This window comes from Amblyomma maculatum, chromosome 2 (genome assembly GCF_055883805.1).
Source record: "Amblyomma maculatum isolate TAMU_Amacu chromosome 2, ASM5588380v1, whole genome shotgun sequence".
Lineage (NCBI taxonomy): Eukaryota > Metazoa > Arthropoda > Arachnida > Ixodida > Ixodidae > Amblyomma > Amblyomma maculatum.
Genome location: NC_139345.1, coordinates 177493427 through 177565279, shown reverse-complemented (window position 1 = coordinate 177565279; position 71853 = coordinate 177493427). Strand labels below are relative to the sequence as shown.

The 71853-nt window shown below is 48.7% G+C and overlaps 1 protein-coding gene and 1 pseudogene across 1 annotated transcript; both read right to left on the bottom strand.

The window, feature by feature from the left end:
- Positions 1 to 20223: 20223 nt before the first annotated feature.
- On the bottom strand, positions 20224 to 21838 carry LOC146200510 (uncharacterized). The gene is made up of 6 exons (XM_084592383.1): positions 21670 to 21838; positions 21397 to 21610; positions 21229 to 21345; positions 20988 to 21125; positions 20458 to 20919; positions 20224 to 20398 (listed from the first exon to the last, which is right to left on the bottom strand). The coding sequence occupies exons 1-6, from the start codon at positions 21836 to 21838 to the stop codon at positions 20296 to 20298; spliced, it is 1203 nt and encodes a 400-aa protein (XP_084448509.1). The 3' UTR covers positions 20224 to 20295.
- Positions 21839 to 24856: 3018 nt separating this feature from the next.
- LOC146200509 (uncharacterized) lies at positions 24857 to 28998 on the bottom strand (annotated as a pseudogene).
- Between the last annotated feature and the right edge of the window lie 42855 nt (positions 28999 to 71853).

Here is a 71853-nt window from a genome sequence, read left to right as displayed (position 1 = left end):
AACACAGGAGAAGAAGACGGCATAACCGCGCTAGTTGTGTCGTCCTCTTTTCCTGTGTTCCCGTCACGTTGTTTAACCTATTTAGTTACCAGGGAGCTGGCCAGTGAACTAGGATTTTTAACTATGTGTTGTGAAGCAGATAAACACGATGAGGTAACACCAGAAGCTTTTCTCGCAGGTTATGTTGCGAGGACATATCAGAAAAAACTACGAAGGTTTTTTTATATATATATATATATATATATATATATATAAGCATGCGATTTGTTCTATATTTTGCCGCGCTAGTCTGAGTGGCCTTGCAAGTAAAGGAGCCTGCGCATACAACATTTGTTTATACAGTTGAGACTGTTTGAGCCAATTCGGTAAAATGAAAAGCCGCATTCCACAGGATATCCGGCGCCCGCTCTGTCGGCGGACAGTCGGAAAAAAACCTCTTTGGTAAGAGGCACTTTAGTTGGTGATATGGCCAGACACCTTTGGCGCAGTGAGAACACATGACATGTTCAATGTGGCAGGAGCTGCCAAACCAGAGAGTCAATAAAATGTAAGGGTGAAATGGGAATTATTGAAAGCGGGACCCTTAGATCCCAAGTCAGGCACACTATACTCCTACAGGGCACGTTCGTACGGCTGCGGTAAAGAGGGGCTTTATAGTATAGCTATGTGTAGGGGGCTATTTCATATAATGCGGTGGCTTAAGGCTGCATTCTAATGATATGAGACAGAGGCAGCAATTACGGGATACGGTGAATAAGCAGGTGGCAAAGTGCGGGCACTCTAACGAGACTCCTCAAGGGGACTAAGAACCCCAAGTTTTGTTTATCACTACCAGGTTGTTGCTTAATTTATGCGATATTTGGTAATGGTTTTGAGGCGACATGTCAGTCGCGCAAGAGCCTGTTGCAGGAATTATGAGTCAACTGGACCAGTTACAGGTTAATTGAAAACCAAGGACAATGGAGGCTTGATATACCCCGCAAAGGAAGTAATCAAGCTTTGTCAGCTTACGAGCACCTTCATTAACAGGATGATGAAGTCTGAAGAGGTCCGGTGAATTAGCAAGCTGTGTAAACTTTTGGTTTCATCATTGTTTTCTCACTGTACACAGTACCTGCAGCTAATCTATAAAAACAATGATCGTGCCCATGCTAAGGCGCTATGCAAGATATCTTTAAGTTGCTGCCCCCACTGATAGCGAGCTGGGCTGGAAAAATCAACTCAACAGTGGAGCGATGCGTATGGCTATGGCATAAACCTCTCTCAAGAAAGGTTTTCCGTCAGCGATTGGTGATTTTCTTCCTTTTTTTGTGTGGCCATTAAATAAGCGTACTTGGCTGCTCGCTGAATCTCGGCTGCAGTTGCGCTCTGACGCGTGAACATTCTTGTGATCACAGCTAATAGTTTCACAACAGCAACACTCGATGCGCGTTCTTCTATTGAAAATTACGAACCAGCAAAATTGTATGCGTTTGCGAGCAGCCAATAAAAATATTATTAAAACCTTTTGGCACATATACGTAGCATCTTGAGGCAGACCGGCTCTATCAAGCGCGCTTACTTCGTCCGGTCATGCAAACTGCGGGAAGCCATGACGGATAACGTTCTGGCGTACAAAGTTTAAGGTCTCCAACTGAGTCGAAGATCCCAGGTTATCATCTAGATTTAACCTAATAAACATCTTCATATTTCCACCGTAAAATTTGTCACAATGAGATGGAATGGTTGGTTACATGTCGCGTTTTCACAGAGGTTGCTTATAGTAGGACGTTTTTTTAGTGGATAGCGCTGGCAGCTTAGAACAGGTTGACATCAATTTGTGTATAAAAGCTGTATGCAGGAATGCGTAAATGGTATGAAAATGACACACGGAATTCGCGACACAGTTAAGTGGTTATACATTAGGCTACCATGGCAGCTGAAAAGCTTCGAATTGTTCACAGCCGGGTGACATTTTAATGTGACGAACAACTGGATCCGATGCAACATCACGGTAATGCGAGCTCTCCATTCGAGTGGCCTTGAGCCACCTTGACTATAAGTTTTTCGGGGTACACTCCAGTGTACATCCTTGCCGAGCAAGCGCTAAGTGCTGACATGGTCACACTAGACATGACAGTATATACTAATCCTTGCTGCCAAATTGTGTGAAGCGGAGCTTTTATATCCTTAAAATAAAGCGCTTCTACTACGCCGACGCCTCCCTCAAAGCGCAGCCAGGCGCAGCTCTCCGCGCGCGGCTGTCCCCGAACGGTGGCGCCGCGGCGGTGGCGACTGGAAGTATGCGCCTCCCGCCGGTTTCGGGCGATGTAGCAGGCCGCACCTAGTGCGCTTCCATCGAGCGGCCGTGACCGTACATATCTCCATTTCTCGAAAACGACAGCTGTGCAAATGTGTTGATATTTAACTGCATTCGCGTGATTTGTTTTATTCTTGTATTTTAAGATCAGCTCTTTGTACTATTACTGAATTAGTGCAGCCTTGTGCCGTCATATTAAGCGCAGGAAGTGCAATGTTCTTGTATTTTGATCTCTAGGTAACAAAAGCTACATTGTCAGACAGAATAATGAAACATACTAAATGTTGACTGCTTGCACGAATTGATACTTGTGTAATTCCCTTGCCTAAAAACTGATGTACTCTAGCATTGCTTAGACCACAAAAACCAATGAAATCTGCATCATAGCTCTAACATTCATACATAGAGTTGACAGGGAGGTATTTTTATTTCAGATAAAAATTAAAGCAAATTTATATTAAATACACACAGTACACATTGCAGTGAAATTTGTTTCAAATTTATCTGAAACTCATACATCACGAACTGGCAGTGATAAGCTTGCCTCGATATTTTCTGACGCACCATACCCCCCTATCAGTTGTAGTACCAGTGAACACGCCTATTCACCGTGCCAGCCGGCAACGAGGCTTACCTTTGAGTGTTTCCCATCGAAAATGTCAACTTTGCGACCCGTCGTCCTCGCAATGCCTGACGCGACACCCACGTCCGTGATACTACAGAACCCCAGAGATCCCCAAGACGTTTCACAGGGACAGCTTTGAAGCCGTGGACGATTGCTTGCAGCATTACGAGCGGGTTGCCGCTTTCAACCTCTCGGAAACCGCCACCATGTTCCGCATCAGTCTTGATGATGGCGCTCGGACCTGGTTCGAGAAACGTGAAGGGCAGCTATCCTCCGGGAGTGAGTTTAAGCGCCGCCGAGCGAAAACGTACAGCAGCTCTAATCGACGTGAATGGGCCGAACGCGCTCTGCAATCAAGAGTACAGATGCCTAGCGAAAATTTCGCGGCGTATGTTAAAACCTCGACGCGCCTCTTGATGTGTCCGAACCCCACAATATTAGAGGACAAAAAGCTCGCCACCTCAAGTGCGGCGTCAAGGAGCAGTTTTAGCTGGCCTCGTCCGCAGCCATCACATTAATTTGCTTTGATTATAAACAGCGCGAAGACGAAGACGAAGGATTTGTATTATAGCCTCCCCCATGACTGCTTCCTTAAGCGTGTTCAAATGTGCATTACTGAAGACAATAATGAATGTTGCTTCATTGACGCCTCAGGTGTAAGTGTTGGAAGTTTCCTTGAACTTTTGAGGTTCTACTTGGAGTCCACCTTCATAGGCTGGAAGGACAAGCTGTATACGCAGAAGGCTGGAGTATGCATTGCGCCGAGTGTTGCACCGGTCTTGAGTGACACCTTTTTAATGTACGTGGACAGACACCTGAAGGATAATTTGGAGGGCTTGCATCATTCCACCTTCAGGCATGTGGACGACTTTTTAGTGTTCACAGGCCGTGAAGGATTCAATCAACGAATGAAGGACATTATGGATGTTTTTACTGAATGTGGATCCGGGCTGGAGTTTACTGTTGAAGAACCAGTGGACGATCGGTTACAGTATTTAGATCTTTGATTCAATTCGGTGATGATCACGTTTGTTGGGAATACAATCCGAGATCGATGAAGCCGTTGCTAAGCTCCAATTCGGGGCATTCCAAATTAGTGAATAATGGGATGATCAACACATGCTTATTAAATGCGTTGAAGAAATCTTGTTACCACGGCATGGGCAAGAGTTTTGAAAGACAAGTGACAAGAATTGCAAAGGCCGCTTATCGGGAGTCAGTTATTACTGAGGCCAGTTGGCGGGTACTGAAGTGCCTTAAAAGAACGCACAGACTGAAATCCCTGCCCAGTATGGCTAAGAGGAAGAGGAAGGTTGCAGTGGTACCGTATGTGCACAGAATTTCACATAGCCTCAAAAATGTAGGCAAGAGGTATGGTGTTCACGTCGCATTGACCGCCCCGCTCAAGATGAAGAGGATCTACCCGGCTATTCAAAGGGAAAGAGAAGCGAAGAAGCAAGAATGTGGGGTGAAACATAGAGACCCATATGTTGGATGCAAGACAGGTGTTGGGTACAGGCTTCCATTCTCTTGTGGAGCCAGTTATATAGGACAAACAGGACGATGTATTAATAAGAGACTACAGGAACACCGGAACAACTTGGAAAGTGGAAAGGAAAAAAACGTTTCTGGTATCACATTGCCATTCATGTGAAATAATGAAGAAGGAGAAGAAGAAGTGCACTTCTAAGTTTGACAAGTTTAGGATTTTGTATCGCCACAAAGAGAAGATGACGAGAGAGATAGTGGAATCATATTTTATTTCAACGGACAATAAGTGTGTCAGCAAGACTTCTCTTGCTCTTTCAAGCAAAGAGGTGTCTTTTTTAAGTGATTTTTTGTGCAGCAGGTGAACCCAGTGGTTGTTTCACGTGACTTTTTCGTTTTCTTCATGTTTGTTTTTTCTGGGCCTTGGAGTAAAAAGATTAGGCATAGTTGTGAGTCAGCGCTTGCACTATGGCTTTCTTGTATCTTGTCCTTTGTCTTCGTGTTCGCGCTGTTTATAATCGTAATGAATAAGTACCAACTCGCCCAACAAAGCATCTTGGTAAGACATTAATTTGCCTTGTCTTTTAATCTCTAGGTAATCAAAGTTACGTTATCAGACAGAACAATGAAAAAAAAAACAACGTTAACTGCTTACACGAATTGAAAGTTCTCTAATTTCCTTGCCTAAAAACCTGGTGTACACTAGCGTTGCTTAGACAGCAAAAGAATAATTCCTCACGGAGTCGTCAGCAACTGAGAGAGTGTTACAGAAAAGAGCTTCGGCGTAGATCGTACCGTGCACGCCGCCTACGCGTCTGCCGAATTAACATCGCACGACATCGACGCTGCTGCGCTACGGGAGCTCGTCCGTCCGATTGTACGCGACGAACTCCGACAGCTGTATGGCGTCCCACCACCGGCTTCCACCACCATTACGAGGGTTTTCTGCGACAAGGTTCAGCAAGTGCTTCGGCCGCCATTTCCAACCGATGAGGCTCGCTTTGCTGCACCTCGAACACAGCCTGAGTTTCGCCGCCCCACGTTCTTCGAGGTTCTGTAGCGTCCTCCGTCAAGTTCGGCGGTTTCACTCCTGTTCACAAATACCTCCCATGACCACCCGCCCGCATGCTCGACTACGTTTCAGACTTCTGACCGGAAGGCTGATTAGTGGCGTACCCCAACCAACCAACGACTGACGCTTTCACTGCGGCGAACCGGGTCACATCTATCGGCGGTGTCCTTAACGTTACCTGGGACTCGAAGGCTTTTTCGCCAATTCTCTGCGTCCTGGCTACGGTGAGTGACCTAGAGCCGTCAAGATTTCTTAGTGGACAACAGCGGCTACCATCTCGACCCTCGCCATCCCGATTACCATCACCCATGGATCGCCCGTCAAAATCGAGCGCTCTTTCTGCACGGGCGGCGCAGGGCCGATCGCCCAGCGCCTACTGGGAAAACTGAAACCAGCGATCCTCGGGGAAGGGCTCACTGGACATCGCTGCGCGGGAGAGCCCCAACACCGCGGACACGGATTGAATATGAATCCATGGTGGCCACGCCCACGGTTCCCAATTAACGCTATATCGATGCCGCACCAACACACCAGTAATGACGGCGAATTGCCGGCGGAAAGAGCGACACCGCAACTCACCCGTAATGACGACGAATTACCGGTGCAATGGACGTCACCCCAACGCAGACTCAACGACGACACAATGCCGGCGGAACAGCCCGCTACACCTGAAGCAGGTTACTCGATGACTCAGGATCCTGACATGAGTAAACATCTATCGCTGGGCATACCTGTGATACTTGATAGTCACCACGTTCATGCTTTACTGGGTACTGAGCCGGATAATTCTATTTTGAGCAGCAAGTTCGCCACAGATCTTAGGAAGGCTCGCACTCCATGGCCCGGCGCAAACATTCTCACCGCGGGAAGACACCTAATTACTCATCTAGGCATGTGCATGGCAAAAAATAAATTCAGGATTCCATGTTCGCAGTCAGCTGCTTTGTTATGAAAACCTGCTCGCGTGACCTCATCCTGGGCGTTGGTGGTGTTGGTGAAAACGTTTAATAAAATATAGAGCTACATGAAGGTTGCTCTGGGGTCAGGCTTAGTGCCCTTCCCCTCACAAACACTAGGTGGAGTCCCTAGTACGGGACCCCAGTGGTTTCCGCTGCCACCATTGCCCGTTTGACCAAGGCCTTTTGGGCTTTCAGGTCGGAGCAGGCGAGTAGGGTCGCCTCCCAGTCCTCCTGGGTGGTGTTTTGGTTAGGTGCAAAGGCAGGGCTGGAGGGGCACGCCCACACCATGTGGAAAGGTCCGAGGACATTTTCCCGCAGTGCAGGCACTCCCCGGAGAAGGCACTCTCAAAGTGTAAGGGACGCCGGGCACATCATGGTATTCGTAAGGAGACGAAGAAACACGCGTTCATACCCTCTTGTTAATCCTTTACACGGGTGGGGGTAAATATTGTGTCTGTGTTGGTACAGCTGCGTAATTTCTCTGAAAGTGTAGGCTGGTGTGAATTCTTCTGAGGAGGAAGGAGACGAGGTTGCCCGGTTAGAAAGCGCGCAGGCGGCGGCATCTGCTGCCTCGTTTCCTCCTAGCCCAGAATGGGCCGTAGCCCAGAGTATTAAGCGGCGTGATGGACTTTCCATGTACGAGCTGTTTTGCAGTAGTCGGTAGGCCAGGTCCGAGCTGTTTTTTAGTAGCCGGTAGGCCAGGTACGGGACCCAGCCCTGTTGAAAGTTCCTACATGCCCCTCGCGAGTCCGTTATCATTGTTTTGGAATCATAGTGTGTTGCTGCTAACGCGATGGCGACCTCCTCTGCATGTGCTATTCTTCGGGCTTTAAATGTGAGCCCGTTTACCGTTTTGGACTCGTGGATCACTGCCGCCGTGTACCACCCGCCTTGGTGCGGGCCGGACGCGTCCACATTGTACACTCCGCGTTTCCTTTCGTAGTGATGAGCTAAGGCATCTGCCCTGGCCTTGCGCCTTCCCTCGTGGTCGTCCTTGGACATATTAGTGGGGAGTGGTTTTACGTGCAGGACGTATCTCCACTCGTAGGGAAGCCTTACTCTTTCCTCAGTTACAGTCGTGTGTTGTATGTGTAGACGGGTTAATAGGCGACGCCCCGACGGTGTCTGCGATAGTCGCGTGTACTGGCTCGAGAGGTGGGCTTCTCTCAGCTCCTCGAACAAGTCTCAGGTTCGGCGTGGTTATAGGGAGGTCGAGGGCCTTCTTCGCTATTTTGCGCTTGATCACTTCGATGGTGCTCTCATTGTGTTTCTTGAGGTGTAGATAGGGGGTCGAGTACATGATTCTGCTTGTTACAAAGGCATTGGCCAGTCGTAGAGCATCTTTGCTTTTCAGTCCCCCTTTCTTGTTTGAGACTCTGCGGACCATTCGGCCCACCTGGTCTCCCACCTTTTTTAGCTTGTCGAGCGTGGTCGTCGCTAGCTTACGCTGGTGAATGAAAAGGCCCAGTACTCTAATTTCCTCTCTCTCGGGTATTGGTTCTGATCCAAGTCGCAATTCTATCTTGTCTGTGCATTTTTTGGAGGGACGGATATGGACAAATTTTAATTTTTTTGGTGAGCACTGAAGGCCGCATTTTTTCGCGTACTCATTCAGAGCGGTGGCTGCCTCCTGCAAGCTGGCCTTCATTTCTCCGAGAGAGCCCCGCGTGGCCCACATGGAGATGTCGTCCGCGTACAGCGCGTACTGCACACCCGAGACTTTCTCCAGGTGGACCGGGAGATTTTTCATTGCCATATTGAAAAGCAGCGGGGATAGCTCCGCTCCCTGTGGTGTACCTCTCGTGCCTAATGAAAAGGACCGTGGTCTGCGTTCTGGATCCTCACGTAGGGCTGTCTGTCTGAGAGGAAGCGTCTTATATACTCGAACGCGTTCTTTCCACACCCAGTCTCCGAAAGGTGTGTCAAGATGGCCTCGTGCGTCACATTAACGAAGGCTCCCTTCAGATCTAGGGCCAGCACTATCTTATCCCCGTTCGGATGTTCTATCGAATTTAATATTTCTCTGCTAAGCTGTAGCAGGAAGTCCTGAGCCGATTTATTTGGCCTGAAGCCATAAATCGAGTCGGCGAAGACTCGCTTATTTTCAAGATACTCGGAAAGTCTGTCTCTGTCCATTGTTTCCATCAAATTGCCCACGCACGACATGAGAGAAATGGACCTGAGGTTGTCCGTATCTATGGCTTTGCCTGCCTTTGGGATGAAAGTTATGAGTGCCGTCTTCCATTCGGTGGGAAGAGGAACTTCGCCCGTCCAGATCGAATTGAAGTGTTCTAGAAGGGATTAGTACGCGTGCTCTGGTAGGTTTGCTAGGAGTTTTACCGTGATCCCATCCCTTCCTGGCGCGGCCCCGCGTTTCATTCTCGCTAGGGCTGCCTTGAGCTCGTATAGTTTGAACGGTTCATCAAGCTCAACATTTTCGTCTCCACTGTACCTGTAAGCTGGGGGGGTAAATCCGATCTGGTGACCTACTCGTGGTCCCCCTTGCACGTTGAGTGGGCCAAGGTGGTTTCGGCTGCCTCGCTTTGCTCAATGACTGACAGCCAGCGGTCGGTATGGGTTCAGCCGGCGCCCATACTGAGGGGTGGCAAATCCCCGGGGAGTTTCCAGCGTACTCCCTTGGCATTGCAAGCGTGCCATGCACACGTTAGCCCATTGCCGGAGCGGCGGCAGGTCCAGAGTGGGTCTGGGCGGGGCACGTGTAATTCGGAAAAGAGTCCAGTTTTGGAGTCGGTTGGCAGGCCAAGGAACGCCCTGCCCGCTGCCAAGGGAACGGCGGTGTAGCTGCGGAAGCGCGGCTAGCTGAGTTCATGCTGGGCTCTCTTTCAGCATCCAAGTTGGTCGGCAGGCAAAGGGAAAGCCCTGCCCGCTGCCAAGGAAACGGCGGCGTAGCTGCGGAGTACGGTCAGGAAACGCAGTTAGCAAACTTTGGATGCCGAACCAAGACCAACATGCGAAGCGGTCGGCAGGCCGAGGGAAAGCCCTGCCCGCTGCCCATGGAACGGTGGCGTAGCTCTGGAGTACGGTTAGGAAACACAGCTAGCTGACTCTGCATGTTGGACCAAAAATTTCCCTCGTGCCTAAAGGTATTCTTAGCCGCAAACGCGTTGGTCTCCGTTGCCGAAGGGAACGGGGCCTCGACGGAAGCCTGGCGGCTGGGGCGAACCTAGCTCGGGTTCTGGGGAACTCACCTTTGGCTTGAAAGAGTGGAAAGGAGATGGAAAGTAGCTATAAGCAAGTAATGCTGAAACTTGGGAAAAGACTGGTGGAACACAGGCGGAAGCATCTAGTACGGAAAAGCCTAAGGGCTGAGTACACACCCTGAAGGGTGCAGGAACGGTGTGAAAGCCGACCTCGGAAACGGTTAGTAGCCGGTGAACAAATCGCCAAGTGCTCACGCGGGAAGTATCCTCTGTAGAATACAAGGACCTCCAGCCCTAGAGCGGACATAAGCATTGGATGGGAGTAAAGCGTTTCCTCTGTCCAAGGACGCCGATGAAATGTACCTTCCAACATGCCTGGCCGAGCGAAAACCGCGAAAGAGTATCCATCAGTGTGCGCCAGATTAAAGTCTGGCCACTTGCGGAGTACCTTGAAGTAGGCATGAACGTTGCAAAATCTATCTCTCAGTACTTCAACTAGAGTCGGGGTGGGGGAACTGAGCTGGGGAGACGGGGAACCTCAAAAGCAGCTTCAAGTAGGGAACCTGTCTCAGAAGCCGGATACCCGGCAAACGCATTGCGGTGGAGGAATGATCCAAGGGCTGAGGTCCGCGTATTCGGCTAAGAGCGAGTGCTCGCCTTCTACGGAGGCCCATACGGGAGCTCGATTCGAATTGTCTGACAGTCAAATCCTACGCTGCCCACATTCCCCTCCACCTTCCCATAACCCTATCCCAATTCCTATTTCCCATTACCCTACAACCCATCCCTTCCGCTACTTCCCAGGGGAGATACGTGGGGTCTCCCCGGGCCCGCTTCCTCGGCTGTGGGTCGCTTTAGTAGCACATCCCCCTTTTGTTTAATAACTTCAAATCAAAAACTTTTGTCTCATTGACCTATTTATTTTTCGAATTGCGGAACTTTCTCTCCCCGCAATACATTAGTGGTGCGGGCGGAGTCTGACTTTGGACTCCATCTTACCTTATGTACCTGTAAGCTTCTCCCCTTGGGTCTGGGGTCGTGCTCAAGTATTGGTCTCGGAACTTCAGCACAGCTGGGCCATATTTCGCTGAAATGCGTGTACTGCTCTCTGCAGGTGTTTCTGCAACTCGGTGCGCGTCTGGCGTGGATCTATGAGAGCTCGGAAGAGACGCCATGTGTTTTTGCCAGACATCTGCCTAGCTGCCGCGTTGCACCTCTCCACCCAGTTAGCGTCTGCGAGTTGCGCCGCGTATTCTGCCGCCTCTTTTGTTATCGCCGCGATCCGGGTTTTTAGCTTGCGGTTCTTTCTGCCTGCGCCATCGTTTAACCATGCTGCGTCTGGCATCCCGGCGGTGGAGGAGGTGGGTTTCCACATGCGTCACCGCCTCAGAGAGCTTTACCCGCGTTTCCGTCGAACGGAGACCGGTCAGCAGCTGTTTGGTCCAGGCTTGGTATCCCTGCTCCTGGATAGAACTAACATTATATTATTTCCTGAATTTCGTCCAGTCCGGCATCCTAGTCTACCCCGTCGGTCTGGTAAGGGGTTTAGTGCGGATCGTTATGCTGATCAGACAGTGGTCGCTACCGAATGTTTCCTCCGTGTTCGTCCACTCCATTCGCCTCAGCCCCGCCGGGGTGGTGCAGTGGTAAGACGCCCGACTACTGTGCCGGAGTTCCCGGGTTCGAACCCGACCACGGCGGCTGCGTTTCGATGGAGGCGAAACGAAGTGGCGTCCGTGTGCTGTGCGATGTCAGCGCACGTTAAAGATCCCCAGGTGGTCGAAATTACTCCGTAGCCCTCCACTATGGCTCCTCTTTCTCTCTATCCACTTTCACTCCCACCTTCATCCCTTTCCTTACGGCGCGGTTCAGGTGTCCACAGAGCAAGTGTGACAGATACTGCGCCTTTCCCTTCCTATGAACCAACCAACCAACCAATCATTCGCCTCACGTTTTTTGAAAAAGTTAAGTCCGGACAAGTGTCCCTCTGCGCCGAGTTCTCAATTCGCATGGGGTACACCGGGTCGGTGTGTAGGGTTAGGTCTAATGTGGACGCTGCCTCCGCTAGCTTCCGTTTTCATGTCCTCTCGGTTGTAGCCCCATGAGAGGCTCTGCACATTGAAATCTCCTAACACTAGTAATGGATCTCGTCCCGCTTCCCTGATAGCCCTACTCAGGAGTGTGGAGAAGGTTACATTTTTTGCTTTAGGTGGGCAGTACACGTTCAGGATGTGGAGTGGCGGGTATTCCTTTTTTATGGGCAGGAGAGTCACCATCACGTATGAAAAGCTGGCTTGTAATTCCAGATCTATCACATTTGCTGTGAAATGTTTGGGCACGAAGATGCATGTTAGAGGGTTGAGTTGGAACGTTTTGTAGTTTGTGAGGCTCGCGTTCCCGTCTGGCTCCAGTACGGCCACCACTGCCGGAGTATGCTCGTAGGTGGAAAGGGGCATCCTAACGTCCGCTCTCTTAGTCTTTGATTTAAAGCCCCGACTATTCCACTGTGTTAAAATTATAGGACTCTCCTTAGTTCGTCCCGCCATGTTGTGCCTTGAGATTGTTATTCTAGAGGGGGAACTGCTGCAGCTTCTCACCCTCACTGATCACCCTACGTATCTTGTGAGTTATATGATTCGTGGGTCTCCTTGTGTTAGCTACTTGCGAATCGTCATCGCTTTCGCTATCTGTCGTGATACTATGGAGGGAATGGATTCCTGTATCTTCCTCATCATAACTTCTAACTTGTTTTCCATGCTAGGCTCTGCGTCGCTTTCCATCGCCTCCTCTTGCTGAGGCAGCTGAAATTTAGCTAGTGCAGATTCTGGTTTGCTGGTTAGCAGCTCTATTTGAGCTTTTAGGGCTGCTATCTGTTTTCTTAATTGAATCTCTACCATATTTGGTGTAGGTGGAGAGGTAGTATTGGGAGGAGGAGGGGCGACCCCACTCATCTGCTGCTTCCCGTTCTTGACCATGCTGGCCCAGTTCCTCTCTTGACTGTTCTGTTTAGAATCCATGTTAATCGAAGGGGGCGGGAGATTCTCACTCCCTCTTTCCTTTTTGTTGTTTTTCTTGTTCTTGTTACTGGATTGTTGCTGCTCGTTCCTTAGGAATTTCGCAATGCAGTCTTTAGAGTTCCTGGCGTGTTCGCCGCCACATACCGCACATTTTGGATTGAACTCGTGAGGGGCCCGTACCCCCTCCACAAACGGAGCTTGCGTTCCGCAGAGTCCGCAGTTTTCTTGCTTCGGTGTCGGGTCGGCGTCTGCCCTATGTCCCACCGTACCACACTGGTTACACGCTGGTATGGTAAGCGGCTAGCGGTATAACTTGCGCGTTGTACAGCACAGCTCTGGGCTTGTACTTCACTTCGAAGGTGACCCTTGCTTTGTTCGAAATGCCGAACTTTCGGATCTCCAGGATTTTGCTCTCTCCGCGAAAGTTTCTCACCTTCCCTCGCCGGGATTCGGTGGTCTCCGGATTGGCCACATTGATGACTTCGTGTACCACGTTATCCTCAATTTGCTTTACGTGTCCACGCAGATAGAGAGATAGAGGTCTTGCCCTTGTGTTCGGATTGCAAAGTCGCCGACCAGTCTGTCTGCCGCAAGGATGCTCGACGTGCCCACGATGATCAGGTTTTGGTCCGGGGACACTGTGAAGTAAAAATGGTCTGCTTCGGTTTCCCTGACTCGTTGTCGTAGGGCTAGGTCCAACTCGCCGTGTTGCAAGTTCTTCATGTTTGTGGCCGTTAGTGGTTTGATTATTAGCACCACGTCGTCTGGTCTGAATCTGCACAGAAACTTGGGCTTCCATTCAACTCTGACTTGCGTTGGGCCTCCGGTTGCGCGCTCACCTGGTTCTGAGTCGGGTTGCGCGCGGCGTCCCCCCTGTGCTCACGTGGCCTGCCTTTGCGCGCTGGCTTGGAGTTTCTGGGCTCGCTTTTCAAAAGCCCGGATCACATTTTCACGGAAGGCTTGCTCTCGGCTGGTCTGCGGCAAGGTTGTTCATGTCATGCCTTCCGGGTCGTAGCCGCGTTGCTGGTTGGCGTTTGCCATGTTCACCGGGAGCGGCCTTCCCGCCGTGGGACGCCGGCGTTCAGCCGATAGGCTGAGCCACGGCTCCACAACGGATGGTAGCAAAAGTGCTCCAAAAAGTCGAAACCTTGGTCCACCAGGTTGAAAGTGGTCTCCCTGCGTTCCGGATGACTTGATGGCCCTTCAAGGTCCAATATATTTGGGAATCGACACGTTGTTCCACCGCTACGGTCGTAAATCGCCGGAGCCGATGTTCCATGCCTGCGCTCGCTACCGCTGCAGGGCTTGTTCCATCCTGGGAGTGGATTTTCTCCGCAAATTAGTGACCTCCAAGATGCAAGGCATGAAGCGACCACGCCGGATGTTTCGAGTTTCCGCGGAGAATGGGACGCTGCCACCCCAAACCAGTGTCTTCGTTAATGTCCATTCAGATGCAATTCAAGATGATGACGCAGTTGCGAAAACTAACGTCTCATTGTTGCTGACACAAGAAGTGTGTGTGACCCGCAGCCTGATCTACCTTCACTAAGGCCGCTCACACGTGCTTCTTACACATTTCACGCGCGAGCATCGACGTCTTTTCCGCGGCACTTGTTTAGCTTTCGCCGAGCGAATCTCTTATGTCTCCGAGTGCTTCCCCTCAAAAACCTGGTCGCCAAACGCATCCCTCGAAACTTTTGATGACAGATCTAAGCTGTCAGCCAGCCAGCGTGACCAGCTGTATTCTTTCCTACGCGAATTCAGAGAATGCTTTGCTTCTTCGTCGAAAGTGCGTAAAACTGCCATTACTAAGCACAACATTGTGAAGTTCGATGACGTGCACCCGATCCGCCAGCAACCCTACCGCATCCGTCCAACCGAGCGAGAAGTAATTAATCCGTAATTAAGGATGTTATCATCGATGATGTTATCTAGCCTTCAAATAGCCCTGGTCGTCTCCGGTCGTAATCGTTAAAACTTTAGACGGCACGTTACCTTTTTGATTCGATTATCGCACGGTAAACGCAGTAACCGAGGAGGAAGTTTATCCATTGCTGCGGATACACAACTCTGTCGACCGTCTTGACGTGCAAAGTATCTTTCCTCCATCGACCTAAGACGTGGCCAGTGGCAGATTGAAATGGATGAAAAACCTCGACAAAACAGCCTTTGTCCCTCACGATGGCATTACGGAATTTAAATTTCTGCCATTTTGGACTTTGTTCTGCTCCGGCCAGTTTTCAACGGAAGATGACACTATTCACCGGCCTCAAGTGGCGGTGTTGCTTAGTTTACCTCGACGACGTGGTGGTGTCGCAGAATCGCTTCCTCAACATCTCGAACGCTTGCGGTCTGTACTGGAAGCCCTTCACTAAACTAACGTGACACTGAAGATACAAAAATGCCACTTTGGCGGCCGAAAGCTCAAATTTCTCGACCATGTTGTCAGCGCCGTTGGCGTGAAGCCTAAACCTGATAAGCTTGCAGCTGTTGCGTAATTTTCAACTCCACGTGACGTGAAATTCGTTCGCCACTTTTTCGATTTGCAGAGTTCCTATCGGCGTTTGACCGACAATTTTGCAGACCTAGCTGAACCGCTGACTCGGCTCACCCGAGGAGACGCACCTTTTGTTCTGGCCCATGAGGAAGCAGCGGCTATCGCAGAACTGCGGCTCTGTCTCGAAACGTCGCCTATTCTTGCCCGTTTTGATAACCAGGGTGACACAGAAATGCACACTGATGCCGGCACACGACGCTAGGCCTAGCCTTGCCTAGGCGCGGCGATTTCCATCTAGGCCTACTGCGATGCACAGTGAAGCATCTGCCGCTCCGTGTCTAGCACGAAATTCGGGCTCGAAAGTCCCCAAAAATGGATGTTAATGGTGCACGACAGCTTCGCGAACAGTTTGCAGCAAATTCAGTCCATGAAAAGTAAAAAAAAACACACAAAACAGTAGATCAGCGGTGTTTGAAATTGATTTACAAGATAGAAAAGGCGCAGTATCTGGCACAATTTTGCATGCACACATGCATCATGCCATAAAGAAAAGAATTAATGTGAAACAGTAGCCACCCTTTTTACTCGAATCATAATTCACCGGCAGATTCGCAATAAATGCTTAAAAGAATGCGGCACTCAGGCTCTCGCCTTTCGGCACTTTTGTTGCCAAAGTGTCTCGTAATTTTTGAACTCAGCAACAGGCCTCAAAGAGGCTATGGAGTACTTGATACGGCAGCTGAAACATAATCGGAAATCAACGCCTTTCGAACGCGCTTATAAAAAGTAAAGAAAAAAAACCTTACTTCATATATGTCATACTTCTTACAAACGTTTGGAGATGTCCTTCAGTCTGCCTAATGAGCGTGAAGCAACGAGTGTTAATAAATTCACTAAGGGGACAAAAATTTCACGCTGTTGGGAGCACCGACCCTCTTTGTGGTTGTAAAACACATTTATTTATGCGTCCATAGAGACTACACGCATACCAGAGCAAAGCTTATGCGCGCTCAACGTGCACTCCGCATAAAACTCATTTATCTCATTTTTAGGCTTACACTTCTATGAAAACTAACTGAACGAACGTTCATTTTCCTCTTTCGACTCAATACAAAACAGTATCACGTAATAACGGGTGCTTATTAGATTTGGGAAGCGCTAAAATCTAGTAATGACGCTAATCACTGTATGTTCCTGCGTATTTGTTCCTGCAGCCTTTGCATCATGAACGACGGTTAAGAACTTGGAACTGAAGCTCAAACTGAACGAAAAACAAATGTACTAACAAATTGCTGTTTCGCGCGATCCACGTGGATGCTTTTCCCGTATAATTCCCTGCGCGTGATTGCAAAAACAGAAAGCAATGAAAATTTGGTGTCGACTAAGTCGACGTGCGCTAATAACACAGAGCACATGGGCTTTTTTGCGCTTCGACTTTGCTGAGTGTGACAGCTGCGGCCATGGCCGAACACGCAGCCTTGCATTTTGTATCCTAATGCTAAATCCAGGTTACGAGGTACAGACAAGGAAGAAAGTAGTGTGTTTCAAATTTTATATCAAGTGCGACGTTTCTTACTGTGACAGCTGCGGCCGTTGTTGCTGTTGTGGCTGTAGGAAGAAAGAAAAGGAAATGTACGGGCCTGCTACTGGCTCTGTAGCTGAGCTACCTTCGCTGCCTCGTGCGCACAGAAGGGTAAATAGACAAGGCAGAAAAAAGAAGAGGGAGAGAAAGACGCGCGCCGCAACAACAGCCGTCGTCCACCACCACCGAAGCGGTGGCGGGTAAAATGACGGCCTACAACAGATGTGACCGAACACGCAGCTTTGAATTGTGTATCCTAATGCTAAATCCAGGGTATAAGGTACGGACTAGGAAGAATGTAGTGTTTAAAAATTTATATCGCGTGTGTTGCCTTGGCATGCACGTAAGGGTTTCTTTATCTGCATTAAAATGTTAAATGAAATCATACCTTTATTCATTTACAATTAGCGCATATTTTCAGGCAAACATATACAATAAATAAATAAATAAATATTCCATATTGTATAATTATTTACAGTGTTCTTAGCGCATCATAGACAATGTCGTGCTAGATATGAAGGAGCAGAAACAGCGTACACAGTTGCACATGAAATAAGGAAGCATCATAGCATAAAAATGTTAACAAGCTTTCAAGAATAGAAATCAGGCATTTTATCTTTTGGACCAGTGAACGTAAATCGAACAAACTTGCCATAAGAGAGCAAGGAAGACGTCTAATCAAACAGAGCAATTTCATAAGGCTTAGCCTCGCTAGAAAGCCACAGCTAACAGGAAAAAAAGACTAGCTCATGCCTTCTTACAGTACGCACACACAGACGCAGCCAACCGGCCAGCGTGTGTTCACGGCATGGCCGTACTTGAGTGTTAAGTGGGTGGGGGTTCTTTATCGCTCATGGGTAGTGTGCGCAAAAGATAGTAAAGATGAGAGCACGGTACTGTCCAATGCGGTGGCCATGAAGTGGGCGAGGGGGATGGAAATAAGGGTTCTCCCTTATTTCCCTTATTCTCCCTTAGTTTTCACTGTTTTCCTGACCTGCTGCGCATTCATATAACGCTGACGTATAGCAGGATGAGCCTTGACCCAGTCCCTTCCTGTTTCGCGAAAGGCGCGAAAGCGTTTCGTCAGCGGAGCGTTACTCGTTGGAGTATCTTGATGTAATATCTCTCGCACTGGAGCCGCCGCCTACGCACTGCAAGCGACGGCCTCAGCCGTATCGGCTCCCTTTCGTCGCGCGGTTATGGCGGTTATGGAGCCACCTTCCTGGTCTGGATTTTCCTGCGCTTGCGGTTATAGTTTAACTCTATCCTAGTGTGTTTCGCATGCCTCATGGCGGTTCTAATGGAAGCTTTCTTACGCTCATCGCTGGGGCGCTGAAACCCAGTGGCACTGGTTTTTGCAATAGGGAACATACCTTCGTTGTTTTGTCTTTTATCGCTTCTTGTAAAGCGTTCTTCTAGCTTGTTTTGAAAGCGCCACTCCACACCGCAAACATCACAGCTATATTGAAAAGTCGTCTCTTGCAAAAAGCTGACAAGAACAAAGGAAACCATAATGCCCGTGCATAGCACCCATCTCTAGTGTCGGGCTATTGTTTCATTCCCAACGCGGGTGGCCGCTGCACTTCGCAATGGCGTCTCTAAAAAAAATGCTGTGGTTTAGCTCTGGTTAAACCTGGAGGAAAGCGGAAGCTTCAATTGCACAGCGACGCCTATGAATGCGCCGCGATGGTTCTTGAAATAGTGAGACTTTTCTTCAATCTTGTTTAGCTGCATTGCCGAGTTGATGGTCTTTAGTTGGAGAACCAAATCTGAACTGGTTTCACGCTTTGAGTCATTCATTCTCTTGACTTTTTGAGGAAAGGAAGGCGCACTAAACGTCGGCTGGATGCCAAAGAATCGTGGACAACCGCATTTTATTAGGTCGAGGTCACTTGGTCAAATTTAGTCTCACGCGAAGACCGGCTGTACATAGTGTAGTGAATATTCAACTAGGTTTGTAAGTTTGGTTAGATATTTATATAAATATATAGCCATGTACAAGGAAAATTGACGAATCTGCTATAAATATGTAACGCAAATCATTTTTCTTCTTAGCGTTCGTCGGCGTCACAATGAGTCACAGCTCACAGCTGCCTAGCAGCCGAATGTGATGCTATGAAAGTAGGCGCAATTAGATAAGCCGATGCTAATAGGGAGGCCTCTTGAGCAGCAATGTACCTGTCTGTTATTGAGTTAGACTTGCACTTTGTACAAAGATGATTCTGTAAGTCGATTTTCCGTCTTGTCTTCGCTTGGTTTTTGTCAATAGCGACGTCTTCTTGTTTCATTTCCCTTCACGAGTTAAACTGTGACAAGTTGACAAAGGAACTGAGTGGAATTACTGGTAGGAGTATTAGTTGAGAAGCTCTATTTGGCGCGCTATCGTTTCGGCCCGTACAACTACGGTGTCGAAAAAAAGGCTTTTCATCGCGTTATTAACCATCACTGATGCGAAACCCTATGGCAGGCTAGAAAGCTGACACTGAAAGCTAGAAGTGCTCTATTGAGAGAAAGCGTAACTAATGAGTAACCTAATCTACGGGTTACGCTGTGACAAGGGAGGTCGGGACTGACACCTTGAAAACCAGTGAGAGGGACGAGGTTAAGAGGAACGAAGGAACGTGCGACTAGACCCTCAGAAAAAAGAGAAAGAGAATGATAGTATTTGCGCAATCGATAAACTGCAGCATGAGAAACTGAAAGGAAGAAAAGTCGGTGAGGCGATGGGAGCCGGATGCTAGCTTGTAGAAGCAATACCACAAGAAAAAACCCAAAACAAGAGAAATGACAGAGTCTTCATTCCATTGCCGCGGGTGTACACGAGACCGCTTAAAACACAAAGGGTGCCTGAAACTGTCCCTCATATTGTTAAAAAGTTTTTTCCGAACTCATTTAACCAGTTCAGGCAGGGTCGAACCGATTCGAACTGTAACAGTAGCCGAAATCGAACGCGAAAGGCGTGAACTCTAGTGCAACCGAACCCGTTAAAATTCTGGCTCGACATGCTGCTAAATACACATGTTAGAAACCCAACCGTTACTGTGCATTGATAAGTATGTAATGAAAGTCAATGTTGATGGCAGGCAATTTAGGCACGATGAAACCACCTGAGCTGAGTAGTTTATAACTCCAAAGCGAACATGATATAAGCATTCCAACATTTTCTAGTAGTATCAGGTACATTATCATTCCTGACAAAAGCAATGAATGATCATTTTTTAAGTACGGACTGCACTATGTAGCCAGCATAAGCTGTGGACGAGAGGTGTGCGTACTACGTGATCATAATGCAAACATAACTGTCATGTCATGCTCCAACACACAAGCCAAAAGCATATCCGCGATGTATATTGCGCGATGTATGTTTTCAACCAGCGTACAGTGAGAGCAATTAACATGATATGAGATTTGTTACAGAGACTAAGATTTCGAATTACCATCATTATACCACGCAAATATCCCTACAATGGTGACAGCTATGGAGATCACATTGTATGGACTTCCATACAAGTTCAGCCACAGCTTGTAGGGAATAGAGGCTGGTCCGGGAACGAAAGACAGCAGGGGTTTTCAGATGACTCGTAATAGAGTGCCCTTAGTGGAACGTGATGCTCCGCTGTTCGGAAGCCTGGTCCGACTCGAGCAGGACGCAGCATCCGCAGGAGCCGAAGAGGTCGTGAAGAGCGGCAATGCGCTGCCTGCGCATTCGGTAGCTTGGAGCAAGTGGAAGTTTGCTAGAGATCCTATAATTACTTACACCGCAGCAGGCAGCGGGGGTAAGCCGGCGAAGTACACGAGGGGGCCGTCTCCCGGACCAACACTGAATAGGCCATTCGCCAGGGCGAGTAGAGCCCCTTGCTCAAGTGTGCCTCCGATGGGCATCATTCGCGGCGCCAGCGCCAACATGTTGCACAAGGCACTGCCACTGCGCACTAACACCAGAGCGGGCAGAGCCGGTCTATCGGCACCCAAGTCGCGCAGGGCAGACAGAACAGCCGGCAGCGCGGGCCAGCTGGAACCCGCCACGACCGCGACACAAAGTGGCCACGCCAGCGCAACCAGTAAACGGAAAAGCTCTCGCCGGTGCGATGCCCACACAAGGCCCGCCACAAGGGCCGCGTGCAGCACCAGGCCGAGTGCGGCCACTGCGGCTCCCCATGTCGCCACTTGCGCCACGTCGGCCGACAATGCCAAAGAAAGGGCGCCGAGAGGACATGCCCTGGATTACAGAGAGACGGCAGGTGTGTGCGCAACTTAACTGTGGAGCGAGAGACGTTGTGAGCGTACCATGCCAGTAGCCCGTTGAGCAGGCGCGCAAGCGCGTCCCCGGCATCAGCCAGCAGCGTCCGCAAAGGTGAGTTCCGTTGTCGTGCGAGGGCGCATCCCAGAAGAGCGGAGGCCGCCGCTACTCCCAACAGATTACCGCTGGGTCCGGACACTGAGCAGAAGGAAGGTCATTTCATATGTGCTTTTCCCAAGCGTCTAGTACAAACCTCGTGTTCCTCCCAATCGCCGGGAGAGTTCTGACTGGTTTGCAGGGCTTCGGGTCTGAAAAGAGGGAGGGCCACTAAAACCGGCTTTGTACCAATTATTCAGGCTCACCGAAAACACGAAGGCCTGAAGCAAGTTGTCCGGTACCAGGTTTCTGCATGGAAATTCGTCTCGGCACAGTGGGCTTCATGTCCAGTGTTCTTACCTGAACCAGTCGAGAGGCTCGGCCGCAGCATTGCGCTCGGAGGAGTCCAGGCCGGCCAGGCTTGCGAGCAGGAGACCCATCAGGCCAGCGGACAGCTGCAGGAAGAGCACGAGGGCGAACAGCCTACCCGGTCGCCGGCCGCCGCCGGCCAACACCATTCGGCACGAGAGCAGCGGAAGGGTACCTGCGCCTGAGATGCGCAAAAGCAGCTCACCTGCGTGGAGACAGAGCGTCGATGAGAACGTAGAGTTAAGCCTGTGCCACCGCTCTTACCCGGAACTGCGAGTGGTCTACGCACGGTGCTAGGTGCCAGCAGCCTGATGAGCACGCCGGCGGCAGTTGTCAGCGCAGGTGGCATCAGCAGTCGGAGAAGCCGCTGGCGGGTGCTACGCCGGGGAGACCTGTGTGCCGCAGCAGACGTTACCAGACCGGAGGATGCCATCTTCTGGGGCTCGGATGATGCCGCTGTCCATGGGCACCATGCTCGGCCTAAGTTAATTTTCTTTGGGAGAGCATTTGTTTGTTTATGAGAAATAATGTCACCATCTCAGCTCGTTGGACTCGCCTTGTCTTTGGACAAAAAAGCAGCTTATTTGAGATAAAACTAAAAGGTGCTGTCCAGGAGGGTAATCTTTTAACTGTATGTGGAAGATAAGAACGAAGGTTAATCAAAAGAAAATCGAATGGTTTTTCATTGTCGAGTCGGCATTAAAATGAACATGTCATTACGCCTTCCTAGCGTATTTTTCAAAATTCATGGCCCTCGTTTTACAGGTACCACACCTAAACTAGCGGCACGGTAATCCCAAGGTCAGGGGCAGCAGGTAAACCCATCGTGAGCGCTGTTTGCTTTTTTTTCTTGACCAGGCGTTGTGAAAATTCAGCCTGCAGTTGTGAGCCTGCAAACATGGTTCTATTAGCACAAATTTCCCTCCAGCGACCTGTCGTTTTTGGTTGCGCCGAGCCAGAGAGCTTATGCGATGCGCTCCTGTCTTACTCAAGTAACAGCAAGTTATTGGATTACAGCTATAGTGGAGTACAGCGCACTCCTTTCAGCGATAGGCTTAAGAGGTTGTATGAAAACAAAGTGGCTCTGCCTGCTTTTCTATAACTGCTGGCAGTGTACACTTTCTAGGGCACGAATTAATAGTTGTAAGTGTTTCTCTTTCTATACTTGAATGCTGCTAAATCTGCAATATGCGACCTCATGCTTAATGAAGCATTAGCCATCTCATAAAAATGCTTAAAAAGCTAGACTCTCTGAAATGAGTGTTGGTTTAAATTCTAAAACATCCTATCTTAAATTTATATTACACACATGGTGGTCGAAATAACTATTACGGACAGGCACATGCAATATTTGACAGACGTGGTTCTTAATAGATATAGGATTGACGCAGAGAAGAAAACAAGGTGGAATGTCATTTGTAATAACCAGCTGGAGCAACAAGGCTCGCTTATGTTGGTCTGGATTGTACCCTGCTGATATGTACAAACTATGAGGTTTATGCTGATCAGAAATGGCGCATATGAGCTAGTCCTGATATACGCTCCTTGCGGTAGCGTAAGAGTATCCGAATCGTTTGCCACTGGAAAATGTAGAGACATGCAATGCTTAGACTTATATTATTAAGACAAATTTTGTTTATAAATATGAGAAATGTTTTATAAAGTACGAAGAAACAATCCCTTAGAAATAAACGCAGATTCTCTGTGAATCTCCGGCCTTAACCTCAGCTCTCTTTAATTCCGTTATGTCTCCTATGCTCAATGTCATCGCAAAATCTACTTTTATTATTTCTTTTCCAGATGAAGTGCCGGAATTTATATTACTATATATTGTTGCCTAGCACATGCACCAAATGTTACGAAGCGGCAAGCCGATGAAAACAGAACAGAGGACAGAGAGAAGATGTTCGATGACCGTGAGATGACGTTTAGTGAAATGTTAGCGAGGCTAGCACAAGCGCTCCCTACCGCGCCACTGCCTGTTTCTTCTTCCTTGCTCGTCTGTAACAATATGTTATCGACCCCCAATGCACCTCAGATGGCCAACGGCTACTGATCCAAGTTCGATTCCGCGTTTGGATGAGGCCGAAAGAGAAATATTGCCCCTGTGTGAATAAAAACAGCACAAACAGGAGACAGGGCAAGATATTACGAAGCTACAGGACAAGTGCTGACTCAGAATTCAGCCTCAACCTTTATTCCCAAACCCAGAAAAACAACTGTGACGAAAATGAAGTCCTTTCGCGTAAAACCTCCCTGGGTGCATCTCCTAATCTCCTTTGAAATAAAATATGCTTCTACCGCGTCTTTCGTCAACTTTTTTGAGCGCCGATACAAAATTCTAATATGGTCAGATAGGGGGAGAAAGAGAGAAACAGCTGTTATTGCCAAAAGAGTAATCATTAAGGCATGTCGGCCTGGCGTTCTCCTTCTTCATTGTCTCACAAGAATCGCAATCGGAGACCTCTTTCAAGGAAAAAGTTTTCTTTTCTGAGTGACATTTTGACTAGCATGTGAACCCAGGGTTGTTTCACGCGAAAGGGGCTTCGTTTTCGTCACATTTGTTTTTATGGGCCTTGGAATAAAAGGCTGACGCTCAGTTGTTATTCAGCGCTTGTCCTGTAGCTTCCTTTTACCTTGTTCTATGTCTTCTTGTTTGCGCTGTTTTGTTAGCAATGGATGTTTGCTAAATCGCCCAGCAAAGTATCTTCGTTACCCCTGTGTGTTGGTCTCAACCACTGTACGTTAAATGCTCCCATATGGTGTAATTCAATCTGTAGCCTTTCAATGAGGCGTCCCTCATACATTTCGGAACACTTTAGGCCGTTAAACAAAGTCATTTATGTATTATTTATTTTCTTTTTGAAAAGTCCTAGCTGTATTTGGCTCTTTGGCTTTCTCCCTCCGCCACCGGTAATTATGCCTCTGCTGAAAAATGCGCACTAATTGCGAAACGATGTCACATTGATGTCAATACTGCGAAATACCTGCTTTTGTTTTGATTCTTGTTAAAATACCCTGTAGCCTACGATGCTAGAGGCTATCAGCTTCAGTCTCCTTTTTGAGCGAAATTTATGTTTATTGATTCATTCATTCATTTTTCTTGCTCTCTTATTCGACTCATCTGTGCAGCCTGCGTAATGTTATCAAATGATCTGATATTGTGAGTATGCGCTCTCTGTAGACACCCATTTCACCACATTCGGGTAGCGAGCAGAGCCACATGTAGTTGCATGGTCATCTTGCATATGCACAATTCGTACTCGCGTACCTCCAACGAGACAGAAGAAAGGTAAATCACTCCTGGAGCTGGTAGGATATGCCGCATTCAGAAAGGCAGGAAGGTTTTGATGTACTGTCACACATTGTAGGGCATGTTTCGCTGATAATTCGGCAGATGACCATGTGACACCCGCTCACTGTCATCGTACGCGAGAGCGCATACAGCTCGCTAAATCAAATAGGCGTCGTCGCAGCTCAGCATTGAGAACAGCGCGAAAGAACCTGTAAGAAACAAACACGCTTAATTTCGTGTCGAAATTATGGTACAACCGCTAGTTGTGCAACGTTCAAGTGATTTCATGCCGTACCCTTTACGAATTTTCTTACCACCTGCAAGTTCATGTGGAGGCTAGTGGGCTGTAGGAACACGAATCGATGACATATGTACGAGTGCACGCACAGACAGAACTTTCTGTTCTGATTTGAAGTGAGGTTTTTGTTTTGACTGGGGTTTCATTTATCGGCTATCAATGCCCTATGACTAATTACTCCCTTATTTGAAACCTACACCACCTTGTGGGATTCTCCTAAATATTAGACCAACACCATTCTCACTTCGAGTTACAGATCAATTCGCTCTCGCCCTACCATCTAATCAATTCGCTCTCGCCCTACCATCTAATATGCTAACCATCCTGGTTAGTTATGTCGGTATAGTTACTACCCAGGAAAGGCGGTGGTGCCAGGTTCGATCCGTGCATCAGGACGAATTTTTCTTCAACTACGAAGTCTCTGAGAAAGCTGTGTAGCTTTCCTTTGCAGCCGTATGGCTGCGCTTGGGTGAATGTCAATGAGTAATTACTCCCTTATTAGAAATATACCCCCCCTTAGGGCATTCTCCTAAAAAGTAGACCATGCCCAATTTGAGTTGCTGGGCTTCAAGTTCCTTATTTTTGTGTTGTGTGGCGTTTTTACATCACGTCTAAGCAGCTCTACGCTGCTGAGATTTTGACTTGGTACGTCTGATTCCCTATCAACTTTGGCCGTTTGACGTAAACGAGCGTATATAGGATCCCCACATCCTTAGTCTTCGCACTGCATACAATCATGGAAACTGCACTGCATGACGAGTGAATTTAGTGCAGCATGCCAGTCATCTCGTGCAATCTGCAAGGTATCGTTCCAGGTGGTCTCCACTGAAGCATTGCGCTACGATCATAATGGAGCTCTAGCCGTCATGATTTTCAATTGAGTGACCAACCAGAGAATCCCAAGAAGACCATACTTGAATAAACCGACAGATAAGGAATATTTTTTGATGGATGTGTGAGTATTGTTTCAACACTATCACTCTGGTACTTGAAAAAACGCTGGGTATAACCAAACCCGGTCCGTAGCTCTTCATTCAGTCAGAACATCGGCAAAAACGTAATTATTACGGAACCATAGGGTAGAAAGACGGATGTGTAAAAATACTAGTGCAATATGCCTAATTATATTCGATGGCAAGCTGTGATGATCCACAAGTGCCGAAGTTAAACGAAAGGAACTCAAGTTTAACTAACAGCTACGGCGAGAGTGCTGCCTCACCCATTTATACGTTGGTGATTATCTTAACGCATTAGGAGTGCCCATAGTTATACCTTGCATTCATAAATAGTAGTCCTACTCAGGAAGATGTTACATAGTGATAAATAGTACTATTTATTTGAAATAAGTATCACTAATGTGCATTGTGTGGCAATGTGTGTGGTATGAAGCATTTGCACAGCGCCTGAAATTACTGCGCTGAACGAAGTCTCGTGAGTGGTGTCGAGGTAGCGTCATCAGCTCGTGATCCAAATGGCAGTGGTTTAGTTCGGCAACTGCGTTTTGAAAAACGTGTTCTTCTTTCCTCGCAGGATATTTGCGATCCCGTTTGACTCAGGTTGCCAATGCCAGTATGTCGTTGCCCTTTGCGACACACATTAGGAAATACCCATCAAAAAAATTTCAAACTCCCTGTGCATGCTCTTGACAACCAATATTTCACTAAAAAGCATAAACAGCCCGATACCTTACATACTTTGCAAATTAGGCCGTATCCTCATATGTACACACTGTGACTCAATACAACTAAATCAGCCAAAAAGAACCGAAGGCTTTATTGCATGGAACTAATGGAATTTGAGCCATACACAATAGTCTTCTGTGGTCGTTAGTGGTATGGAAGACATTTTTGATCGGCCTACTTCCTTACTTGGTGTGGAATTGATAAAAACAATAATTAGTGGCGGACAGGCACAAGAAAACTTCGCACTTCCTGCATCGCACTCGTGATTTGGAATTGCATCCAGGTCTCCTGCAACGCTGTGGGAATCTTCCTTCAACGTGTTGTGGCCAGTGCGCTTTAGCATGTATATTAGCAGAGTTTGTAGGAAGGGGCACACTATTGTGAGGTGCTTTTGGTGCATTCTCTAGACTTTCCGCACATGGTCGCCCTCGCTTTTTCTCCAAAGCATGATTGCAAATGATCAGGCTCAAGGCAGTGTCAGTTTGAAACTGCACCATATCCATCGTGTTATTTCGGACAAGACCTTCTGCAGAAGCATCTCATAAATACTGCAACCATGAGTTTGCAAGTGCGAACGAGGTGAGGCGTGAAATGACCCTTACAGGCCGATTTTTTGTTTGTGCTCTAATTTGATACAGCGACATCATGAAATCCAACTTATCAACCCCACCCATGTGACGATTGTACTCCAGTATAGCCTGTGGGCATTCCACCTCAATGCGCTCCTTTTTTGAAGAGCTCCATCTCCTCACAACCCCAGCCTCACCAGTGGAGACGTGTGTTGAGGCCACTGTCACCAGATTGTTGTCCTTCCATCGCACAAGGGCCACGTCTCCCTTTTCCGTCACCTTGATATCAGAGCTCCCACGCTCCTCCTTTCGCATTTCTTTTTCGCCCTTCAGCTTGCAACCGAGCAGCCTGTTGCACCTGATTGTACCAGTGGCAAGGATACCAATACTTTTCAGTTCCCTCAGAAGCAACACAGATGTGAAGTATTGTCGAAAAATACCTTGAGGTTGCTGTGTTTTGGGAACGACTCCACAAGCCTCATTACTACACAGCCCCCCAGCCCAAGGTATGAGAACTCTCTGTCTATACCTGTGCCTTTGCCTTTATACAATTCAAAATCATGCGCAAGGCCATCGGTGCTGCACCGCACGAAGATTTTGACTCCGACAGGGTTTGGCTTGCTCTTCACCACTTGCTTCGCTGGGATCCTACCAGCTAATGCCACCATCTGCTCATCAATGCAATTGTGTTCAAGCTCTTAAAGTTGAAGGCGTCGGAACCGAATCACATCAAGAAGTGGCCTCACCTTCCAGAACTTGTCCAGGCTAGATACAATCCTTGGTTCATTCTGGTCGGCCATGTGCAGTGCGCTTCGCAGCCTAAAAAATCTATTTACTGGCATTGCATCTGCGATTGCAGGAATTCGGGTACCTTTTTGCCAATACATGCGGGCACGCTGGAATTTCAGGACTCCCATGTAAACCAAAATTCCAAAAAACACTTTCATCTCTTCAACGGAGCACGAACTTTCGGCTCCTGTGTTCTGCAAGGCATAAATGTTTGTGTACTTCATGAAGCGCTCGAACACTTCGTCTGTGAAATACTTCATAAAATACTGTAGCGGTTCCTCTGGCGTTGACCCGCCAAGCGGCTGGTATGTGCAGCGCGTGTCCACTGGATCGAAATGTTTGGCGACCCACTTGACATGTTTCACTTTTTTTGCAGGCGGCTCTTCACTGTCACTTTGATCATCGTCGGCGGCTGCCAGTTGCATTGCTTGGTCATGCTAGTCATCGGATGCAGTTTCCTATAAATGTGAAGGCAAATTTATGCAGCTGACACAAGACTTCTCATCTTGCCACTTACCTCTTGAACTGGCTGTAGATCGTCGACTTCGTCGTCACAGAGATCCGCGTCTGACACATCTCCAATCACGATCGCATCAAAAAGCTGGTCGATGGACGAGTTCGGAGCCTTACGTCTCGTTCTAGCACGATTATTGAGGCCTATAATAAAAAAGGCTCAGGAATACAGAAACCCTTCATTCACAGCAGTTGCACAAGGTTGAAGCAGCGGCTGCCAAAAGGGTGCATGTGACACGTTGTGTACAAATGGACACGCCATGGTAAGCATGACCGCCGTTTCCTAACCAGACGTACAATAAAAAATTAATGCGTATTATTGTGATCTGTAGCACTTATCTATTAAGACCACATCTTTAGTTTTTCCTTAGTCAACGTTTGACCTACACAAAAAAGATAAAACCAAGAGCACTTACTTGACGCGCCGTAGAACGTCGAGGCGTCCATTTTGTTCTCTTGTTTTGGTAACGCATTTGGCGCGGCAATCACGAGATGGCAGCACCGTTCGGTAGAGCAGGAAATTCGAATGCGGCCTGTGCAGCTCAAGCGTTGAGAACGACTATAGGAACACTCAAAAAAGGTCGTAAAACCGCGTGTACAATTGTGCACGCCGTGTCGCAAACTTCCGCAGCCATTCAGATCCCAGTAATGGCAACAGTCACCGGCTAGGTGACCTACCAACTATGCTTTAAAAACACCTGACTGAGTAAGAGCTTAATGGCGTCCTATTTTCATGCCTGGCTAAGCACTGATTGGATGGCGGGTTGCGTGACGGCACAAAGTGGTGTGCTATTGCTTGATCGATCTGAGAATTTTATGATACACTTCGGTTTATTACACGAAAGCCTCCGCTTTGCGAGGCAAATATTATTGTGTGTTCGGCAGAATGCAGTTGACAGGTGAGGCGGTCGCGAAAGCATTGGTTGGCGAGTTGTGTGATGACTGGGGGCTGCAAGATATTGCTTAAATGGCAGGAGCTGCGAACTTACTTTCTTCGGAAATGAGTTCGTGAATTGAGGATAGAACCCTCCGGGTTCGTCACATCTTTAGTTACGCGCTACTCTTAGGGTTTGAAAGTATGCCCGTTTCGTGAAGCTCGGTTAAACTGGGCCTTATTTTTGTTAGGTACTGTTTACATAATGCGGTCGCATACGATGGTATGATCAACAGTATGCGTGAGATTAGATAGGCACCAACAAGTGGATAGTGCACGTAGGTGAAATGTCCGTAACGGGAAGCAACATACGACAGCCATCAACACATAGGCAGTACATTAGAAATGTGAAGCGAAACTCTCCCCAAATTGTTTTCTCGCAATGTGCGAAATATTGCTCCCAGAATGCTAAAGTCACCATGAAAAAAGGGGTAAGCTACGGGAGCACTCCCCACTTCTCTTTGGTCTTCACTTGCTATTTAGGACGTACTCAGAGTCATACTTCCGAATTGAGGATTATGTTATTGAGGTGTACCTTACTAAATCCTTAACTTCACTAATGACACTGGCTTCCTACTTCAAAGTACAAAACAAAACATAATAAACGACCAAAACAGCCCATGCAGAGGAAGCTTAAAATGATTAAGCAAAAGTATTATCTTCAACACCGTAAAAACAGTAGTCTACGGTAAGTAGCCAGTACGGAGATACAGCAAAAATGTGTCTAGTAACGCAAGAAGCCCCAGGCTCCGATTAAGAGATTGAAGTAACTCCACCATACTCTTAAATTAATTAATAACCAATTAATTAATTACTAAGGGTTGAAAGTTCTACGCACATCGTAGACATGCTTCTGACTAAAATCTTAGACTGCCAACGTGAATAGAAAGGACATGCGTAAGTCTGAAATCTACAATGCTTCATTTACCGTTATTGCCTGACTATAATTTTTCACAGTCGAATAGATAGCGTTGGTGTCATGGCGATTTTCTGCGCTTAGGATACAGCTCTGCTGCTGACGAAAACGGGCTCGAATAACAGATGTGTGCACATTAGTGGTGAAGAGAATTCGAGTCCTTCGTACTTTCATTTGGCACGTTAGTGAATTGTTCAACTTCCGAGGCATTGTGAGCGAATCGTGAAAGAACAAAGATTCCGCAGCCGCGTGACCACCTGCAGGCAGTCTCTTCGTAACGTCAGTTATTACTAGATCTTGCGACTGCTGTTTTCATAATCCTCCTTTATTCATCTGCGCATAGAACATACATGGAGTCATCCAGCATTGTCTATCACATAGAGGTAGAGTCGATCCGACTTTGAATATTATCCTGCATTCACATACAACACTGGGTTTAGTTCGTAGTGTTTCTTGCTATAAGCAAACGTCCGACGCCTCCTAACGTCGATGTGCTTGACTGCGGGGTGAGTAATGTTTGAAAAAATTTTCACATCACCGCACAGGAAGTGTCTATACAAATATGATTGTTTGAACAGTTGATGCGATTCCGAGCGTTGTAAACAAGATAGCTTAAACGTTAGCTGGTGTAAAAGACGAAATACAATTGATATTTCGAAAGCACGATTGCGAAATTAGTTATTTGGGACATCCCTATGGGCACATCACTTCATATATAGGCTGGAACAACTTTGATCATACTTTATTAGGACAGGAAATTTTAAAACCCTAATGCATTTATTATTCATACCTGAGATTATTAACGCTAATAAAGGTCATCGCAAGTCCAGCTTTCTGGTTTATATTTTACGTAGGAGCCTGCAGGATATTGAGTGGGGATGTTATACACAGATTGATGGGAATTGGGCAAACTTTTGTTGTCGTCTTTGGAACATACTGCTGGGAGAAAAACACTACGCAAAAAAAAAAGAAATATTACTGTCCGCCTAGCGACGCTTCCACACGCCGATGTCTCGCCTTTTCTGCCCTAATATTGTTGCGAAGATGAGTAGTGGCGCGAGAGGAGCTCTCGCGCTAGGCCAGCCATTAAATCATCTATCATCTGAAACCATGTTTTGGCGTCCTCACGCTGATCGCCACGTAACAATTTTGATTGGAGATGCGGTGTACATCATCCGCATCCTCACCATGGAGCGTCAGCGACATCTGTACGCCTATCGACCGAACGCCCGTGAATATCGGCACGCAGCTCCGCGCCAGACTTTCCTGTCCAGACCCGACCAGCCGCAGCTACCGCCGACCAGTCCCCATCCCGAATCTGATGACGACGAATCAACTAGAGCCGAGATTAGACCAAAGACCTGAATGATACGAGCACGCGACCCCGCCCCTGCCGCTCGAAGCGACCTCGAGCTATCGGCCCATGGATGCTTTGGTGGCTGATGGTTGAAAGGCCCCAGGGGAGGCGGATCAGCCAAGCATCATTCATCATGGTGGCAAGTAAATTATTCTCCTCTATGTTTTCTTCGATATCCTCACCGTCACGTCATCGACTTCAATTAACCGAACTTCACGATCGCTCGGTGGCCCCGGGAAAGTTGCGAAGATCAGCAGTGGTGATAGAAGAGCTCTCACGCTAGGTCAGCCAATAAACCATTTTTCACCTTGTTGCCATGTTGTGCCATGTCGCCACGTAGCAGTATATCGCGGCTCATTTTAAAATTAGATAACACTAAATGTCAATGTTGGACCGACACCTTATTCATTACAAGTTTTTTTGATGACTAGACCTGCCCGGTATTTTATAAATACAACAATGACACACATAAAACACTTATGCTGACTTACACATTTTACACATTATTTCAGATACGTAGACTGAGTAATGTGATGTAGAATGTGAGCTAAAATCTGATTGTACTTCAACAGTTTTACACAAACATTATTATTACTCGAGCTTAGGAAAAGCATCCTAATACTATATTTATTTTTCCACAGCCGGTGAGCGTTGCATGAGTATCCACCTACTGTTACGTTTCGCCACCGATAAGTGGGACAGCTGACGCGGCCACCGCATAGTAATAGGCAGAACCGCGAGCGGATCGGACATTTCGGCGCCGTCCATCGGCCGCCCAGCGCTTCCTCCCGCGGGCAAGTCTCGACTTGATCTTGCCCTGCGGCAAATGTGTGTGCGTGCGTGTGTGTGCAAACGCTGGCCAAGCCTGGAGCTCGGGGGAGAGTTCGCCGCCCTCGCCCGTCTGCAGGAGGTGGAGGAGATGTGGTCGCGCGACCTGAGATTTAGTAATCGCCGTGTCTGAGCATGCAGTGCTCTGTCCCTTTCCCTGTGAACTGGCAAGCCTTTAAAAAGCAGCGGCAGACTCCGCTGAGACGGAGACTACTTTGACGCGCCGTTGACACGACGCTAGACACCAGCTGTGTGAGAGTGTCTGTATTCTCTCCGGGTCAGCTTCTCGGCCCGTTTCTTCATGATGTTGTAGTAAAGGTTGTTTCGATAGAAGACGCCTCGTCTTTGCTGGAACCGTTGATATCGTCCGCCGAGCGACGGAGCCGCCAGGCCAACGCTACCCAGGGGCCGCGAGCCGCACCTAACAACTGGCGTCAGCGGTGGGCTGAGCCCGTGAGCCTCAACCGTAATAACTGCTAGCAGCGGTACGATGCTCAGGTGCACGCGACCCAAACGTAATAAATGGTGGCAGCGGTGGGGTGACCAAGCCGTAACCGTGGTCGGAGGGACAAGCCAGGGGATACCGTCGTCCAACAACTGGTGAACAGCGGAGAGACGAGGACGACGAAGCCGTGACCGTGGTCGGTGAAATGAGCCAGGCCTGACCGAGGTGCAACATCTGGTAGCAAGAGCGGAGATGTCCCAGGCGTGACCCGTGCAACAAGCAGCTCAGTGGAAAGCCGGGAGCAGTGTGACGATCCCTGTGTGATGACTGGTTGCCTGCAGCGGAACGACTGCGTTGGATTCCTGGCTGCGAGGTTTGTTGAGTGCGGGACTTTCTTCTACTGAGTTTTGCCAGGCTTTTGTTAAGTAGAGAACAGAGCTGGTAATTGTGTTGTCGTTGTTGCTGGGTTAACTGCAGCAATGCAATAGTGGGCAGTAGAGAAGGCAGCACTCGGAACAGCCATGGGTTTGGATTTGAAGTCGTTGCGCAAACCGAAATTGCTGGAGCTTGCGAAGGAGTTGGGTCTGAATTTGTCAGACATACTCAGAAAACCAGAAATGTTAAAGGCTATTCTTGCATTGGAAGCTGAAGATGACGAGCTTTTGGAATGCCTTGAGATTATTGACGAACGTCACGAGAAAGAGGAACGTGAACATAGGAAACGTCACGAGAAAGAAGATCGTGAGCGTAGGGAACGTCACGAGAAAGAGCATCGTGAGCGTAGGGAACGTCACGAGAAAGAGGAGAACCTCGAACAGAAGAGTATCCTGTTACCTTGGTCGAGCCACTAGCTGAAAAGGTTAGCGCCGGCTCCAACGGCGAGAAGTCCGAAGTGACGCCGTTAAGCGAGGTGAACTGCACGCCGACCCAAGTAGCTGCAGGAGATACAGTTCCATCAAATGGGTGTGGGGAACTATCAGTAACTGGACCGCCTCTCGAGTCAGACGCAGAAGCTTGTGAAGAGCGTGGCGGAGATGGAAATGAGTTAGACAATGAGAAAATTTCAGTTTCCGAAATCAGCTGTGTGGTAGAGCAGGGCACACCGAAAAACAAAGTGCCGATCAGGGAAACTGCGAAGCCCGCGAGTTGTGATCAGCCAGGGCAGACCGACGATGAGTGCGCGTGCGCTGTAGAGACTGAGACTTGCGAAGGTGACAGCGAACGACCAGAGCAGAGTCATAATTGTTCGTGCCCCGATACCACGCTAGGTTGTATTCAGGAGAGCAGCAACCTCAGCGCGAACGCGGATGTGGCCCACATGGCCCTTACACAATCTGAAGCGCCCCAGCTGTCGAAGGAGCTTGATCGTGCGCCGGTTCGCGCTGAGCGATGCGGCTCATCGGAGGACCCGTGTAACGTCAGTGGCGAGCCGCCAGAGGAAATGCCTAGCTTGAGGGCTGGCATGAGCGGTGGTTGTTCGGAATGGACTGAAAGTGCGTCATGCGCTGCTCGCCGCGATACATCGCGGCTCCGCAATTCGACGACACCCGTGCCTCACTAGCTCCGGTTACCGCTAGAACATTGACCGCTTGTTTGTCCGAGATGGCGCCAAACGAAAGCAGAAAGCTAGTATTCAAGTGCTGCCACCGAAACACGCGGAAAGGCAGGCGCGAGAAAGAATGCTACCATCGTAAGGACAGCAAACTCAAACGATTGCAAAAAGAAAGCAGAAAGCCTGTGTTCCAGTGCTGCCGCAGAAAAAAGCGGAAAGGCAGGTGCGAGAAATAATGGAGCAAGTTGAAGCTATCGCGAAAAAAAAAGACACTATCCCAAACGCACAAATGCACCCGTGCCGAGAAAATGCGTGACTGGTGCGCAAAGCGTAAGGAGAGAGATAGGTTGTTTAAAAAAATAAGTGATTCATGCTCATGTGTTTCTTTGTACAGAAACAGGAAGGCAATGTTGTTCCGTGAAATGTACAGCCGAAGCTATGGTGAAAAGGGTGATCTCAACGGTAACGCCGGTGGCTTAAGTCGGAACCCCTAATGTGAGAAGAAGCCTCTTTTCACTTCTTGGTGTTTTTCTTCCTGACATAGGACTTTGAACATTTGTATTGTATTATCTTTGTTTGAGAGTGGTGTTTATGAAAGCGCAATTTTCAAATTTGTGGACGCGTTCCAAGTGCTGCTGAGCCACCCTTTAATATAGATGGGGGCATAAGAGGGAAATAGTCTGGCATAACTTAGTGAAGTTTGTGCCGTGCTTGCTGGCTGAACGGTTAAGTTTTTAGCGTGGTTGTGACGTTATGGTTCGTCAGAAATCTCTCCTGAAGACACGTTGCAGAGTGCCTTGGAAACCCGGACTTGCCAAGGACTTCTTCAGGCTGTTTGGGCTCAAGAGAAGCAGAGTCGGACGACCCCGGCTAGCAGCAACATCCCGATCCCTCCGGACAGCGGATGCAGTCCCCTGCCCTTCGGGATCTCCCTTCCCCGGCGGGGCAGTCTGTTACGTTTCGCCACCGACAAGTGGGACAGCTGACGCGGCCACCGCATAGCAATAGGCAGAACCGCGAGCGGATCGGCCATTTCGGCGTCGTTCATCGGCCGCCCAACGCTTCCTCCCGCGGGCAAGTCTCGACGTGATCTTGCCCCGCGCCAAATGTGTGTGCGTGCGGGTGTGTGCAAACGCTGGCCAAGCCTGGAGCTCGGGGGAGAGTGCGCCGCCCTCGCCCATCTGCAGGAGGTGGAGGAGATGTGGTCGCGCGACCCGCGATTTAGTCATCGCCGTGTCTGAGCATGCAGTGCTCTCTTCCTTTTCCTGTGAACTGGCAAGCCTATAAAAAGCAGCGGCAGACTCCGCTGAGACAGAGACTATTTTGACGCGCCGTTGACACGACGCTAGACACCAGCTGTGTGAGAGTGTCTGTATTCTCTCCGGGTCAGCTTCTCTGTACGTTTCTTCATGATGTTCTAGTAAAGGTTGTTTCGTTAGAAGACGCCTCGTCTTTGCTGGGACCGTTGATATCGTCCGCCGAGCGACGGAGCCGCCAGGCCAACGCTACCGAGGGGCCGCGAGCCGCACCTAACAACTGGCGTCAACGGTGGGCTGAGCATGCGAGCCTCAACCGTAATAACCGCTGGCAGCGGTATGATACTCAGGCGCACGCGACCCAAACGTAATACTACTTTAATTATACCCCGCCAGGGCCCGCAACGTCAACGGATACCTTTCACCGTGGTGCCTTCGTCATGATGGGCCGCATCAAGAGGCTGATGCGACCAAACTCATCAATTAACGCAGCCCTCGATTAGCACACCATGTCGACATCACGTGCTTTATTAAAAATATTACATGATAGTGACGTATAAAAAGCAAGTGATGCACACAGAAATACAGTTAACTCTATATATTTAGAGTAATCGTGTTCAAATAAGCACTTATTTAAATCTCACAGCATTTAGCAAATTAGTAAGGAGCATGAGTGGGGATGAAGACTTGCTAATTAACTTATTTATGCGTAAATGACCTCAATACATCTGGGCAGTTTGTACAGCTATAGTTGGCCACACTTCATACTTGCCATGTTCATGGATTATCAATGTGATGTCAAATAAAGCTGACTTGATTGAACTCATTGGCACTTTAATAAATTTTGTGTTCGCAATTACACTAACTGCCCTTAAATAAATGTTACACGAATTTTCAGTTTCACAAATGTTTACCACTTCAGGTTGCTAATATCACCGGCACGCCACTAGGCTTCAATTCGGCAAGTGCCACTTGTGCAGCTTTTGTATAACGTGTAGAGAGCCCAGGGGGTCTACTTCTGAGCTGTGTAGTGAAGTTCATCTAGCATTAGTGGAGGTCCTTCCCATTGGAGACGGGGGGACAAAAATCTCATCATCAAAAGATTCCAAACACAGAAAATGCATTACAAGCCGCACGAATTCACCCAGAAGCACAACCCTTGGGCTCTACACGTTTCCCAAAGACTATATTACGCTGCTGTTATTCCGGCTTCGTTAAGCCACCTACATAGCCTACTCAATAGCATCTTGGCTAGCAATCACAGAGTGGCTAAAATGGGTTATTTCAGAAATATGTCAGTTGAGAGATAAGTTGCAGGTAATTATTATAACAGTTCTGCTTTTTTGAAAAATTCATTCCAGGTAGTGACGCATGTCTTCTCCCAGAATTTTGCGACACGACGCGTTACGGCGGCGGCAAAACGCCAAGTTTTTCAAGTGAACAGGAACCTTAGCACGGTGGCTATAAAACGTCTTCACCCTCATCTCGATTGAGACATCAAAATTACCGCCAATCGCAAGCACTGCAGTTGGGCACGTGACGAGAGTTATTATGCAGATGTTGTTTACATCCGCACGTACGTGAAAGTGCTGGAAGATATATATAGTGGCTGCACAGCAACCATAGTTCTACATAAAGAAAGCAACAAAATTCCCATAAAGAAAGGTGTTAGGCAAGGAGACACAATCTCCCCAGTACTATTCACAGCTTGTTTAGAGGAAGTATTCAGAGACTTGGAATGGGAGCAGTTAGGGATAAGGGTAGATGGAGAATACCTCAGTAATCTGCGATTTGCTGATGACATTGCCTTGCTAAGCAACTCGGGGGATGAACTGCAAATAATGATTGATGACCTAGACAGAAAAAGTAGAAAGGTAGGCTTGAAAATCAATATGCAGAAGACTAAGGTAATGTTCAACAGCCTCGGGAAGGAACAGCAGTTTACATTAGGTAGCGAAATACTGGAAATAGTAGGCGAATATGTCTACTTAGGACAGATAGTAACCGCAGATCCGGACCATGAAAAGGAAATATCAAGAAGAATAAGATTGGGATGGAGCGCATTTGGCAAGCACTCGCAGATTATGACTAGCAGCTTACCGGTATCGCTCAAGAGGAAAGTATACAACAGTTGCATCTTGCCTGTACTCACCTATGGGGCTGAAACGTGGAGGCTAACCAAGAGAGTTCTACTTAAGTTGAGGACAACCCAGAGGTCTATGGAACGAAAAATGGTAGGGGTAACATTAAGAGATAGAAAGCGTGCAGAGTGGGTCAGAGAAATAACTCAAGTTACCGACATTCTAGTGGAAATTAGGAAGAAGAAATGGACATGGGCAGGACATGTAGTGCGAAGAGAGGATAACCGATGGTCGCTTAGGGTAACAAACTGGATTCCAAGGGAAGGAAAGCGTAGCAGGGGGAGGCAGAAAGTTAGGTGGGCGGATGAGATTAAAAAGTTCGCAGGGGTCAAGTGGATGCAGCTAGCACAGAACCGGGTTAAGTGGAGAAATATGGGAGAGGCCTTCGCCCTGCAGTGGGTATAATCAGGCTGATGATGATGATGATGATGTTTACATCCACCCCCTCATTTGTGAAGTTTAGTATATCTGAATCGCTATCTAGCAAGCGCACTGGCATTGCAGGTTTCACTCCTCCAAAATGTCGGCTACCCTGAGAGGCGGTTATATTCCGAAGTTGTCGAATTAAAGCTTTGCCAAGGACTGAAGATAGTAATTTTCAGGGCAGTGAATAAATTTTTGTCTGCAATAACCGCGTTCTCGTCATACTTTGACAGACGGCACCCTGAAATTACAAAGTTGAAATTAGTTTACAGCGCAGCCAGACAGAAAAGGAAATAAAGAATTGACAGGACAGAGCGTCGGACAGAGCGCTCGCTCCTGACTCTCAATGCACCTCTCAATGACTCAGTAATCCATCAACTTGCCCCGCAAAAACATTCCCGCAGGAAATTACAAACGCCGTTGCTCAACTATCGGGTAAGAAAAAAAAACCTTAGAATGCTTCACAGCTTTCTTATAGAACGTCTGTGGTAGAATCGCGGCTTCAAAGTTTCAAAATACAGCCTACGTAAGTACGATAAATACGGGGCTCAAAAGAAGCAGACTCGCACACCACATCACAGTTTCAATATACGTCTTGACAGAGTGGAGCCGATTCACTTCAACGTCGTTCGCTGCGAGCGCCCCCTGGCATTTCTTCCTCCTTAAGCGTAACGCACACAGGCACACAAGCGGACAAAAGCAAGCAAAAAAGAAGCTGCAGATGCAGTTTTTCAATTAACGCTCAAAATACGGCTTCATTCGGAAGACATGAACTGTCTCTGGACGAGGTAGCCGGCGGCCTCTCTGCGCTGGACCATTCGGAAGCACCTCGTAGTTGACGTCGCTCAGGCGCCTCAAGATTTTATATGGTCCGAAGTAGCGGCAAATTAGCTCTTCTGATAGGCCACGGCGTCAATCAGGAGTCCGCACCGACACCTGGTCCTCGGTGTCGTTGGGAGCTTGTCTGTGGCGAAGGTTGTACCTGCGTGAATCCTTGTCCTGTTGACGGTCGATGTGGACGCGTGCTAGTGGAGTGCTTGTTCAGCATCATGGGCTCGGCGTCAGAAGAAAACTCGCTATCTGTTTCGCAAGGAAGCATTGTGTTCAGCATCGTCCGAACCTCCCTGCCGCAAACGATGCAAAACGGTGTGAAATGCGTCGTCTCTTGGACGGCCGTATTGTAACGCGAATGTCACGTATGGTAGGATCGCATGCCAAGTCGTGTGCTGGGCGTCGATACACATTGCCAGCACGTCCTACATGGTCTTATTCGGCCTTTCCATCAGCCCATTTGTCTGCGGATGGTTTCGATGTGCCTTAGCGTTGAGAAGAAAAACGTCGGCCATCATTTGCGACGTATCAGTAATAACAAAGGTAGGAGCACCGTGCCGCAGTATGATCTGGTGTACAAAGAAATGGACAACTTCAGATGCTGTACCACTAGGTGGCACTTTGGTCTCGGCATAGCGAGTCAGATAACCTGTGGCGATAATTATTCAACGGTTGTCCCCGGAGGACGAGAGAAAGAACCGAGAAGGTCTATGCCGACTTCATCAAACGGTGCGCGTGGTGGTATTATGGTCATGAGGAGGTCTGCGTGTTTTGATTGCGGAGCCTTCGGAAGCCGACATCGCCGACAGCTCTGGACATAGCACTTAACAACAGTGGCAAGGTTGGGCCAGTAGAATATCGGTCGTATTTTAAAATAGACCAAGTGGCTTGAAGTTGGTTCATCGTGGCACGCGGAAAGGATTTCCTCTCGCAGAGCGGCGGGTACCACGAATAGACAGGTTCTCGACTCGTATCCAGGGTTGAGCTTATAGAGCACAATACTTCTCAGGGAGACAGTTGAGAGGCTCCGAGAAAAGCACTTAGGTATGGTGGCTGGCTGATATTCTAAATAATCGATCAAGGCTCGTACCTCTGGATCGGCACGCTGTTGGTTAGACATATCGGAAGCATCAACAGCTCTAAGGAAGCTGCCAGCGTCATCTGTGCCTGGTGAAGCGAGCTAGACAGGCGCACGAGAGAGCGTGTCAGCGTCTTCATGCTTATGTCCAGACTTATAGACTATAGTGAAGTCGAACTCCTGTAAGTGAAGGCGCCATCGCGCCAGGCGGCCGCATGGGGCGATGGAGTGTGTTTTCGAACACAGATTGAGTGTGTTTTCTTATGAAAGTAGCAGAACCCGAATTTCTACAGGAAACGTTATTATGTGTTCAGTTCAGTCGTTCAGTCGTGTCCGACTCTTCGTGACCCTATGGACCATGTCGCGCCACGCTTTCCGGTTTCTCACTATCTTCCTAACATCCCATAACTTCATCTGCAGTGCCTCGAGGATGCCATCTAACCATCGCGTTCGCTGCCTACCCCTTCTCCGGCGACCCTCAACCTTTCCCAACATCAAATCTTTCTCCAGCGACTCTTCTCTTCTCATCAGATGACCAAAGTAGCTGAGCTTTAACTTTAGAATTTGACCCTCCAATGAGCAGTCAGGGCTTATGGTCGACAATATCGACTGATTTGATCTTCTGGCAGTCCAAGGAACTCTGAAGAGTCTTCGACAGCACCACAATTCAAATGCGTCAATTCTTCGGCGGTCACCCTTTTTCACAGTCCAACTCTCGCATACATGCATCACAACTGGAAAGACCATAGCACGAGTTATACGGATCTTGGTTGGCAGACTAATGTCTCTGCTCTTTACTAGGCGGTCAAGGCTAACCATTGCTCTCTTTCCCAGAAGCAGGCGTCTCCTAATTTCATGGCTGCAGTCTCCTTCCGAGGTAATCTTCGAGCCCAAGAAGAGAAAATCTGTCACAGCTTCCACTTCTTGTCCATTGATGCTCCAGGACTTGATAGGACAAGACGCCATGATCTTTGTCTTTTTAATGTTCAGTATAAGCCCAAACTTCTCACTCTCTTCTTATACGCGCATCAGAAGTCTCTTGAGTTCCGCTTCACTTTCTGCCAATAAAGTGGTATCATCCGCATATCTAAGGTTGTTGATACGTTTTCCAGCAATCTTCATTCCAGCTGAAGACTCGTCCAGACCTGCCTTCCTCATGATGGACTCTGCATATAGGTTAAATAGGCAGGGCGACAGTATGCAGCTCTGCCTCACTCCTTTCTCGATCGGAAACCAATGAGTAAGCCCATGCTCAGTTCTGACTGTGGCCTCTTGCCCTTCATACAGGTTCCTGAGGAGACAGATGAGGTGAATTGGAACTCCCGTCTCTTGGAGAGCTTGCTACAATCTGCTGTGATCTACGCAGTCAAACGCTTTCTCATAATCAATAAAGCAGAAGTAGATGGGTTTCTGGAACTCTCTTGCTCTTTCCATGATCCAGCGAAGGTTGGGAATTTGGTCTCTAGTTCCTCTGCCCTTGCGAAACCCAGCTTGCACGTCCGGAAGCTCCCGATCCACATACTGCTGCAGCCTACCTTGGAGGATTTTCAACATCACGTTGCTAGCATGCGAAATAAGCGCGATCGTGCGGTAGTTGGAACAATCTTTGGCACTGCTTTTCTTTGGAATGGGGATGTAAACTGACCTCCTCCAATCCTGTGGCCACTGCAGGGTTGTCCAAATCTTCTGACATAATGTATGCAGAATGTTAACAGCGTCATGTTTAAGGTTTTGAAGCAACTCAGCTGGAATGCCATCAATTCCGCTAGCTTTTTTCTTAGCAAGGCTGGCTAAGGCCCATTCAACTTCACTCTTCATGATGCCCGGCTCGAGATTAGTGATCACAACCGTTTTATGTTGGGTTTGCACATTCGGGTCCTTGTACAGTTCTTCTGTGTATTCCTGCCACGTCTTCTTAATCTCTGAGGCTTCAGTGAGGTGCTTGCCTCATTTGTCCTTTATCACGCCCAGCTTAGCAAAGAAGCCTCCTTTGATATCTTTGATTGTCTTATACAGAGCTTTTGTGTTCCTTAATTGGCTGTTGTCCTCAACTGCTTGGCACTGTACGTTCAGGAAGGCATTCTTATAGAGGACTAGCCGCCCAATACTTAGCCGATTCACACAAGCGTCAAAAGGACGAGTCCGAGAGAAGCTCGGGTGGACGTCCTGCGTGGACCTAGCCGATTCACTTCAACTCTTTCGCTCTTAGCGCCCCCTACATGGGGGCGCTAGGAGCGAAAGTTCCCAAGCGGGAACTCTCATCTCAGAGCAAAACGCTGCGCCCTATCTCAGGCCTCGTACGGAGTCAAGAAAAACACACCAACGCTGGGCCAGTCACCTAAGTTCTTTATTGGGATTTCCCGATGTATATTGGTTTCCCCGGTACAGTGAAGCTTCTCTCAAGCCGGAGTCACACTGCAGAAACACAACCGCAACATCAACCGAACAAGTTCGGCAAACAAGCCGCCAACAAGATTCCGAACCAACTTGCTGCCTAACAGCATGTCACACCGCACAAACAGCCAGGAAGCCGAAAAGGTTGCTGCAGTGTTGCCTCGGTGTGACAGTGTTCTACCGAATCAGTTCGCCAAACAAGCCGCCAACAAGTTTCCGAACCAACTTGTTCCCCAACAGCATGTCACACCGCACGAACACCGGGAAGCTGAACAGGTTACTGCAGTGTTACCTCGGTGTGGCAGTGTTCGGCAACCTAAACAAGCAGGAAACATTGTCCGTCAAAGCTGTTTGGCCTGTTCACCGGCCGCGACAACACACCAGCCAAAGTACTCATATTTGAGCTGATTGACCCATTTCTGCGCATTTCCTACTTTTCCCACGTTCTGGCGTCTTGCAGGCAGCGCATGCAGACGAGCGCTCACGCGGCGGCGGTCATGAGCAGTCGAGCCAGATTGCTCGGGCCGCACACCGACGCTTCGTGGAGATTGTATGTACATGCTGCAATGTAAATAACTGTTGAGTACACCTCACTATAGTCGAAACTATACCTAATTGACCTTGTAATTTACTAAAACGTCTGAAGGCTGCCGCAGATGGCGCGCCGATTGTCCGCGTTGTCCGTCGCCGGAGATTGCCCAACTCAAGTTATTCACCAGGTTTAAGTATAAAGATCTCTTTGGCATGCTTCCAGGTATCCGGAAAGCGACCATCATGCCATTGGGTGTTGAAATGTTCCGTGAGTGTTTCGATGTACTGGTCATCGAGGTTGCGGAGCATTTTGTTACTTATATGATCGTTACCTGCGGCGGCGGTATAGCCTTGATGTGATCGAGGGCTGCATGAAGTTCGGCTGTTGTGATGTACCTGTCCATGTCTGTGTTTCGATGTCCCGTGTATGCTGCGGGGATGAGAATTTCGGTCAAAGTGTTAATATATATACTTGTTTGTCAGAGTCTCGAGCAGTTCTTCGTTTGTGCCCTGTAATGCGTGTATTACTCGGGCGAGGTTCTTATGGAATGTGGGCTTAGTGTGTGTTGGATCACGGAGATGTTTAAGCAGATACCATGAGTTTTTGCAGCCTAGCTGTCCGTTCAGGTGGTCATATGTTACATTTTTGATTCCATTGTTCCCGGCTAAGCTTAGCGGCGTAAGTTTCGATTTCTAGCTCAAGGCGTGCGAGGCAAAGTTTGAGAGGGCGGTTATGTTTGCGTCGGAGCCAGCGAGCGTGACGGCTACGCTGTGCTTTCCACATGTGGGTGAGTTTGGCATCAGGGTTGGAGCCATCCTCCTCCTGTGTGGTCGTGGAGGTGGCATTTTCGGCATCTTGGCGTAGTGAGGTTGTCCAGGCGTCCAGGTCCTCGATGGGGATGGGTGCACGTACGTACGTACGTATCTGAATGCGTCCCACTTGCTGTCCTTGACTTTACGGCGAGGGGCTTTGCTGTGTGTTGCTGTGAATGTCGTGCTCAGAACATAATGGTCACTGCATATGTTCATGTCAAGATTTTCCCATCGCGCATCTGTGAATTTTCGAGCAAAATAACGTGAGGTCAGGACACCTGTCCCATGTGACGCTGTTTTCTATACGGGTGGGTCTGTCGGGGTCGGTGAGTAATGTAAGTCCCAGTGTCTGGGAAGTCTGCCACACTTTAGCTCCCTTAAGGCCTCATGTTTAGTGGGGATAGCGCCACTCCTCGTGCGGCGCGTTAAAGTCACCAAGTATGAGGAGCATTTCTGTGCTCGCGACCATGCAGGCCTTGTGGTCAAGGGTGGCCACTCGTGTGGTCTTGTCGCTGCTGTGGCTGTAGCCATTTAGGATATAAATAGGGGCGCGTGATCGGGTATTCCGAAGGACCAGTATAAAGGTGTGCGGGACTTCAGCGTAGTTCAAATCCAGTTGATTAGCGGTTAGATTTCTATGGACCAGTATGGCGGTGTTGGGTCTTAGGCTTTGGGCTCTTTGCTGGTTGCATGCGGCGTAACTGACACGTTTAGTGTCTGCGTGTGTTTCTTGGAGTACTATTATGCGAGGGGTATGCGGCTGGACCTTCAGGATGTGCTCCAAGGCCCGCCGCTTTGCCTTAATGTCCCTGCAGTTCCATTGCCAGACAATGATGTGGGAATTAGACATCGCATTGGCGTACGGTTCGAGGCTGCCCTTTCCGACGTGGTGACAGCAACAATTGGTGGATAGGTAGCAGGATTGGAGAGGTGCAGATTTTGGAGGGGTCGTGGGCTGTAAGGGGCTCGTGACAGCATCGAGGCGGGCCGTATTTGCTGCCATTGTAGCGTAGCTTTCTTCGAGCCGGTCGATCATGGGGAGTGAGTAGAAGTAGGGTGTCCTCAAATTTGGATATACGCGTAGCGGAAGCCTCAAATTTGGCATTGATGTCTGCTAATGAAATGGGGGAAATGCTTTACGTTTTTTGCGCTTAGGTTCGTCGGTATCCATGTTTGGATCACTGACTGCGTTAGAGGTAGGAGCTCGAGCCACCTGCTGCAGTTGCAACTTAAGGTTTATTTGCGCAAATTCTAAAGTGTGAATTTTCGCATTCGCTTGAGCTAGTTGAAGTTGTAGTTTCTTTACCATGTCTGTCAGCTCCCTTATTTGCGAGTCGAGAGACGAGGCGGTGAGTTGTTTGGGGGTTTCCAGGCGACCTGCTTCGGTGTCTTGGCCTGTCTAGTTTGGGGTCTGGCCCGGGGGCTTCGTGAGGCGGAAACAGAACGGCTTTGGTTGGAACGGCTGTCACTGCCGAGTGGGGGGAAGGATTCATCCCGAGGATGCTGGTGGCGACTGTGGGTATGGTCGCGGGGCCGAGACTGGCGTCTAGAGTTTGTCTCGTCCGCGTCGTTGTCAGTGTAGGCGGTTGGTGAAGAGGACTTGGCTGGAGCGGATTGTCGGAAGCGGTATTTGCAGCTTGTGCTGCCTGTAGGGTGGCCTCACTTACAGACAATACAGGACACCTGGCATGTCGGCGGCTGGCCGTCCGGGGGAGGATCGTGCGCAGTGCCGCAGCGACGGCAGGTGGGCTTTCTTGGATGGGGGCACACATCTGCTCTGTGGCCCAGCTTTCGGCAGTTAAAGCATGCCTCCGGGTGGCTTTTGTACGGAAAAACTTCGAAAGTAAAGCCGAGGTTCCGCATGCAGCGGGGTAACTTGACCCCGCCGATAGCGATCACGAAGTGAAGTGTGCGCGGCTACCACAGTGAAGTCCAGGTTACTGGCTTTGAGCTCAGCCTGAATCTGTACGTTGGTCTCGTGGCTGTGGACTCTTTAGATTATCCCTTTTACCGAGTTGTCGGCGGCTAGGGCGTACGTGGCGACCGGGATGGCGACCTTGTCTAGAGTGATTACTTGGACCTTGGCATAGAGGAGAGTGCAATCCTTGTGCGGTGTACTAACCATGATGGCGTTGTTGCTCGGGCGGATTCTATCTTGGTCGGTGGTGGTGGCCACGTGGCGCTCAATCTGTGCAGCGTCATAATTAGATATGGCTAGTTTGGCGGGGCCAACGGCGTTCAGGTCGACTCTGACTTTGGACTCATTCTTACCTTATGTACCTTGAGGGCGAACGACGATTGTGTAGTCATCCGTTGGCAGGCGAGGGAGTGATCATTTCATGGCAGACGGTGGTGGTGGTGGTAGCGAAAAACGTTAAATAATTCAAAAGGGGTGGAGGTATGCATGAGCCGGATCTTTGAAGTTCTGGTCCTTTACAAACACTAGGGGGGGGGGGGGGGTCCGCTGCCCGGGGGCGCTCGACCAAGACCTTTTGGGCCTGAAGGTCATAGCAGCTGAACAGGGTCGCCTCCCAGTCCTCCCGAGTGGGATTGGGGTGAGGAGGAATAGCTGGGTTGAATAGCTGGACAGTGCGGACAACTGCTAATGAAGGAAGAATTAATATGTTTTAGTGCTGCCGGGCACAGCAGAGTGTTGGTATTATTACGTAGTGGTGACAAGGCCATAGACACCAAAAAAGACACAAGCTTCATGGTACTCAAGCTTACTCTTTATTGGGCTGACTTGCGCCCGCAAAAGAACAAAGCAACTTGGCGGCGGTGATAGCAACAACGTGCTCGTCGATCGCCGAAGAATGGATGCCCGTCACACTCTTCAACCTCAATTTAAAGGCTGCTCAGAACAATCTAGATAACATCGCAAACTGCTACTAGCACGACCTGGAACATTGTATAAACATACGCAAGCGATCGGAATCTTTGAGACAGAACTCGGGGCATCGTTCGCGTCAAAAAAAAATGATAACGTGTCGAACGCGACAACGAACATGAACAAACACGGGATGCAGAATTGATACGCGTGCCAGACTCACAGTGATAAGACCACATTCTGGCGGCTGTTAAAAAAAACAACTGAGTTTTGAAGGTTTCGCGGCATTACTAACTCCTTAAATAACATCACCTCGATGCTCTAAAATAAACAAAGCAACATAAATAGAAACATTACAAAGTTTAAACATCACGGATACTTTAACGCGCGTAATGCGGCTGCAGGCGAACAACATATACGATTTCTGAGCGGGCGTCGCCGTTGTGATGCTGTCGTACCGTCGGGAATGATTACATTGGTCAATTGTCCGACGTGGCGAAGGATTTTGTATCGCCCAAAGTATCGACGTAGCAGCTTTTCACTTTGTCCACGGCAGCGAATTGGAGGCCAAACCCACACTTGGTCTCCTGGTTTGTACTCTGCATGGCGTCGTCGTAAGTTGTATCGCCGGGTGTTGGTGAGCTGTTGGTCTTTAATACGCAGCCGTGCGAGCCGTCGGGCTTCCTCTGCACGCTGCAGGTAGGCGGCGAACGTAAAAGTTTTCCTCGTTGGTTACGTGTGGCAGCATTGTGTCGAGCGTTGTCGTGGGCTCCCTGTTGTACACAAGCTTGAATGGGGTCGCTCTGGTCGTCTCCTGGATTGCAGTGTTATACGCGAAGATCACGTAAGGCAAGATAGCGTCCCAGGTCTTGTGTTCAGCGTCGACATAATGGCAATCATGTCCGCGTTCGTTTTGTTCAGGCGCTCCGTAAGACCTTTGGTCGGGGGATGGTATGCAGTTGTTCGTCTATGGCTTGTATGACTGGGTTTCAGGATGGCTTGCGTCAACTCTGCCGTAAACGCCATTCCCCTGTCCGTAATGAGCACTTCTGGGGCACCGTGTCGCAAGAGGATTTGCTCGACAAAAAACTTGACAACTTCTGCCCCGGTATTATTAGGCAGTGCTTTTGCTTCGCCGTAACGGGTAAGGTAGTCAGTGGCCACGATGATCCACTTGTTACCCATACACGAAGCTGGAAAGCGGCTGTGGAGATCCATCCCAATTTATTTAAAGTGCAAGTCTTGGGGCGGAATCGGGTTTAGGGGTCCTGCTGGTCTGATCGGCAGCGTCTTGCGTCGTTGGCACTCACGACATGTTTTCACGTAGTGGGCGACTTCGGCAGGCATTCGCGGCAAGTAGTGCTTCTCCTGGATTCGGCGCAACGTGCGTGCAAACCCGAGATGGCCTGCTGTGGGCTCATTGTGCAACGCCTTTTTTCCTGCCGGAGGTTCTAGGCACAACAAAATGCTTCGCGGTCCTCTTGAGTACGAAGTTCTTAACGAGCAGGCCATTACTTAACGCGAACGATGATAAAAGTCGCTTGAGCCCAGCAGGAGGGGAAGCGGTCTTTTCTTCTAAGTAATCGGCAAGCGCTTTCAGCTGGGGGTCTGATCGCTGCTCGGCGAAACAGCTGGCGCTAACCGTTCCCAGAAAGGAATCTTCTACTTTCGCGGGCGCATCAACGGGGGCTCGTGACAAGTCGTCTGCATCGAATTGCTTGCGGACTGACTTGTAGAGGACCGTGATGTCGAATTCTTGAAGACGTAGGCTCCATCGGTCAAGGCGGCCGGAGAGGTCCTTCAAATTAGCCAGCCAGCAGAGCGCGTAGTGATCGCTTACCACTTTGAATGGTCGGCAGTATATTGTCATGATATTGGCGACTAGGGCTAGGCTATCAGAGCGGGTGCAGGTGGAATTATAAGGTCCAAGCTTTAGGTACGTCCTTCTAGTCCGGAGCCGATTCACTTCGTCCTTTTTCTCCGAGCGCCACTTCAACGTCTTTCGCTGCGAGCGCCCCCTGGCATTCCTCCCTCCTTAAGCGTGACGCACACGGCACACGTGCACACAGGTGGACAAAAGCAAACGAAAAAAAAAGGTTTGCAGATGCCGTCTTTCAGTTACCGCGTAAAATACGGCTTCATGCGTAGGACATGAGCTGTCTCTGGACGAGGTAGCCGACGGCCTCTCTGCTCTGGGCCATCTGGGAGGACCTCATAGTCAACGTTGCTGAGGCGCCGCAAGACTTTATATGGCCCGAAGTAACGGCAAATCAGCTTTTCTGATAGGCCACGGTGTCGAACAGGAGTCCACACCCACACCTGGTCCCCGGTGTTGTAGGAAGCTTGTTTGTGGCGGAGGTTGTACCGGCGTGAATCCTTGTCCTGTTGCTGGGCGATGTGGACGCGTGCTTTGGCGTGCTTGCTCAGTATGTTGGGCAAACTGTTCGGCGTCGGTAGAAAGCTCGGTATCTGTTTCGCAAGGGAGCATTGCGTCCAGCATCGTCCGAACCTCTCTGCCGTAAACTAGGCGAAACGGCGTGAAGCGTGTCGTCTCTTGGGCTGCCGTATTGTACGCGAATGTCACATATGGTAGGATAGCATCCCAAGTCTTGTGCTGGGCGTCGACATACATCGCCAGCATGTCCGCAATGGTCTTATTAAGCCTTTCAGTCAGCCCATTGGTCTGCGGATGGTAAGCAGTAGCTTTTCGATGCGCCGTACCGCTGAGATGAAAAACTTCGGCCATCATTTGTGAAGTAAAGGCAGTCCCTCTGTCAGTAATAATACAGGTCGGAGCACCGTGCCGCAGCATGACCTGGTGTACAAAGAAATGGGCAACCTCCGATGCTGTACCACTAGGTAACGCTTTGGTCTCGGCATATCGAGTCAGGTAGTCTGTGGCGATGGTTATCCAGCGGTTGCCCCCGGAGGATCGAGGGAAAGGACCGAGAAGGTCCATGCCGACTTGATCAAACGGTGCGCGTGGTGGTATTATGGGCACAAGAAGGCCTGCAGGCTTTGATTGCGGAACGTTCCGACGCTGAAATTGCCGACAGCTCTTAACATAGCGCTTAACGAAAATTTCAAGGTTAGGCCAGTAGAATGTTTTTCGTATTCTAGCAAGTGTGCGAGTATAGCCCAAGTGGCCAGAAGTTGGTTCATCGTGGCACGCGGAAAGGATTTCCTCTCGCAGAGCTGCGGGTACCACGAGGAGGTAGGTTCTCGAATCGGATCTAGAGCTGTGCTTATAGAGTACACCACTTCTGAGGCAGAAAGTTGAGAGGCTCCGAGAAAAGCACTTAGGTATTGTGGCTGGCTGACCTTCTAAATAATCGATCAGGGCTCGTAACTCTGGATCAGCACGCTGCTGATGAGACATATCTGAAGCATCAACAGCTCCGAGAAAACTGCCAGAGTCACCCGTATGTGGTGAAGCGAGCTCGACGGGCGCACGAGAGAGCGCGTCAGCATCTTCATGTTTATGTCGGGACTTGTAGACTATAGTAAGGTCAAACTCCTGTAGGCGAAGGCTCCATCGCGCCAGGCGGCCGCATGGGTCACGCAGGTTGGCCAGCCAACACAAGGAATGGTGGTCAGTGACCACTTTAAATGGGCGACCATAAAGGTAGGGGCGAAATTTTGCAGCCGCCCAAATTATGGCGAGGCATTCCTTCTCAGTAGTTGAATAGTTCATCTCGGCGCGGGATAAAGCACGGCTGGCATAGGCGACGACTCGTTCCACACCCTCTTGACGTTGCACGAGAACCGCCCCAAGGCCAATGTTACTGGCGTCAGTGTTGATTTCTGTATCACTGTGCTCATCGAAATGGGCTAGAATAGCCGGCGATTGGAGACGGAGACGCAACTCGGTAAAAGCAGCTTCTTGCTCGTGACTCCAAAGAAAAGGGGTGTCTCCCCGGGTGAGCCGAGTCAGCGGTTCAGCAAGATCAGCGAAGTTATCGATAAAACGGCGGTAATAACTGCACAAGCCGAGAAATCTGCGAACAGCTTTCTTGTCACGTGGAATCGGAAATTTCGCAACAGCAGTAAGCTTGTCAGGGTCGGGCTTCACGCCGGCAGCGCTTACGACATGACCGAGGAATTTAAGCTCTTGGTAGCCAAAGTGACATTTCTGTGGCTTAAGCGTCAAGTTAGCGGATCGAAGGGCTTCGGGTACTGACCGCAGGCGCTTATGATGTTGTGAAAACGATTCTGCGAAGACCACCACGTCATCTAGGTAGACTAGGCAACACTGCAATTTAAGCCCGGCGAGGACAGTGTCCATCATCCGCTGAAATGTGGCCGGTGCGGAACAAAGTCCGAAAGGTAGAACTTTAAATTCGTAAAGTCCGTCGGGTGTGACAAAGGCCGTTTTTTCACGATCTCGCTCATCTACCTCAATCTGCCAGTAGCCACTTTTTAGATCGATTGACGAAAAGTACTTCGCACGCCGAAGGCGGTCGAGAGAGTCGTCAATCCTCGGCAAGGGGTATACATCCTTCTTGGTTACGGCGTTCAGCTTGCGGTAATCGACGCAGAAACGTAACGTGAGGTCTTTCTGTTTAACTAGAACGACTGGGGAGGACCATGGGCTATTTGTAGGCTGGATAACATCATCTTCGAGCATTTGTTTAACTTGTGACTTAATAACTTCGCGCTCGGTCGAAGAGACGCGGTAGGGGTGCTGGTGAATTGGGCGCACATCATCGAACGTCACGATCTGGTGCTTGGCAATGGGAGTCTGATGCACTTTTGACGATGATGCAAAACACTCTCTAAATTCAAGTAACAATGAAAACAGCTGTTAACGCTGGCTCACCGATAGCTCTGAGCTAATATCGAGGTTGTCGAGGGATGTGGGTGGTGGCACGGTTTCTGTGGACAAGCACTCGGAGACTTCAGATATGCGTTCCGCGAAAGCTACGGAAGTATTCAGAAAAAGGTGTCGATACTCGTGCGAAAAATTGGTAACAAGTACCTTGGACTGGCCACAGTTAAGATGGATCAAACTGCGAGCCACGCAGACTCCCTGCGTCAACAGTAACGAGAGGTTAGTTTCGGCTATTGCATCAACATCTTGAAGTGCATTGCATTTGACATTAACGAAGGTGCTGGTTCGGGGTGGCAGCGTGACACTGTCCGCATAAACTCGAAGCACATTGAGTAGTCGCTGTGTACTGCTGAGGGCCACTGCTTACTCAGTTTAAAACGAGACCTTAAAATCCCGGAGGTCAATAATTGCGCCATATTCACAAAGAAAATCTACGCCCAGAAGTAGGTCACGTGATCAGCTTTTCAGAACGAGGCAGCTTACCACAAATGTCGACTCTTGAATTTGAACCCTGGCCGTGCACATGCTTAGAGGAGTAACCAGATGACCACCCGCAGTGCGAACGTGTGTGCCAGCCCACGGAGTCAAAACCTTCTTGAGAATCGCGGCAAACTGGCTGCTCAAAATAGAATAATCAGCGCCAGTATCCAAGAAAGCTCGAACATGGCGACCATCCAGTATTACTGGTATGTCCAACGACAGCTTCTCGCGAATATCAGGCTTCTGAGTGTTTGAGTGCTCTGCGTCGGTGTACGCGGTATGCTTCACCTGCAATTCGTCGTTGTTGCAGGCGCGTTGTTGCGGTGTCCGTTCCACCGGCAATTCTTCGTCGTTGCGGGTGCATTGTCGTGTTATCTGTTCCACCGGCAATTCGTCGTTGTTGCGGGTGCGTTGTTGCGTCGTCAGTTTCACCGGCGATTCGTCGTTGTTGCGGGTGCGTTGTTGCGTTGTCTGTTTCATCGGCAATTCGTCGTTGTTGCGGGTGCGTTGGTGCGTCGTCGGTTCCACCGGCAATTCGTCGTCGTTGCGGGTGCGTCGTGGTGGCATCGAGGTAGCGTTATAATCGGCAACCGCGGACTTTTCCAATGTCGATTCGTAGAGTTTCCGTGTCCGCGTCGATGGGGGGTCTACCGCGCAGCGATGACCAGCGAGCCTACCCCCGAAGGTCGCTGGTTTCAGTTTTCCCGCTGGGGGCTGGGCAATCGGCCCTGCGCTGCCCATGAGGACCTCGCAGCAGATGGCGAAGGGCGAGCCCTGGGCGACGGTGATCGAGATTGCCGCAGATGAGACGGAACACCACGGCGCTGGTCATTGAGGAAATCTACAACGGCTCGGGGCCGTTCGCCGTAGCGAGGCCGCGGAGAATCGGCGGAAAAACCTTCGAGGCCCAGTCGACGGTAGGGACAGCGCCGATAGACATGTCCCGGTTCGCCGCAGTGAAAGCATAAAGGCCGTCGGTCGGGGGTACGCCACTCGTCTGCTTTCCGTCTAGACTGTCGGGAATCCGTTACGTACTGGATCACGGGGGCCGGTGTTGTTGGTGCAGCTATGTTAGCAGGAATGAGGGTCGGCGACTGGGGTGGCGAGTATTGTAGCACCTCGGCGTATGTGGGACGCTGGCACTCAGGTGGCGTAAGAGGAGGAGCAGGGTGAGGTTCACCGCTTGGAAACGGAGGCCGGAGCGCTTGCTGCACTTCATCGCGGACAACACTCGCAATGGACATAGAAGCTGGTTGATGTGCGCCATACAGCAGTCTGAGTTCGTCGCGCACAATGGAACGTACGAGCTCACGTAGCGCCGATGCGTCCATGCCATGCGATGGTAACTGGGCAGAGACGGAGGTGGCGTGGACGGTACGATTCTGTGCCGAAGCTCGCTGCTGAAGCACTCTTTCTATTATGGATGTTTCCGGAAGGAATTCTGCGACAGGTTTCGGTGGGCTGCGCACCAGGCCAGCAAAAAGCTGCTCTTTAACGCCAAGCATAAGGTAGCGCAGCTTTTTGTCCTCGGACATTGTAGGGTCTGCCCGCTTGAAGAGGCGTGCCATGTCTTCGATATATGCCGCGACGGTTTCGTTGGGCATTTGAACCCGAGATTGGAGAGCGCGTTCGGCCCGTTCGCGGCGATCTGAGCTACCGTAAGCAGCCGCAAGATGACGCTTGTACTCACTCCAGGATGACAGCTGGTCTTCATGGTTCTCGAACCATGTCCGAGCGCCATTTTCAAGGCTGAAGTAGACGTTGCGAAGCCGGGCGGCGTCATCCCAGACATTGAAGGTAGCTACCCTTTCGTAGTGCTGCAACCAGTCGTCGACGTCTTCATAGGTGTCCCCGTGAAAGGTCTTTGGGACGCGGGGGTTCTGAAACGTCACGTAAGTAGGGGCCGCTCCAGGCATTGCGACGACGTCGTGGCTGCCGGTAGTCATAGCCGATGGGGAAAACTCAGGTGGTAGGCCTCGTTGCCTGCGGCTGGCGCGGTGAATAGGCGTTTCTTCGAATATATGACCAGCACTCCTGCTTAGCGGAGGGGTACGGGACATCAGACCTGACCTCCACCAGATATGTCACGATATTGGCGACTAGGGCTAGGCTATCAGAGCCGGTGCAGGTGGAATTAAAGGTCCAAGCTTTAGGTACGTCCTTCTAGTCCGGAGCCGATTCACTTCGTCCTTTTTCTCCGAGCGCCACTTCAACGTCTTTCGCTGCGAGCGCCCCCTGGCAATATGTACGGGCGGAACTTTGAAGTGGGCAAGATGATCTCAAGGCACTCCTTCTCGGTGGTAGAGTAATTCGATTCGGCTTTCGAGAAGGACCTGCTAGCGTAGACGATTACTTTCTCCTGTCAGGCATTCTTCTGAATAACAACGGCACCTAGGCCCAGACTGCATGCGTCGGCATCTTTCTCAGTCTCGGCATTCTCATAGAAGTGGCCTAGCACAGGATGAGTTTGTAGGCGGCGCTTAAATTCCTCGAAAGCTTCCGCTCTCTGTCCTTCCTGTTGAAAAGGCACGTCTGCCTTTGTAAGCTGCGTCAATGATTCGGCTAGGCGCGAAACGTTCTTGACGAATTGTCGGTAATATGCGCACAGTCCTAGGAATCTGCGCACAGCGTTCTTGTCACGTGTGGAAACAGTGTGATCGCAGCTGTTTTCTTCGGGTCGGGCCGAACTCCTTTCTTGCTGACAATATGACCAAGAAACAACATCTCGTTGTAGGCGAAGTGGCATATTTTTGCTTTCAACGTTAAACCTAAGGACTTGATTGCGTCAGGTACTGTTCGCAGCCTTTTCAGATGGTCTTCAAATTTTTATAGGAACAGAACGACGTCGTCCAAGTATACCAAACAAATCTGCCACTTTAAGCTCTGCAGGACAGTGTCCATTACCTGTTGAAATGTGGCTGGTGTGGAGCACAAGTCAAACGGCATTACCTTGAATTCGAAGAGGCCGTCCGGTGTTATGAACGCCGTCTTCTCGCGGTCTCTTTTATCGACATCAATTTGCCACTACCCGCTCTTTAGGTCCGTCGACGTGAAGTAATTAGCGTTACAGAGTCGGTCCAGAGTGTCGTCGATGCGGGGAAGCGGGTACACATCCTTCTTAGTTATGCCATTCAAGCGGCGGTAATCAACGCAGAAGCGAAGTGTGCCGTCTTTCTTCTTCACTAAAACGACTGGTGCCATCCAGGGGCTATTGGATGGCTGGATCACTTCATCACGCAGCATTTCCTTAACTTATTCACGTATGACCCGGCGTTCTCACGGCGATACACGGTAGGGGCTTCGACGTAGCGGTTGAGCGTTTTCGTCCGTGATGATGCGATGCTTTGTCAATGGAGTTTGCCGCATCTTCGACGCTGAAAAAAAAGCACTCGCTGTAGTTTTCAAGAAGAGTGCGAATCCGGTATTGTCTGTCTCGGGACAGCGCTGGGTTAATGTCGAAAATGGGCTGCTTGGCTCGGTTGGGTGCATCGTCTTCAAGTTGGCTGGGGAGGGCGAAGACTTATCGGATGTCCGCTAGCTCTTCAAGGAAAGCAATCGTCATGCCCTTGTTCAGGTGCCGGTATTCGTCAGCGAAGTTCGTGATGAGCACATCCGCTTGTCCATGACCGAAATGGACGATGCTTCTTGCGATTCCAAGTCCTCTATCCAGTACCAACCCTGTTCGGTAATTTTGACTTCTCTTGTAACTGCAGGGACGATGATGCTTGATCGGGACGGTACGGTCATTTCTCCATCGAGGACGTTGAAAGCGACATGATGCTTCGAAGTTCTCGTAGCAGGTATGGCTTTGTCGGTGGAGAGCTTGATGAGTTTGGATCGGAGGTCGATGATCGCTCGATCTTCGTTCAGAAAATCCATGCCCAGAATCACATCGCGGGAGCAGTGCTGTAGGCTGACAAAGCTGCTAGGGTAGGTACGTCCACTTACTGCAACCATTGCGATGCACCGCCCCGACGGCGTAATAAGGTTACCACATAAGCTGCGGATTAGCGGGCCGTCCCAAGTGGTCGTCACTTTCTTGAGCTGGGCGGCGAAAGCTCCACTGATGACAGAGTAGTCGGCACCCGTGTCCACTAGGGCAGTAACCGTGCATCCATCGACAGCAACCTCAAGGTCGCTTGTTCGTGACCTAGTATTGCACGCTGGCTTCAGCGTTCGATCTCTGCTTCGTCTTGTACTGAGATCGCGGGCGGGGCATATTGTCGTAACATCGCTGGGCGGCGATGTCAACTTGAAGTCTGGTCGTGATCTCGTCGATGTTGTCTTGTGCATTGGCGATTTAATGACTGCGTCGTCGTCACTCATCGTCGGCGATTGAGGGTCTCCGTGTTTTCGCCATGAAGCAACCTCACCTCCAAAAGTTGCTCCGTTTAGTTTCCTCTGCTCGGGCTTGGAGATCTTCCGCGCACACTCTCATCGTAGTTACAGCCTGGCGACGCAAAGCGGGTTCTGTACGGCGATGGAGACCTCAACAGACGGCGTAGTGGCGCAATCTCAGCGCTACGTAGATAGTTGTCGAATTCTTACGGTCGTTCACCTTGGCGTGGTGGTGGAGCATCGACTGCTAATCCGCGGAGACTGATTCGGCGGTACGGATAGTGGCGCAGAATGTGGCCGGCCTTAGCGCAGTGGAAGATATTGGCCGGTTGTTAACTGTCCTCCAGGCATCGCACTTCCTGGGGCTTGGGGGTCGTTGGTAGGCTTCGCGGGCGGGGGCCAAGGGGTGGCTTTCAGGAACAGGACGGAAGCGGTGAGGGCTTGGAAAGTCATCACGTCGAGACACAGGGCGACGTAATGCAGTAGCGTAGTTGATCGCTGTTCCCTCTTGTGCTGGAACTGTCGCAGCCGTCGCTTTAGGAATGCCCAGCGCCAGCTGGACTTCTTCACGGACAACGTCAGCGAGCGTTGCCACCTGGGGTTGTTGCGATGATGGTTGCAATCGGCGGAGCTCCTCTCGCATGATCTCCCGAATGAGGTCCCGAAGGTTCTCTCCGCTTGCAGATGCGCTGGGGTAGTGGTTTGAGTAGTCTGATTGAAGTGGCCGCTCGTAGCGGCGCATCCGGGTATCAGACGTCTTCCCGATGGTCGATGCTTCACCTTCAAATTTGTCCAGTTTTCGGCAGGTTCCGGACAAGCCTTGCCAAAAGCGACTCTAATGCCTCGCATTAAAAACTCACTTTCTCACCTTCGGTCATGTTAGGGTCGGCGCGGCGGAGCAGGCGATTCATCGGGCTCGTTTGGGAGCTGAAGACTTGATTAGAGGAGGGCCTGAGCTCTTTCTTTTCGGACACAACTTGCAAAAGCCATCAAAAATTCTGCTTAAAATATCTCCCAATCCTTTAAACAAGTCTCGTGATTTTCGAACCAAACTAGGGCATCTCTTTGAAGAACAAAATAGACTTGCGTGAGTTTCGCAGCGTCGTTCCAACCAAGAATTCTGCCACATGGTCGAAAAGGTCCATCCAGTCTTCCGCATCTTACCTCGACAGTCCTTGAAAGATGGGGGGCTCCCGTGGCTGCACGAAGACGACTGGTGCTGTTGACTGGGCCATTGCCAAAGTTGATGCCTTCCGGAGTGGAGCGGGGCAGGCAGCATATCGTGCTCGGGTTGTAGGCCTTGGAGTCGGTGGCTGGTTCGGTGACCTGTAGGCTGGTCCCCCAGGGCGACAGGAACAAGGCTTGGATCTTCGCTTGAAGGATAAAAGGCAGCACCTCCACCAAATGCCCCGCAGTGGTGACACGGCCGTAGACACCAAAAGAAGACCCAGGCTCGATAGTACTGAAATTGACTCTTTATTGGGCCAAGAGAAGGAAAGCGTAGCAGGGGGCAGCAGAAAGTTAGTTGGGTGGATGAGGTTAAGAAGTTCGCGGGGGTCAAGTGGATGCAGCTAGCACAAAACCGGGTTAAGTGGAGAAATATGGGAGTGGCCTTCCCCTGCAGTGGGTATAGTCAGGCTGATGATGATGATGATGGGCTGACTTGCGTCCGCAAAAAGAACTAAGCAACTCGGCAGCGACGACAGCAAAAAACGTGCTCGTCGATCGTCGAACAAAGAATGCCCGTCACACTCTTCAACGTTCAATTTAAAGGCTGCTCAGAACAATCTAGATAACATCGCAAACTGCTACTAGCACAACCTGGAACAATGTAGAAACATACTCAAGTGATAGGAATCTTCGATACAGATCTCGGCGCATCATTCGCGACAAAGAAAATGATAACGCGTCGTATCGTCACAACGAGCATGCACAAACATGGGATACAGAATTGATACGCGTGCCAGAATAACAGTAATAAGGCCACATGCCGACGACTGTTAAAAAACAACAAATACAGTTTGGAAAGTTTCGCTGCAATATAGAGACGGAGTAGAAGCCACTCCTCCGCCTCAGACCTTTACTCGGACGAGGGTGAAGGCTGTGGCAAGATTGATAATAAAGAGCAATGTCTTAAAAATACACGGGTTCGAATTTCAGATCTTGATCTAGGGGGTCGAGATGAGAAGACCGCAAACAAAGCGCGCAGGCGGCGGCGTCGGCTGCCTAATTCCCCTCGAGACCCATTAGGCAGGAGCCCATACTATTTTGCGGTGAGCGGGGTCCCCGGTATAGGTGCGATTTTGAATTAGTCGGTAGGCTGAGTATGGAGTCCAGCTTTGCTCGACATTCCGACAGGCCCCTCGCCAGTCGGAGATAATTATTTTGGAATTAGTGTGCATAGCTGCTAGAACAATGGCGACCTCCTTCGCGTGGGGTTTGTCGCGGGCGCGACATGTAAGCCCGTTATGTTTTGGACTGGTGGACCACTGCGGCCGTGTACCATCCCCCATCGCAGGGGCCGGAGACGTCCTCGAAATAAATGCCGGGTTTCGACCCATAATGGCGGCCCAGGGCTCCCACCCGCACCAGGTGCCGGTCATTGTGGTTTACAGGTTTCAACTTTTTAGAAAGACGGCATACGTGGAGGGCGCATCTCCACTCGAAAGGGAGGCGTACATGCTCTTCCATCAGGGTGGTATGTTGGATGTGTAGCCGGGTAAGGAGGCCGGCGACCCGACAGCGTCTTAGAAAGGCGTGTGTATTGGTTGGTTAGGTGAGCTTCTCGGATCTCCCGGAACGTATTCACATGCCCAGGCACAGTAGATGCTGGTTGGAGGCTCTCTTAAAAATTTTGCGCAGGATGATTCGAGTGCATCCTCGTCGTTTTCCGAAGGTGCAGGTAAGGAGTCGAATACAGAATTAGACTGGTCACAAATGCATGCACCCGCCGCAAGGCATCTTTGCACCGCAACCCACCGCAACCCGGCGGACCGTGCGGTCCACCTGGTCCCACACCTTATGGTGTTTTGCCAAGGTATTGTCCGACCGTCTATGTTGATGAATGAAGAGCCCCAGTACCCGGACTTCTGTCCGTTCAGAAATCGGTGCTCTCTCCAAAAAAGCTCAATTTTGGCCATTCACTTTGGTGAGGGGCATATGTGTACAAATTCAGGTTTTTGAGGGGAGCATTGAAGGCCGTAGCAGCGAGCATCACGGTCCAATATGGTTGCCGCGTGCTGCAGGTGGCCTCAATATCTCCAAGGGAACCTTGCGTGGCCCACAGGGTGATGTCATCGGCATACAGCGCATGCTGCACACCAGCGACAGCCCCCCATTGGGCCGGCAGGTGCATCTTAGCCATATTGAATGATTGAATAATAGACGAGACAGAACTGCCTCCTGTGGTATTCCTCTGGTTCCAAGTAGAACGGGCCATGTTCGGTGCCATGGATTTTAATGTAGGATTCGTTATCTGTACGTCAAACATTGCCGAAAGGCGAATACGACCCTGTCGTTGTGGGGACATTCGACCGGGTCAAGAACGTCCCGATTAGGTTGTTGCAGAACATCCTGCGAGGACCAGTGCGGGCGAAATCCGAACACAGAGTCTACGAAGATGTGCTTATTTTTCGTGAACTCGGACAACCTGCCACGCACCATCATCTCTGTTTGCGCGCAGGCGAGGTTAGAGAGATGGGCCGAAGGTTGTCCGTGTTGATTGCCTTGCCAGCTATTGGAATGAAAGTGACCAGAGCAGTCTTCCAATCGATGGGGAGTGGCGTGTCCCCGACACAAATTGCATTGATGTAATCCAATAAGGACAGGCTGGGTCGGTTAAGTGAGCTAGTAATTTAAGTGCAACTTTGTCCCGACCAGGGGCTGTGCCACGTTTCATTTTCGCCAGGGCCGCCCGCAGATCGTGGAGCTAGAACGGCTGATCCAGCTTAGCGTTCTCTGAACCTGCGTAAGAGTGCGCCGGTCCGCGGTGGTCCTTGGTAGTGCACAAGTATTGCTGCCGCAACTTGTGCGCTAGCTGAGTTGTGTTGCCCTGAATGCTTTGTATGGTACGCTGTAGATGTTTCTGAGCTTCAAGGTGTGTCTGCGTTGAACCAATAAGAGCGCGGAAGCCGCGGAGCTGCCGGGTGTTTCGGCTGGATATCTGCCGCGCCGCCGTGTTGCAATGATCCACCCAGTTGGCATCTGCGACCTGGGCCGCATACTCGGCCGCCTGCTGTGTGGAGGTCAGAAGAGAAAGGGTCGAAATGTCTGAGAACTGCCGGGCACTGTGGAGAGGTGGGGTTTGAGTTGGCGGCCTTGGCGCGTGCGAGACACGGTCGTGCTGAGGTGGGGTCGACCTGCCGGATGTCAACTTGGCGTCTGCCGTCATCTTGGCTTTCCAGAGCTAAAATTGGTCTCAACGAGACGGAGGAAAGTTGAGTCCCGGAGCTGGTCCGAAGATGCCGAATTGGGTTACCCGGCTTGAGTAACCGTCGGTCATAGAGTCCGGATCGCAGTCCCGTTGAGGCAAGGCTTTCGCCTTGTTGATGTCAAGAGTGGCTTCCTCGCCGCCGGACGCCGGCGCAGCCGTTAGGTTTAGCGGCAGCGCCACCGAGCGCGAATGAAAGTCCGCTCTGAAGGGGTATTCACACGGGGGAGAAAACCACTCCTCTGGATGGCGTTGTTGTGAAAACTAGCCGCCTTTGGGCACCTGAACCGGTTTCCCGGGGGGGCCCTCGGTGGTGGGGGGCTTTTTATCGGCTGGCACAAAGCCTCCCCCGGGAGAAGGGGTGTCCGCGGCTCTTTTCTTCGCTCTCCTGGCATGCGCTCTGCGGGAAGCGCATTTTTGTAGCTGGTTACTGTGCGGTGGGGTGCTGCTTTGCTGTGACAGAGGTTACTTACCAATTGTGACTTACCAAGAAACATTCTTTTCCATTTTCACTATGTCGATCGGTATGTCGGTCGCGATGCTGAGTGCAATGAAGCAATCTCAAGAATGTTTGTTTGAAAGATCATAGCGAATTGGATGGTCGTACGGCACTCTATCTGTTTGCGGGACGACTAATTAGTATAGAGTGTTCGTAGTAAATAAAATAAAACGGCTGGCATCCGATGCCTCCCACAAGCAGTCTTCCAACAACAGTGAAAATTCTAATCTACAGTGTTTCCCTTCAACCATTTATCACGTACAGCCTTCGCGTCTGTAGTGCAATAACCAAACATAATAGTCAGAATATCTGTCGCACAAAAACTCATAGCGCACATTATTGCTAACATGCCGTCGCATGTGCACACTGATGATTACGTATTTTATAATTTACCATTGACAGGTCAGGGACTTTATACACTCTTATACTTTTACGCTTGTATAAGACTGCTCTTCTGGTAACACTGGTAATGCTCCATTTAATTTGGTACACGCCTGCTTATCCAGTGCAAGACCGAAACTTTTGGCCCTTTCCACTTTGCCGCACCGCTAATCATACGCAATCATTTCGCTGCAACTTCCCGAACAGTCTTGAGAAACATGGCATGACCACATAAAAACATTCAAAATAATTAGCTGTAATGCCTCTCCTTTCGGTGTAATGTTTTTCTTGGCATTTTAGCGTCTTTTGTTTCGCACTCAATTTTTTTTTGCAACAAGTTTCATGTAACATTTTTTTTTTCTGCCAAGGTCAGCGCCTATGATTCGTAAAATGCTACTGACATATGCGGTATGTAACTATTTTGTTCTAATACATAGCTTTTTGTGTAGAAACTTGAGATCTCATACTACCTCCCCAAATACTCAAACCCGTCCGTGTGAAGAATAGGTGCAGGGAACTTTTCAAGCTGCGGTTGGCAGCCTTTTATTCTTCGTCGTGCGTTGTAGTATTGAGCAAAGTAAATAAAATACTTTGTTTTCAATTAATTTTTTACGTAACTGCACTCATCTAGGGACCTAGTAGTAATGAAAAAAAAGACGGAGGGTATGCGTTCTAATTTATTCCTGTCGTCGCTCTGATGCCTACATTGTCTCTATGCTATAGCTCCAGAACACCGGTTACCTTCTGCGGAAGAGCAACTCCCTTGCGAAGCAGTCGCCTCGACCCCGTTTTCTGCAGTGAATTGTGCCCATTTCAGGACATAGCAGTATAGTAGACTATGTACTAGCAGACGCTTTCCTCAGCGAAACTCTCGTGGTTTCATTAGCCAGTCGACAAGCGCCCCGAGCTCGGTGCCTCCACAGCACATATTCGAGGTTGCAAGATCGTGCTCCTCAATAAGATCTGTGCCGCAGCCTTATCAAACGACGAGCACACTCGACTAGGTAACCCGATCGGGCTTTCGAAACTGCAGTGGCTAGAGCAGCATCAGTGCACAGTTCCTTAAAGGGTCAGGTTTACGCGTATTCCTCGTATACATATATGTCCTATTTGTTTGCAGCGGTGTCTTCTTGTTTCATGGACCACCAAGATTAAGTGCCATAGATCTTCAAACACAAAAACGCTGGCGGCGTCGGGGCTCTCGCCTGCTTCGAAAGGTCGAAGAAAAACAGTAGTCGGGAGTTGTGATCTGAGTGATGGTGCAGCTTCGCCGAGCCCAACACTATCCATTAGTATATTTCGTGCGCGTGCACCCAGTGAAAAATATGCGCTGCTTAATAAACAGAACGATCAACACGATCATGCTGCAACCAAAGTAACAAATGCATGTAACTGATCTCTGGCGCCGAGCGCTTAAATATCCAGCCTTAAATATGTGTGTGAAACAGGCCTTAAAAATGCTTAAAGTATTTATGACTTAGAAAAGGAACAATAAATAATCGAGCCATGCGCTATGAGAACAAGCAACTGTATAGATCACACAATTGGTTATTTCGCCGTTTTGACAGAGGGATTTAAGACTAAGTAAAAGGCAGAGCATTATATATGAGCGGACCTTTCAATAGTCAAAACAATGCGTACCAACTTAGCAACGCAGTCACAGTATGCTTGCGCTACTTTTGCATGTCCGTCATCGCGTACTGCTGCGACCTGTCTGTAGTGCCCAGGCTTCATCGAGCACAGACAGATGTTTCGCGGTATCACCAGCTTGCACTCGGGCGTATGCTAACGAATGAAACATTAAATGCGGCTAATGTTTTTTTTTATTCTCTCTCTTTAGATGCCCGTTGTTTCCGCAGTTACGAGTTTGATGTTGTGAAGTGCACGCCAATCGCGGTGTCACTGATCGGCGGCACAGAAGTAATGTTGCTGGTTCTCTGCTTGCTCTCGTTCAAATATTGCGCGAAATCCGCCTGCGCAAATATTGTCAACTACACAAAAAGAAACGTTCGCGTACTCAAAGCAAACACAAAATGAAACACTTAGTCGAAACTTTCGCAAGAGCTCGAAATCTTCAGCATCCGTTAACTCAACCACGGAACACTAAACTGACTACGCCACGCGAACCGCCCGGAACAGCAGTTCTGATTCGGCGGCCGCCGCCAGGGGAGCTATTCTAACGTGAAAAAGAACTAGGTGGAATTGAGATCAAGCTGATTAATGAGCTTGGTCCAAAATAAGGAAACGTTGGTAAAAGCTTTGGAAACAGTCATAACGAATAAGCAAATTCTAGACAGCTGGCGGCAGAGTAAAATGAATTTTATTTATAAAGGGAAAGGAGAGAGGATGCACATAAAATCATACAGGCCAATTACCATAACATCTATTATGTACAAGTTGGCATGCAGGCGGTAAAATTAAAGGTGCCAGCATGGGTAGAAAATAACAAGATACTCAGAGAACTTCAGAATGGCTTTAGAAATGGTAGGCGCTTAGATGATAGCCCGTTCGTGCTTGCCCAATGCATCGAAATATCTAGAGGGGAAAATAGATCTTTGTGTTTGGCCTTCTTGGACATAAACGGGGCGTACGACAACGTACACAGGGAACTCCTGTGAAACATATTAAAAGAAGAAGGTATCGGTTATGAGATAACAAAGTTGTTACAGGAAACATACCGGGATAACAAAGTAGAAATTACATGGGAAGGGATAAGAAGTACGGAAGTTGTCAAGGTATGCAAAGGATTAAGACAAGGTTGTCCTCTATAACAGCTGCGGTTCGTGCTTTATATGATAAACTTGGAACGGAGGACACAAGAAAGTAACCTAGGTTTTAACCCGTGATATAGATAGGCGGAAAGGCGGTAGAGCAGCGCCTCCCCGATTTGATGTATGCAGACGATATTGTGCTGCTAGCTGAGAATCAGAAAGAATTGCAAACTCTAGTTAAGCATTGCGGAGACGAAGGGGACGCTCTAGGCTAGCTTTAGCACAGTTAAGTCGGGTCTGATAATTTTCAACGGCTCCACTGATCAGGGTCTTAAAATGCAAGACCATGAAATATCCAGAGTAGCAGAATATAAATACCTTGGAGTATAGGCATCTCCTGTTGCCATTAAAATATATATCTCTCTCTTGGAGTATAGGTCAACGAAGGATTGGCATACATTGAAAAGCATGAGCAATCACTTAAGGCAAGAGGAATAAGAAATGCTGGGTAATGAAGCATAGGGCATTTGGGGCTACCATAGGTATGAGGTTTTGAGGGGTATTTGGAAAGGAATTATGGTGCCCGCGCTTACTTTCGGAAATGCGGTTTTGTGCCTAAAGTCAGAGGTAGAGTCGAGATTATAAATAAATCAGAGAGCCGTCGGACTATTAGCACCAGGTGCCCACGGCAAAACCACAAATGAGGCGGTACAGGGAGTTATGGGATGGGCATCTTTCGAAGTACGGGAAGCTCAGAGTAAAATATTATATGAGGAACGCCTGAGGAAATTGGACAGTGACAGATGGGCAGTTAAAGTATTTAAATACCTATACCTAAAAAGCGTTCGTTCACAGTGGAGCAAAAAACTAGGAAACTAAACTTAAGTATGCTGGTCACAAGGACGAAGAAATAAAGAGCGTTAAGCAACAAGTGAAGAACACAGAAAGTAAAAGTTGGATAAATTCGATGAAAAAAAAAACACAGTGTGGAATTATACCGAAAGTGGAAAAGGCAAATCAGGAAGAAAGCTTTCTTTGATAACAAAAGAGGCAGTGCCTTACTTTTTGAAGCTAGATCAGGGTGCCTTAAAACACGCAGCTACAAAAAGACATTTAACAATGTAGATGAAGCATGTGCAGTATGTGGCAACCCCACTGAAACAATTGACCATATTATACTCGAATGTAATGGTATCTATCCGGAAGTCGATGCAGGCGCCGTCACTCTTTCTGAAGCTCTGAGGTTTAGAGATACCAGGCGCCGGGTGAATAAACCTGCGGTGGAAACTGGCAAAAAACGACTGGAGGATTGGTGGCTTAAAAGCAGAAATGTAACATAATGTTAGTGATGTAGAAACAAAAATTCAATAAATAGATTGATGGTTTAGTTAATCAATCTAAACAATAATTAAGATATAGGGAGGCAAATGAGCGTGATAGCAACTGCTACCACCCCGTTTCAAAGGGGACGCTCCTAAATCCATCCATGCATCCATACATCCATCCAAAGGTCCATTATCTTGAGAGTCACGACTAACGGTGCCTAGGTTCCTGAAATGGTTAATAATGTTGCTTCCTGCTCTCTACCAAAGCATCGCAGGGCGGCGCGCCAGCGCCTGATCTGCAGCTCCATTTCTGAAAGAAAGGCGCAAACTGGAACGTTGCAGGCTTCGCTGGCTGTTTTCGCCGCGTGTGCCGCGCACTTTCTCTTGCACGTGGCCGCGTTTGTGCAGGCGCGTCGCGACGCACCGCCGGTATTCCGCCTAGAATATTGGGCAGACTGCCGCGGATAATCACGAAGCCAACCTAATTAAATGCGGCAAGCCTTTTTCACATCTGCACTTTAAAGCGCGATAGAGAGAGACGACGGATGGTATTGAGTCACTATGGATCTTGAAATACGTCCTCCAAGTGACAGAAAACGTGGTGCTGGAAGTGCATCTCGAGTTATGTCCTCTATACTAATCTGTTGTCTGATATAATATGATTACGTGGTTTATTTACACGTAGGATGTTAGGTAGGACGCAATGGATGTTAGCGCACCAAAAGCGGAGAGGCTCAGCTTCCTCTTCTGCCTCTCACACCACACCTTATCTTCCAGCCATGCAGGACCGCGGGAGGAAGTGCGCGACACTACCGTCTTCGCAGACGATGCCCCCGGGCGAATTAAGGGTCGTCACGTTGATAGCAGTGCTTCATTCCGGCCACGTGAACTACTTGAGTCTTCTGACAACGGCGTCCTTAGGTGGTCAGGCTAGAGACTACAATGTTGAGCATGCCGACGCTTTCGAGCACAACATTTGACTCCATTGTCAATAGATGCATTATTGAAATTTTTTAATAAAATATGGATATCTGGAACAATACCAGAAGCCTGGAAGACAGCCGTTATAGTACCTCTCTTAAAGAATGGGAAGCCCCCGGACTCCCCAGGCAGTTATACGCCAATAGCCCTGACGAGCTGCCTTGCAAAAGCTTTTGAAAGCATTGTAAATACAAGGCTCATGTTTGTTCTTGAATCCCGGAAACTTCTTGATACCCATCAGTGCGGCTACAAAAAAACATGTTCAACTATTGATCACCTTGTCCGATTGGAAAATACTATCCGAGAAGCCTTTATCCATAAACAGCATTGCCTTGCCGTATTTTCTGACCTCGAAAAAGCCTATGACACCACGCGGAGGTTTGGGATCCTGCGTGATTTGGGAGAGCTTGGCATTCGCGGCAGGATGCTAAAATGTATAAGCGACTTTCTCTCTCAACGCTCATTTAAAGTACGTCTCGGTTCTACCTTTTCTAAAACCTTCATACAAGAAAATGGTGTGCCTCAAGGATGTATTTTAAGTACTACTCTGTTTATAGTAAAAATTAACAGTATAGCAAAAATAATCCCAAAATCCGTTATGTACTCTGTCTACGTAGACGACCTTCAGATTGCATGTACATCCTCCAATGTGTCAACATGTGAGAGGCAAATACAGCTCACAGTAAATAGACTGGCAACGTGGGCAGATAGGAATGGCTTCAGGTTTTCTACTCAAAAGTCGGTAGTTGTTTTGTTCTCTCTCAGAAGAGGACTGCACATTGATCCCACCATCCACCTTAATGATGTTAAGCTACCTGTAAAGCACGAACATAAATTTCTAGGGCTAACTTTTGACAGAAAGCTTTCATTCCTTCCCCACATAAACAACCTAAAAAAGAAAGCTTCGAAATCTCTCAATATATTGAAAGTCCTTTCACATAAACACTGGGGATCTGACAGAACATGTCTTTTAAAAAATTACCGCTCTGTGGTTCGCTCATGTTTAGATTATGGCTGCATAATATATGGATCTGCAAGGCCGTCATATTTAAAACGACTGGACTCTGTACACAATTCAGGCTTGTGTATTTCAACTGGTGCATACAGGACACCCCCCATAAACAGCTTATATGTAGAAAGCAATGAACCATCACTTACAAGCCGAAGAAACATGCTCACATGCTCATACATTCTAAAGATCCGTTCACTGCCAAACCATATCTGTTACCCAATAGTTACAAAGTGCCAGTCTCGAACACTGTTCATAAACAAACCTCAAAAAATAAAACCACTTCTGCTCCGCTTTGAAGAGAAATGTCAAGTTTTAGACTTAATAAACTCATTACCTAATATTACCCGAAAACCTGATCCACTTCCACCATGGTACTGCCTGCCGTCTGTATGTGACTTCACATTAAACCAATTCCAGAAAAACCAAACACCACATAAACACATATTGCAGGAATTTTTAGCCCTAAGTGAAAAGTACAGAGAATATGTGGCATTCTATACAGATGGTTCAAAATCTGCGCAATACGTCGGAAGCGCAGTGGTCCAAAACAATTGGAATAGAACAGTACGGCTACCACAGTGTGCATCCATTTTCACTGCCGAGTGTTATGCAGTCCTCATGGCCCTAGAAAAAATTAAAATTGAAAACATAGAGAATAGTGTCATTTACACTGATTCTTTGAGCATACTAACAGAATACAATCATAAAAAATGCGGGCAAACCGCTTATTGGTGACATCATACACAGCATAAAAACAGCCACAACCCTGGGACATACTGTAAAGCTTTGTTGGGTTCCGAGTCACATAGGAATTGATGGAAATGAAAGCGCTGATATATGCGCTGCACAAGCTCGACATATAGAAATGAAGAAAGTGCACGTTCCCTACAAAGAAGCAGTCAAGTTAATGCAGTCTAAGCTAAGAGATAGATGGCACTCTAAATGGAATAATGAAGAAAATAATAAGCTACACCTAGTAAAACCTGTCATATCTGAATGGAAGTCATGCACACCCCAAGAACGATTCACTGAAGCCATTTTATGTCGCCTCCGTATTGGACATACACACCTTACACATGGTTATATTCTTAGAAAAGAGGAAATACCAACATGCGACCTTTGCGGAGAAACTATCACAATTAATCACATTTTATATTCCTGTACAAAGCTAGAAGAACTAAGAAAGAAGCATTTTCCAATATTTTATTCAGAATATATTCCTCTTCACCCTAGCTTACTCATAGGAGAAAATGCTCTTGTTAATATATCATGCGTTTTTATGTTCTTAAAAGATGCCAACCTTCTTAACAAATTATGAGTTTTAATTACCATATTACCATCTGCTGCATTGACAGCAGATCTCATCATGTGTTTGGCGCATGATAGCCTTAGATGCTTATGTGCCATAAAACACAACACACAACACACAACAGCTTTCGAGCACAACGAAAGGGCCGTTATACTGATGCAGGAGTTTCTGAAACGAGCTGCGCTTAAGCAACGACGTCCAAGGCGCGCCAAGTCACCAGGGGCATAATTAACATGTTGGTGACGCTTGGCGTAGCGCTGCTTGTAGCGGTCTTTGGAGGCTTGAGTGTGAAGTCTACGTAGTCTACGAGCTTCTTCAGCTAAAGAGAGAGTATTCATTAGTGATGTTACAACAGGGAATTAGAAAGTTAAATTGTGTTCAGAATACTTCGTGTATTTTGGGCGTAAATAAGAAAAAAGGGACTGTAGTCTGCCGCGTCCTGGCTAGCAGTGTTAAATGCCTACGTTTTAAATGGCAGCACTTCATCCCAATTTTTATGATGGATTATCGACATACATTGCAAGCATATTGCTAAGCGTACGATTGGTGCGTTCGGTAAGACCGTGTTTTGTTGGTGGTAAGGAATTTAATAGCGACAATGGCATGAGCAGAAGCGAAAAAGCTCTTCTTCAACTTCTAGCGTAAAATATCGTCCGTTGTCACTTATTAACACACGAGGAGGCCTATGTCGAAGTATAATGGAACGTAGGAGAAAGCCCGAGACATCAGAAGCAGTGGCTGACGGTATAGCAGCAATTTCACAATACCGCGTAAGGAAGTCTATGCACACGATGACCCAGCGCTTTCTTTTGGTGAAATGGGGTAACGGTCATAGAAGGTCAAGGCTGATGATGACCCGGCGGAGAGCAGATTAGATTTTTGAAACGCTTGCACTGGAGGTAGCTGGCCACATAACGATGAGTTATTTGAAGCATCTTCAGCTACTAGATACGTTCCTTAGTCTTGTGTAATGTCCTGGCAAAACATAAGTCTTCCGGCCGCCGCATCGTCATGCATTACCCTAAAAACCTGGCACCAAAGCCTTGTAGGAACTACCATAGAAACCGTGAACCTACTGACGAGTAGTTCTTCCCCAATAGAAGACCGATCACCAATGCAGAATGAGGTCGAAGGGTTCCGGGAACTTACTGCATCAAAAAGCAGCGCCAAAAAGCAGCGTCTTTTCGCTTTGTAATCTTGAATTCACCAACATCGCGGAAACTTGGCAAAATAGCAGCAATATACTTATCCAAGAGCTCATTGTCGCAATCAGTAGTTTCAAGCGGCAACCGTGAGAGGCACTTAGCATCACCGTGCTTACGATCACTCTTAAAAGACACATCAAAAATTGAATTCTTGGAGGCGCAAAGCCAAGCGCGCGAGGCCTCCATAGAAGTCACGGAAGTTTACAAGCCAACATAAGGAATGATGATCCGTTAAAATTTTAAATGCATATCCATAAAGATATGACCGAAACCGTATCACATCGCAAGCAGCTAGGCATTTTTGTTGATGTACTGTCGAATTACGCTTATTCTTGCTTAATGAACGGCTTGTTTATGCAACGACTGTTCATTGCCATTGTGGTGCTGTATGAGCACTGCACCAACTTGGACTGCGCTGGCGTCAGTGTGAAGTTCTATTGGAGCTGATTGGCAGAAGTGGCGTAGTATAGGTCCTGATGTCAGAATAAATTTTGCCTGACGAAAGGCATAGTCACTTGGGGCAGACCGCCTGAAAGGCACATATGTTTGTAGAAGAAAAGTGGATATGCTAGGTCAGCAAACTTCGGAACAAACGCCGGAAATGGAGCAAAGCCACAAAAACTCTTGAGTTGTTTTAACGATATCGGCAGTTACAGTAAGCGATCTCTTGCGGACCAGGCCTGACTCCATCCTTGTCTACGAGATGTCCATGTACCAATGCCTGGCGTTCTCGGAAACGTTTTTTTGGAATTCAGTACTAGACGAGTTTTTCCTATACACTCCAAGACAGTCTCAATGGACTGTTTTGTTCGCGAAAAATAGTTCTGAATATGACTACATCGTCCAAATAACACATACAAATGTGTTCCTTCAGTCGGCTTAAAACTGTATACATGATTTTGTTGAAGGTATCCCTTGTTAACTGAGAAAAAATAGGAGGCAGAATGTAAACAATCAATGGCGTCATCCATACGTGGCAGAGAATACACGTCCTTGTTAGTAACAGTATTCAGCCGTCGACAATCGACACAAAATCGCCATGTACCATCTTTCTTTTTGACTAGTATCACTGGGGCAGCCCACGGACCAGATTATTCCTGAATGATGCCCTTATGCAGCATATCACGCACTTGTTTTTAGACCATCTGGCACTCTGATGGGATAAGGCTTCTGACGGAGTGGATCAGCAATCCCAATATTTATTCTATGTTGAGTACGATAAATGGGAATCTGTGGTGGCGAGTCCCGAGAGAAATGAAATCTGCAGCCTGTTTCGACAGCACTTACACTAAACTTTGACGGACACTTGTTGGCAGGGATTTGTCAACCAAGGCATGAAATGTTGTTTTATCAATTGCTGAGCATGTCGTAGGCTGAGAATTGTCTGTGCTGAGCACTGCCACTGATTCAACAGCGTCTTTGTCAAAGTTGGCAACTTTTAGATCACGTGGTAATACAACAAGTTCATTGGAGCA

Bases quoted from the DNA above. Each gene is read 5' to 3' on its own strand.
- LOC146200510 (XM_084592383.1), bottom strand. From the start codon at position 21,838: ATGGCATCCTCCGGTCTGGTAACGTCTGCTGCGGCACACAGGTCTCCC. The intron at 21,126-21,228 runs GTCAGAACTCTC...GTCCGGACCCAG, and splicing joins ACCCGAAGCCCTGCAAACCA to CGGTAATCTGTTGGGAGTAG. The intron at 20,920-20,987 runs GTACGCTCACAA...TCTGTAATCCAG, and splicing joins CTCAACGGGCTACTGGCATG to GGCATGTCCTCTCGGCGCCC.